Source organism: Sorex fumeus, unplaced genomic scaffold, assembly GCF_029834395.1.
Source record: "Sorex fumeus unplaced genomic scaffold, SorFum_2.1 ptg000070l, whole genome shotgun sequence".
Classification (NCBI taxonomy): Eukaryota; Metazoa; Chordata; class Mammalia; order Eulipotyphla; family Soricidae; genus Sorex; species Sorex fumeus.
This window is the reverse complement of record NW_026606127.1, coordinates 4,411,114-4,483,202: the sequence shown is the minus strand read 5'-3', so window position 1 is coordinate 4,483,202 and position 72,089 is coordinate 4,411,114. Positions and strand designations below refer to the sequence as shown.

General features: G+C 39.3%; 2 pseudogenes; both read right to left on the bottom strand.

The window, feature by feature from the left end:
- Window positions 1-48,179: 48,179 nt before the first annotated feature.
- On the bottom strand, window positions 48,180-48,278 carry LOC130036957 (uncharacterized; annotated as a pseudogene).
- A 17,718-nt stretch (window positions 48,279-65,996) lies between these two features.
- LOC130037161 (uncharacterized) lies at window positions 65,997-66,095 on the bottom strand (annotated as a pseudogene).
- Between the last annotated feature and the right edge of the window lie 5,994 nt (window positions 66,096-72,089).

Below are 72,089 nucleotides of genomic sequence, written 5' to 3'. Positions count from 1 at the left end.
ACTTCCCTAACAGGAACGAACCCAGGTGTATTACAATCATCAAGGCACTCTGGGAACTCTCCTTTCTGGCCTGCAGTCCTATGACTCCATGTCATACATAGAGCAAAATGGCTCTGCCCCCCAATCTTACAGCAACTCATCTAGAGAAATGGTTATTGTTCTGAAGGAGGTCCAGCCCCCAAATAACCAACCACCAACTTCCTCCTCTGGAATCCACTTCTCTGTGTCTGCTCAACCCCTCACAGAATCGAGATATCAAGGGGAGTTAAACTGAGAGAAGGGAAAGAAAACTCAAAAATTGGGGTCAAAAAGAGGAAAACTGTCCATAGACAGGTGATATTTAAATACATTGAGATTTTTAATTTTATGAAATGAAGTTAACTAAGTTCATGTTTACACCCCTCACTCATTTTACAGCATGTTATTTTCGCACTCAACATAAGAGCTCCTAATGGACATTGGAACATGTGATAGTATAATGGACAACTGGGTTTCATATTATGAAGTTCAGGAACACACAAAAGTATGCCACATTTTTTCCCCAGTTATTTCAATTATATTTTAATTTTTATTAGTTAAACATCATGAGGCACAGTTGTAGACTTACAAATTATTGTGCTTGGATTTCATTTATACAATGATGGAGTACCTATCCCTCCACCAGTGCCCATTCTCCACCACCATGGATCCCAGTATTCCGCCGACCACCCATACCCACATCCCACCCAGCCTCTGTGGCAGGGAATGCCACATTTTTCACTGTTCTATGTCAGAAGTCCTCCAGAATTACGACACTAAAAGCAAAATACATGTTTTAAACTAGTATTTTGTTATTTTCTTAAGAAGTTTCAGAACTCCTATTGTAATGGTACCACTTTAACTTTCCCTTCCATTAATGAACAGCAAGGTTCTGAATATATACGTGTTTCAGAGATTCTATCTCAAATCATCAAATCTAGAATCTGCACTTCAGCACAAATATCATGCTGTAGGAGTGCTTCATTCATACTCTTATTCTATGATATTATCGTCCTTTTATTTTTCTATGAAAGTGACTAAATTGAGAGTAAAACACATTACAATGCTAATCTCTGTATGGAACTTATTAGTTTAAAAATCTTTATTTTTTAAAAAAAGAAGCTTTTGTTTGGAGGACATTGAATCTGCGTCATAGCATGAAGTTCTCAGGAATTACTCCTGGGTCTGTGCTAGGGATCACTGCTGAATGTGCTTAGGAGATCATACGTGATATGAAAGATCAAATGGAGGTCAGCTCTTCGCAGGGCCAGTGCCTTACCAAATGGACTATCCCTCTGTCCAATTCTCTTATTTTTTAAGTTAGTTTACACAGAAACTCTTTCAAATACAAAGAAAACTAAAAAACAACAGCACCACATGACAAACAGTAAGAACTACAACAGTTACCTAAAATCTTCTAGCACAGGGCCTTGCCATGATCCGTAGAAGAGCCAGTAACAATTCCTTGTCTATTGATGGTAGGTGCACAGTTGTTGCAGCAGTAGTTTTGTGCAGGGAATATCTCATTTTGCAGGGACTGATTTCTTCCTCGGTTCCTTTTTAGTGATGAATTTCCTGGAGATGGAGACTTCCCTGGCATCGAACTTTAGATCAGACATTTGGTCTGACAAAAATTTCTGAATTGCCCACATGTTGCAGTAGAAGGATTCAAAGACTTGAGAGGAATCGACCACCTGACCATGGGAAAGTTCCCATAATATCTCCAACCCAAAGTAACCTGTCGCTGACGCAACTCCAACTCAGGAACAAAAAGTTATGAATTTTGATCAGATGAAACCTGGGCTTTCAAAAGCTCTGGAGACCTACCAGATCCCAGTATACCTAGATAAATGAAAAGATCTTCAGGTAATGAACACCACTGAGACCATCACTCTGAAGCAGGTGCAAGAAAATTCAAGTGGCACTAAGGGGACCTCCCATGCAAAACAGAAGAACAAAAAGGAGGCTTCTAAAACTCTTGAGGGAGAACCAAAGGCCAAAATTCAACCAAAAGTCCAAGAATGCTTGCTATGGGGAGCAGGGATTGTTCGTAATGCTGCAGTCAGTGATAGGTGTCCTGTGACCACAGCCAAAACTAACAGCACACCTCACAAAGCTGCCTCCAGCAGCATCAGCAAGACAAAGAGGCATGGGCAGGAGAAGATAAAAAACACCAGAGAAAACTCTAAGAAAGCTAAGAAGTGTAAGCAGCCAGGGAACAAGATCAAGGCAGAAGAAAAGCCCACCATCGGCAAGATGACATGCAAGAAAAGTCAACGTGAGCTTTGCCAAGAGGCTGTTAAAAAGTCCCGCCACTACCTAGGCATGCAGATGCTGGATTCTGTCAAAGTTTTTCATGCTCTGGGGAAGAAGAGTGATCCAAAACCTGGAATCTCTTCCTTCCAGGTCCTGGGTAGCTCAAAGAGGCCTAAAGATGTCAAGCCACCCTCAGCTGTCAAGCCATGGCTAGGTGATACACGGGATGGAAAAGTCCGTGAGAAAACTCAGGTCAAAACAAAGTACAGAAACCAAGTAGCAGTGCTAAAAAACGCTCATCTCCATCCCAGTCTGAGCTGCCACCTCCTGGGAAGGTCAAATTGGTACCTTTGACTTTTCTTACCATGGAGAGGCCGCAAGCTCGACCTGTTTCTCCAGAGGACAATCTGTGGCCTCACATCGTCCTGCTTGCAGCTTACCCTGCCAAGCCTGGCTCTACCAACGCAGCTCAGGCAATTGCTGCCAATTCTTCCCGGTCAAACACTAAATTTTTGTCTGGTTCTGCCAAACCTGCTCAGTCCATTTCAATCAACCCATCTCAACCAGGTTTGCAGAACCCTAGTAGCCTGTGTATTCTTCGCCCTGCAGCTTCTACACCTGCTCCCTACAAGATAGCAGCTGGCACTTCTCTACATCTGGAACCTTCTCCTGTATCTGTGAAGAAGTGGCTCTCGCCACGCATTCATCAGAGTCAGTTTCTCCTCCAAGACTTCCGTTTACAACTGATTCCATGGAGAAAGCCCAATGTTCCCGAGCCAGTCATGTCAAAGCCCATCACCAAAGAGCAGAGACCAAAGTGTGAGGCTATGAAAAGGAAGGTTCAACAGGAGCTTGAGGTAAAATGTAAAAGGTAAAGGCCCTCCCGTTGATCATCGATTTGCTCGAGCGGGCCCTGTAACGTCTCCATTGGAGACTTTGTTGTTACTGTGTCTGGCATATCGAATACTCTCGGTAGCTTGCAGTGCTCTCCGAGAGGGGCTGAAGAATCGAACTCGGGGCGGCAATGTTGGCCGCATGTAAGGCGAACGCCCTACCCGCTGTGCTATCGCTCCAGCCCAGGAGCTTGAGAACGATCCCAAACACCCCTCTTTGGGGAAAGTGCAGTTCTTTATTGAGAGTGAAAAAGAGATGGACATCTCTCTCTAATATGGCTATGTAATGTGAGTAGCTGGAATGGTAGGTTCCACTTGAGGTACAAGATGGTTGCCTTAGACAAACACTGAGATGCCATACACAGTTTATTAATTCTAATACCTTTTTAACCAAGTGAAGTGATGCATAGTAATTAATTGGTTGCTAATAAAGTTTCTGAAGTTTGAAATGCTGTCAAATGTGGTTGTTTATGGGAGGGCTGGGGTTTGAAAGATGGCATGGGAAAGAATGGGAAGGTATAGAGAGGACAAAGGGGGAATAGACAAGACTATGAGAAAGAGAAACTTGGTCCAGGGTTCTAAAGCCCATCAGAGGAGAAATTGCATGGGCCTGATGAAGAGTGGGGAGCTCAAATTATATTACCTTGAGGGGCGGTTCTGTGGTCTTCCATGGTCCCGGGTGCCTGTAGCCTTCTCTAAACATCGCTTTTAACTGCAGCTCACACAAGAACCAACTTTATCAGTGTCGTTGGGGCTGCGTTGCGGGATGTACCGGACTAAGACATGCGCACTAGGTCACCACTCCCAAAGCAGTCTGTACCGCTTGACCTTGAGCCTGGAAGGTGGTGGCAGAAAGAGATGGTCCTAGGAGAGTTAATGGGGTGAGGAATGGATGGCAGGGAAACCGGGAAGGGAAGAGAACTGGACAGCTGGTGATCATCATAGGAGAGTTGGTGGGTGTTTTTAATTACGTTAACATGTTTTTCGTAATGATAAGCAAAACAAAAATACGAAAATAAGACAGGTTCCAAAGAACAGGTTACATATAAGACCGAGAGAGCTGAAAGGGCTGGCATTCCTTCTGGAGCTTTCAATCATACCATTTACTAAAGATGGTATTTTCACATCACTTAGATGCGGAGAGGAAAAGTGAGAAAAAGAATGCCACCAGAAAAGCAAACTGGATGACCACGGTTCATAAAAGCCAGGTGGAAGGTGTTCACATGGATCCCAAGTGCCAGTGGGTTAACAGGAACATGTATTTCACTAACTCTGCTTGGTACCAGTAACTACTTTGGTGGAAATGGAGGAACGCGGATGCAGTTTCTGACAGACCTGAGACTAAACTGCTAACAAATTTTCCAGGGAAAGGGTAATTGACTGGCTGGGAACAGAACAACTTGAAAAGTGTTTTGCTACCTTTCATGTATGGCTAGAGGAAAATGATCCCAGTAAACTCTCAAAACTAACAAGCTTCAACTCCCTTGAAGGAAAGTTGTATTCACTGAGGAAAAAATGCTGGGAGAAAAGTCTGAAATGATAGGAAAAGAGACAATAAGTGCAAAAGGAAGGACTTGAAATTTGGCGAAAACAAAGCTTGAAACAACAATATCTGGTGAGCACATGATTTACTGGGAATGGGTTCTGAGGAGGAAAAGAGCGATATCAGGGATGTGAACAAGGAACGTCCAAGTGAAGGAAGACTTTTAGCTAGCTGATTACCCCATGGGCAACATGGTTGCAAGACTACCAGAACTTCCCAAGGAATTGACTTTAAGTTTCTTTCTTTTATATGGTCACTTACAACATGTATTCTTTGCCTTCTTCAACGACAATTTGGAGTGTTCGTTTCTTTCTCAATATTCTGTTCACTTGTGTAAGCATCTTTAACAACTGCTGGATAACACAAGTATTTGATCAGACTTATTTTGTACTATCATCTTTAGTTGAGATTACTGATAACTAGGTCTAAAGTGAAGTTTGCTTTGATTGGTAGAAGTAGAGTAGCGAGGACTAGGGATGGAATTAGAGATTATAGGGTACCACATTCAGTTCCTAATAAAAAAAGTCAAGGACAGTGTCCCTAATAGACTATTGAAAAAGACATCCATCTCTGTTTAACATGTAAATTCAGCATATTATATATTAAATTAAAAATGAATTAATATTCCTGTATTTGGTCTTTTAAAGACATTCAAGGTTGGTTCAGGAAAGAAACACTGCCTATGAAATCATAACAACTTAATCATAAAAACCTGATTACTACTTCAGTTTCCAAGAATGTCAGCGCTAAGAATGATTTCCCTTGATCTCCCTAGTGCATATGATAGGCATATGAATACATCTGTGTGAATAAATAATTGGTATCAAATTTCGAGTCTCACCATACATGGTTGTGGATATTGTAAAATAGTTTTATATATTTTCGAAATTTTGCAATAAGATCTCTGGGTGTGAATCCTTGAATCATAAATACCTTTTCATATGTTCCAGCACCACCTCCTCCCACCTTGATTACTATAAATATGACCTCCTAAGGAGTCATTTGCTTTGTTCATTTTGTTTTAGTCCTTCTCTCTCTCTCTTTTCAAAGGTGAGTTATATGTTTCAAATCAAGGTGCCGGAATTTGGTGTGGCAGTTTTAATCTTTATGAATGATTTAAAATTTCTTCATTTATTTTTTAATTGAATCACCATGAGATGGGCCATTGCAAAGCTGTTTTGTGCAATTTAATTTTTAATCCTTTCACTGAAGCCAAGGAAAATCTCTTACCTGTGAAATTCAGAATTTCTATATTTCATGTGAATCAAAACTGATTGTTTTTGTGTGATTTTTTAAATTTTTTATTATTTTTTATTGATAGAAAAGGGATCACCAAATAATGGGTGTTGGGAGTATCCTCCCAGGATGGGAGATGCATGCTGAAAGTAGACTCTAGACCGAACATGATTGCCACTCAATGCCTCTTTTGGTATGTTTTTTAGATAATTCTTCCCCTCCTCTGTTTGCTTAGGACCAGGACTTTGCCTCTCCCCTCCCTGTTCTTTCTGGAAGCCAGAGAGACATCTTCAGGCAGGAAGAGCATGAAATTTACATAGAAGTGGTACTGCATGGACAGTATCATGTTAAGTGAAGGGAGTCAGAAAGAGAGGGACAGACAGTGCAAGAATGCATTCACCCGGAGAACACAAAATAACAAAATAGGAGACGTACTCCTATTTTGTTAGGAAGGAAGACTTCCTTCCTAACTTCCTTGTTAGTTAGGAAGGAAGACGTACTCCTATTTTGTTTTGAAGGAAGACTTTTAGCTAGCTGATTACCCCATGGGCAACATAAAATAACAAAATAGGAGACGAACTCCCAAGAGTGGCCGAGATTAGTGTCAGGAATTTTTCTTCATAGCTTGGAGACCAACCACATACGCTAGCAGAAAAAGCAGCTCAGATAGAGAATGGAGCACCAAATAAAGGGTGTTGGGAGGATCCTCTCAGGATGGGAGAGAGTGCTGAACATAGATTAGAGACAAAGCATGATTGTCACTCAATGCCTCTTTTGCAAACCACAACACCTAAAAGGAGAGAGAGAACAAAGGGGAATGCCCTCCCACAGAGTCATGGTGGGATGAGGGGATGGGGGTTGGGAGGCATACTGGGATCCTTGGTGGTGGGAAATGGGCACCAGTGGAGGGATGGGTATTTGATCATTGTATAAATGAAACCCACGCACAAAAATTCATATGTCTACAACCGTACCTCATGGTGTCTCATTAATAAAAATTTAAAAATTAAAAATAAAAAAATTGGAACATAAAGTAAAAATAAAACTAGAGAAAGATCTAACAATAGGAAAGAGGCCTGTAGTACTCAAAACGTTGAGAAACAGGCACATTGGCAAGTATTTTTAAATACGCATCCAGGAGAGAATATAGCATTGTTCGTGAACAAATCTACTCTATGGATTCATCTCATCCTTGCAATGGAAAACGACAATGTGTTACAGTTACCAATTTGCAAATAAGATATATACCATCTATTTTTTGCAATGTTTCTATGCTTTACCGAGTATTATCCTGATTTTTAAATTTACTTTAAGGATTAAAACAGTATTTGCCTGCATTAAACTTTTTAATTAAATGTTTTATTAGAAATGTTTTTTGATGATTAAGAATGTTTTATTCACATGTCATTTTCTAAAAGAAACATAATAGGCCAAAGAGCTAGTGCAGCATGTAGAGGGTGTTTAACTTGTATGCAGCTAACCTGAGTTCAATACTCGGAACCCTGAGTGAGCTTGAAAATTGCTCTTGTATGGTACTACATGGAAAATATTATGCTATGGGAAATGAGTCAGAAAGAGAGGGACAGACATAGAAAGACCGCATGTATCTGGGTGAAATAAGGTAACAAAAAAAGAGACTAACACCCAAGAAGAGCTGTGTTAAATACCAGGTTGTTCACTCCATGGCTTAGAGGCCAGCTGCACTGTCTAGTGGTAAAGGCAGTGCAGATAGAGAAGGGAGCACCCAATAAAGGGTGCTGGGAGGATCTGCCCAGGATAGGAGATTCCTGCTGAAAGTAGTCTATGGACCTAACAGGATTGCCACCCAATGTCTCTTCTGCAGAACACAGCACCCAAAAGGAGAGATAGAACAAAAGGGAGTGCCCTACCAAAGAGGCAGGGTGGGATGGGGGATGGGGCTGGTGGTGGGATGGGCACTCCATCACTGTATAACTGAAACCTAAGCGCTACAACCTGTAGGTCTACAACTGTACCTCATGGTGTTTCACTACTAAAACAAAACAAAACAAAAATTAAAAAAAAGAAAATTGCTCTTGTGTTTACTAGTCATTTACACTTCTTTCAATAGAGATTATGTGATCATGGTTTATGCTTATTTTTTCTATTCAAGGGTAATAGCTCAGTACTGATTTATTTCACAGCACTAATTTTTTAAAACCATTCTTCCTTGGCCTATCATATTAATTGCCAGTATTTGCTGGTTTTGCTTGTTTTTTGATCACTTAATTTGGTTTTTGTCCTTTTCTTTCAGATTGTAAAATTTTGACACAAATGAGCATATGTTTTTCTTTATCTTCTACAGTTTTAAACTGAGAACAACTGTTTGTTTTGTACAAATAAGATACCTGTGCATTTACTATTTCTTCTCATTTTATTTACGTTTTAACACATCCCGATTCATCTACAACTTATCCTAGTAAGTGTTGTAATATTGAAAGCCACCACCAATTTTTTTCAGTCATAGCACTGTAGCACTGTCCTCCCGCGGTTCATCCATTTGCTCGAGCGGGAACCAGTAACATCTTACAACAAATTGTGAGACTTGTTGTCACTGGCTTTGGCCTATCGAATACGTCATGGGTATCTTGCCAGGCTCTTGCTATGTGGACGAGATACTCTGGGTAGCTTGCGGGGCAGAGGAATCGGAATCAGGGTTGGCCTCCTGCAAGGCAAATGCCCTACCCGCTGTGCTGTAAACCTTATCTGAAATATACTAGTAATACTAAATGTTGTTTCTTTAACAGTGCAATATAAACGATTATTTCATAATTTTCTTGATGTGTTAATGAAATAGCTAAGCTCTTGAGTATCATGGGAGTATTTTTCTAACACAAGAGTCTGACGAAGGTGAAACTGTTATAACCGTCTTGTAGGATTCCATCTCCCTAGCCTGCTTCATTCTACCCCGCTCTCTATCCAATCCGGTCTTCTTCTTGGGATTCTGACCTCCTGATTGGCTAGCCTCTACCTTTCAACTGCCTACTTTATGACATCATTCTCCCACCAAACCAACCACCAACTGGTAGAATCTTGGGGGTCCCATGTAGTTGTTTGTAAACAAATTTGAATCATCATGGCAAGTGACGAGTGACCAACCACCAGTGAGCAGTCGTCTGTACTGAACACTTGCGGTCTTAAGCCGCTTCAGTGTTCAGACGTACTCTCGTACCGTCTCCTCTTCTCCTCTACCTTTCATCGGTATTTCCTCTTCTCTGACCATGTCAGGTAAGGAATAATACTTTTCAAAGCTTTTCATTAGATTTATCATCCCTAAACTTAGCAGTCAAGTAAAAACAGCACGTAGTAATGAAAGAAAGTATTCAAGTAGAATTTTATAAGCCTCATTTTAGCTTGACTTTGACATTTGCTGTGTGATTTTAGACATTGGCTTACTTTCTCTCACATACAAAGTGTTGTTCCTCATTGATTACATTATATTTTAGACATACTTAGGAGCTCAAATACACACACACACACGTATACATATATATGAGAGTCGATTCTCTGTGTTTCTTTTTTCCTTTTAATAGTGAATTTTACATGATATCCATTGAAAACAAGTAAATCAGAGACAGTATTTTTACAGAAACAGAAAATATAGATGCTGCGGAAAACTGTTAATATATACTAGCATGTGTTCTCTCTAATGGTCTCTCCACTTGTATGTACACTTCAGTATTTTAAATATAGTGATATTACAAAGTAATAATCATTGATCTTTGAGATTTCTATTTAAACCAGGTAATAAGGAAATATGGGGCATGAGGAAGGTGTGCAGCGCTGAGCGGTAGGGAGGGCTTACCAAGCCCTCAAAGCTAAGAAAGTTTGGGATCACTTTCATCAAACATTGACCAATTAAAACCAAGACGATATGAGGGAGAAAGAAATAGGAAAGAAAGAACGAACGAACGAAAGAAAGAAAGGAAAGAAAGAATAGGAACGTCGATTATCAAGGAAGGAGAAAACGTTTGGACAGAATGTTGAAGAGAACCAAAGGTTTAAAATCAAAAAAGAAAGAATATATATTAAATATGCTCAGATAAATACACTGAGAGCAAGTCAAAGCAATTTACTTCAATAAATGCCAGGACGAGAAAGTATACTATGCCTTGAATAGGGTTCCAGTAGGAAAAGCAGTTTGTCAGAAAGCCATCCTTGCTGGCTTTTTTTCCTGATTATCTCTTAGAACACTGTACTTGGTACTTGACAATTTGGAGTATAAGCACCCTTCAGAAATGATGCTTCCCATAAATAGCTAATAGTGCTTATCTAGGGCGTTGGAAGACACAGAATCTTCAATGTTTTTATTCTGTTCTGGTTTTTAAGTACATGTACGCGCTGTCTGTTAAAATAAAAAAAATGGTATATTCTAACTTGAATCAGGAGATTTGATTCATTTGTGTGGTAAGTAGGTTCCAGGTTAAAGCTGCCTGTCATCTTTACAAATATTATTTCATGTGATTTTTTTCTTCCTAACATGAGAGTATTTTGATAATAGTCAACTTCTGTTTTTAGATCCTAAGAGGAAATAGAAAAACCAAGTCTCACATGTCTAATTACACGTTTTTGTCATATTTGTGAATTATGAGTTTTCCTACATTAAAGATATTTTGTTGGATTTTGGTGCTCATATATTAAACATTGAGAAAAACGTTTTCCTGGTTGATAAAGCTAATTCTAATCTAGGGGTTGAAAGTAAATTTGCAATATTTTGTGATCACTTTTTAAATGGTCTTTTCTGTTTCTTGTGTGATCAAGTGAAATCCTCTGCTATGTTTAACACGTGTTGTTTGCTGGTTAATATTCAAATGTACTGATGAGAATAATTTTTTTGTACTTTCGAAGTTTCTTTCTGTATTTTCCTCATTTAAAACATTTCTTGTCTATGAAATACAATCACGTTTATTCCGAATTTCTTTTTGTTATGTAATTACTGATAAATCCTTTCTCTTTAATGGACTCGTAAAGCGTGCACTCAAATATCACCTTCTATTCCATTTTTTGGCTAGCAGTTTTTTCTAAAATAGAATACTCTCTTCATATTGTGTATGTGGAACAATTTATTAATACCCTTATTGTACTGTTTTATTTGGTTTTTTTGGGGATCACATCCACTGTTATTCAAGGCCTACTCTTGGGTCTGCTCTCCATAACTTACTGTACTATGCTGCTTGCTGCAGAGCCCAGATTTCATTAATATCTTTATAGTTCTTTTTCATTTCTGTGATACATATTTTTCATGATGTTTTCTTTACCCTTCCTCCTATGTAAATCACATGAAATTGAAAAATTATATTCATGTATGCATTATTATTCTTAGAATTATTAGTAACTGCATTGTAGATAAACAACTTAAGACACAGATTTTCAATAAAGTTTTCCTTCCAAAAACATTTCTTGGGAAAGACTCAAGCAGTCATTTTTGAAGTGGATCAAAAAGGAGGGTAACCTAAAATGCATCAACAAGATTAAGTCGTATGTGAACCGTAAGTAACAGGTACTCATGGCACGAGTCACATGGAAACCTGATGATTACAATGGTAATAGTTGCAAAGACCCCAAATGCCTATCTTAATGGAAGGTATCTTCCTTCCGGTTTCTGGGCTTGTATTGATCATGCAGGGTCCTGGCCAAAAGTCCACATGCTTTAGGTTGTGTAACAGGGAATTTCATAAGGGACAGAGAGAGATAGTACTGGAGGGGATAAGGCACTTTCTTTGTACGCAGCCAATCCAGTTGAATCTCTGTCACGGCATACACTCTCCCGAATGTTCTAAGGGGTCACTCCAGAGTGCAGAGCCAGGAAGAACCCAAGATCACTGTCAGTTGTTGGTCCAAACTCTACACCACCCTTCGCCCGCCCAACAAAATTTATTGGAATATAGGAAATCTCTTTGCCATCTCTGGGCCTCAGGTGTCTTCTTGTCCTGAGAATGTGTCCCTTTCTCTTAGACTTCCTAGTTTGGAAAAGCTTCCATTCTAGGAAATAGCAAAGGAGTCAATAGGAGAGCAAGCTAAGGAGAAACTATCTGCAAGCAAGAAATCCAGGTACATACACGATCACCTGGTTCTTCTACAGTTCTGTGTTCACTTTGGGAGCAAGATACCAAATACACAAAGTGCCCAAAGATTCCAGGCTTTGAATCACCCCATGTTGTTGGAATTTTGGAAACACAGTTGACTGTTGGTACTAGAAGCATCTCGATGGCTTAAATTTTAAGTTCAGATTGTTCCTCTCAGCGTTGAAGGAGATGATTAGTCTCACAGATTTTTTTCATCACCCTCTTGTTCCTTACAGAAAAATTTCAAAATCCATCTGTATTGGGAACTGCACATACTCTGCAGCTTTCCCTTCCCGTGGTGAACAATGCACCTTCCCGAACAGGAAGTGTCTGCAACTACTCCAGAATATCTGCTCCAGCTGGTAGTTCTGCGTGGCTCCTGCCCTCAGCCTCTGGCACCTCTTTCCAACCACTGATGGGTAGTGCTTATCTTTACCAACATTTCAGCACAACAATGCTATCTGGAGTGTTTTACCAGAGTCATATATCCACCTCAGCTCCTTCCTACTGGAGTGTTTTGGAATGGGATATTGCAGGAAGTGCTGAAGAGAAGTCTTCCATGGGAGACTTTTCTGTGACTGTCCTTGACCAGGACACCGCTGTCTCTTCCATGTCTATGGCAGCTCGCTATGAGAAAATCCTAGATACCAACAACTCAGTGTTTGTGTACCCATCACTTTCTGCCAGTCTTGTTGAGAGAACACCATCTCTCGTTCCACATCAGAGTCGAAGCCTGTCACTTCCCTACCAGGAAGGAAGCCAGGTGTATTACTATCATCAAGGTACTCTGGGAACTCTCCTTTCCGGCCTGCAGTCCTATGACTGCATGACATACAGAGGGCAAAAGGGCTCTGCCCCCCAAACTTACAGCAACTCATCGCGAGAAATGGTTATGGTTCTCAAGGGGGTCCAGCCCCCAAATAACCAACCACCAGCCTCCTCCTCTCGAATCGACTTCTCTCTGTCTGCTCAATCCATCACAGAATCGAGTTTTCAAGGTGAGTAAAACTAAGAGAAGGGAAACAAAATTCAAAACTTGGGGTCAAAATAGAGGAAAAATCTCCATAGACAGGTGGTATTGAAGTGAAATACACCGAGATTATATCATTTATACTCCTATTCCAAGATATGAACGTCCTATTATTTTTTCAAGAAATCGAATACATTGAGACAAGACTAATTTACCATGCTAAGCTCTGTATGGAACTTAATGGTTTAAAAATATCTATTTTTATTTTATTTTTTAAAAAAAGCTTTAGTTTGGAGCAGGTTGAATCTGGGTCATAGCCTGTACCGCTCAGGGATTACTCCTGGGTCTGTGCTAGGGATCACTCCTGAAGGTGCTTAGGAGATCATACGTGATACTAAAGATCAAACTGAGGTCAGCTGTGCGCAGGGCCAGTGCCTTACCAAATGGACTATCCTTCTGTTCCAAGTCTCTTATTTTTAAGTGCAGTTTACACTGAAACTCTTTCAAATGCAAATAGAACCCAAAACAGCAGCACCACATGACAAACAGTAAGAACTGCAACATTTACCTCCACTTGTAGCACAGGGCCTTGTCCATTATCCTTAGAATAACCAGTAACAATGCCTTGCCTATGGCTGGTAGGTGCACTGTTGTTGCACCACTACTTGTGTGGAGGGAATTTCTCATTTCCCAGAGACTGATTTCTTCCTTGGTTCCTTTTTAGTGATGAATTTCCTAGGGGTGGAGACTTCCCTGCCATCGCAAGCTTCAGGTCCTACATTGGGTCTGACACAAATTTCAGAAATGCCCCCATCATGCAGTAGCAGGATTCAAAGACATGAGAGGAATCCACCACCTGAGTTTCGGGAAGTTCCCATGATATCTGCAGCCCAAAGTAACCTGGCGCTGACCTCAACTCCAACTCAGGAACAAAAAGTTAAGAATTTTGACCAGATGAAAACGGGGCTCTCAAAATCTCTGAAGACCTACCAGATCCCAGTAGACCTAGAACAATGCAAAGATCTGCAGGTAATGAACACCACTGACACCATCACTCTGAAGCAGGTGCATGAAAATTCAAGTGGCGCTAAGGGGACCTCCCATCCAACACGGAAGAACAAAAAGGAGGCTTCTGAACCTCTTGAGGGAGAACCCAAGGCCAAAATCCAGCCAAAAGTCCAAGAATGCTTGCTAGGGGGAGCAGGGATTGTTCGTAATGCTGCAGTCAGTGATAGGTGTCCTGTGACCACGGCCAAAACTAACAGCAAACCACAGAAAGCTGCATCCAGCAGGATCAGCAAGACAAAGAGCCACGGGTAGGAGAAGATAGAAAACACCCGAGTAAACTCTAAGAAAGCTAAGGAGTGTAAGCATCCAGGGAACAAGGTCACGGCAGAAGAAAAGCCCAACATTGGCAGGATGAAACGCAAGAAAAGTCAACGTGAGCTTTTCCAAGAGGCCTTTAAAAAGACCCGCAGCTCCCTAGGCATGCACATGCTGGAGCCTGTGAAAGTGTTTCATGCTCTGGGGAAGAAGAGTGATCCAAAACCTGGAATCTCTTCCTCCCAGGTCCTGGCTAGCTCAAAGAACCCCAAAGATATCAAGACATCCTCAGCTGTCAAGCCATGGGTAGGTGCTACCCGGGATGGAAAAGGCCTTGAGAAAACTCAGGTCAAAGCACAGAAACCAAGTATCCGTGCTGAAAAACGCTCATCTCCACCCCAGTCTGAGCTGCCACCTCCTGGGAAGGTCAAATTGGTACCTTTGCCGTTTCTGACTATGGAGAAGCCTCAAGCTCGACCTGTTCCTCGGAGACCACAGTCTGTGGTCTCACATCATCCTGCTGCAGCTTACCCTACCAAGCCCGGCTCTACCAATGCAGCTCAGCCAACTGCTGCCAATTCTTCCCGGCCAACCACTGCATTTTTGCCAGGTCCTGCCAAACCTGCTCAGTCCATTTCAACCAACCCATCTCGACCAGGTTTGCTGAACCCTACTAGCCGGCTCTTTCCTCAGGCTGCATCTTCTAGACCTGCTCCCTACAAGACAACAGCTAGCAATTCTCTCCAGCGGGAGGCTCCTCCTGTCTGCGTGAACAAGCGCCAGTCTCCAGCCAAAGGTCAGAGTCAGTTTCTGCTTCAAGACTTCTGTTTCCAACCGATTCCATGGAGAAAGCCCAATGTTCCCGAGCCAGTCGTGTCAAAGCCCATCACCAAAGAGCTGAGACCAGAGCGTGAGGCTATGAAAAGGAAGGCTCAGCAGGAGCGTGAGAACGCTGCCAAACATACCTCTTTGGGGAAAGTGCAGTTCTTTATTGAGAGAGAAATAGAGATGGACATCTCTCTCTAATATGGCTACGTAATGTGAGTAGCTAGAATGGTAGGTTCCACTTGAGGTACCAGATGGTTGCCTTAGACAAACACAGAAATGCCATACACCGTTTGTTTATTCTAATACATTTTTAACAAATTGAAAAGATGCATCGTAGTTAATTGTTGTTAATAAAAGTTCTGAAGTTTGAGATGCTGTCAAATGTGGTTGTTTTTGGGAGGGGCTGGGGGTTTAAGGATGGCATGGGAAAGAATGGGAAGTTATAGAGAGGACAAAGGGGAATAGACAAGACTCTGAGAAAGAGAAACTTGGTCCAGGGTTCTAAAGCCTAGCAGAGGAGAAATTGCATGGGCCTGATGAAGAGTGGGGTAGGGTCAGAGGAAGAGTATAGCTGAAAGGACATTTGCTCTGCAAACAAGAAGGACCCAATTCAATTCTTGCAATCCTTTAGGGTCCCCAGAGACCCACCAGATGTGAAACTTGAGCACAGAGCCAGGATTAAGACCAGAGCACAGTCAAGTATGCCCCATCCCTGGTGTCCTCCAAAAAAAAATGGGAGAAATGACACGGTCTGGGGGTTTGGAATTAAAGAATAAATTTGGAATAGGCTAAAGAAGGCAAATGAGTCTAAGGTGACCCGAAGAAAAGTTAAACTACTTTCATGGAGGCTGCGTCTATGCCTCATGGCCACCTTTGGAAAATAACCAAATTTGAGACACATCTCTAAAAGGTTTGGGTGGTCTATTCATAAATGATGGCTTGGGGATGCGACCACATAGACTGGGGAATGAACCTTCCAGAGGAGTGGTCAGCGCCCTCAGAGTCATTCAAGGATGACTCTTAACAGGGACAAAGCCAAGAGTACAGTTGCAGCATGAAGCCTGAAGATGAGCTCCTGGGAGATGCAGAGATAAGTCACCATGTCCTCGGGCCCTCTGTTCAGCACCCCTAGCTGCAACATTTCCCTTATTCCCAACAATATTCAGAGTCGCTATCACGGTGACCCTTTGCTAGCTAGTTTCAACAATGAGGTCCATTGCGTCTGTAAGTCTTTGGATTTGTAACCTCCCCACGGTGGCCAAGCCTGCTTTCAGGCAAGGACATCTGGACATTTCTGTCTGGGGGAGCTCAAATTATATTACATTGAGGGGCTGCTCTGTGGTCTTCCATGTCCCGGGTGCCTGTAGACTTCTCTGAACATCGCTGTTAACTGCAGCTCACCCAAGAACCAACGTTATCAGTGTCGTTGGGGCTGCGTTGCGGGATGTACCGGACTAAGACATGCGCACTAGGTGACCACTCCCAAAGCGGTCGGTACCGCTTGACCTTGAGCCTGGAAGGTGGTGGCGGAAAGAGATGGTCCTAGGAGAGTTAATGGGGTGATGGATGGATGGCAGGGAAACCGGGAAGGGTAGAAAACTGGTGATCAGCATGGGAGAGTTGGTGGATGTTTTTTAATTACGTTAACATGCTTTTCGTAAATGATAAGCGAAACAAAAATATGAAAATAAGACAGGTTCCAAAGAACAGGTTACATATAAGACCGAGAGAGCTGAAAGGGCTGGCATTCCTTCTGGAGCTTTCAATCATACCATTTACTAAAGATGGTATTTTCACATCACTTAGATGCGGAGAGGAAAAGTGAGAAAAAGAATGCCACCAGAAAAGCAAACTGGATGACCACGGTTCATAAAAGCCAGGTGGAAGGTGTTCACATGGATCCCAAGTGCCAGTGGGTTAACAGGAACATGTATTTCACTAACTCTGCTTGGTACCAGTAACTACTTTGGTGGAAATGGAGGAAAACGGATGCAGTTTCTGACAGACCTGAGACTAAACTGCTAACAAATTTTCCAGGGAAAGAGTAGTTGACTGGCTGGGAACAGAACAACTTGAAAAGTGTTTTGCTACCTTTCATGTATGGCTAGAGGAAAATGATCCCAGTAAACTCTCAAAACTAACAAGCTTCAACTCCCTTGAAGGAAAGTTGTATTCACTGAGGAAAAAATGCTGGGAGAAAAGTCTGAAATGATGGGAAAAGAGACAATAAGTGCAAAAGGAAGGACTTGAAATTTGGCGAAAACAAAGCTTGAAACAACAAGATCTGGTGAGCACATGATTTACTGGGAATGGGTTCTGAGGAGGAAAAGAGCGATATCAGGGATGTGAACAAGGAAAGTCTAAGTGAAGGAAGACTTTTAGCTAGCTGATTACCCCATGGGCAACATGGTTGCAAGACTACCAGAACTTACCAAGGAATTGACTTTAAGTTTCTTTCTTTTATATGATCACTTACACCATGTATTCTTTGTCTTCTTCAACGTCAATTTGGAGTGTTCGTTTCTTTCTCAATATTCTGTTCACTTGTGTAAGCATCTTTAACAACTGCTGGATAACACAAGTATTTGATCAGACTTATTTTGTACTATCATGTTTAGATGAGATTACTGACAACTAGGTCTAAAGTGAAGTTTGCTTTGATTGGTAGAAGTAGAGTAGCGAGGACTAGGGATGGAATTAGAGATTATAGGGTACCAGATTTAGTTTCTAGTAAAACAAGTCAAGGACAGTGTCCCAAATAGACTATTGAAAAAGATATCCATCTCTGTTTAACATGTAAATTCAGCACATTATATATTAAATTAAAAATGAATGAATATTCCTGTATTTGGTCTTTAAAAGACATTCAAGGTTGGTTCAGGAAACAAACACTGCCTATGAAATCATAACAACTTAATCATAAAAACCTGATTACTACTTGAGTTTCCAAGAATGTCAGTGCTAAGAATGATTTCCCTTGATCTCCCTAGTGCATATGATAGGCATATGAATACATCTGTGTGAATAAATAATTGGTATCCAATTTCGAGTCTCACCATACATGGTTGTGGGTATTGTGAAATAGTTTTATATATTTTCGAAATTTTGCAATAAGATCTGTGGGTGTGAATCCTTGAATCATAAATACCTTTTCGTATGCTCCAGCACCACCTCCTCTCACCTTAATTACTGTATATATGACCTCCTAAGGAGTCATTTGCTTTGTTCATTTTGTTTTAGTCCTTCTCTCTCTCTCTTTTCAAAGGTGAGTTATCTGTTTCAAATCAAGATGCATGTATTTGGTGTGGCAGTTTTAATCTTTATGAGTGATTTAAAATTTCCTCATTTATTTTTTAATTGAATCACCATGAGATGGGCCATTGCAAATCTATTTTGTGCAATTTAATTTTCAATCCTTTCAGTGAAGCCAAGGAAAATCTCTTACTCATGAAATTCCGAAATTCCATATTTCATGTGATTCAAAACTGATTGTTCTTGTGTAATTTTTTAAATTTTTTTATTAATTTTTATTGATAGAAAAGGGATCACCAAATAATGGGTGTTGGGAGGATCCTCCCAGGATGGGAGATGCATGCTGAATGTAGACTCTAGAGCGAACATGATTGCCACTCAATGCCTCTTTTGGTATTTTTTTAGATAATTCTTCCCCTCCTCTGTTTGCTTAGGACCAGGACTTTGCCTCTCCCCTCCCTGTCCTTTCAGGAAGCCAGAGAGACATCTTCAGGCAGGAAGAGCATGAAATTTACATAGAAGTGGTACTGCATGGACAGTATCATATTAAGCGAAAGGAGTCAGAAAGAGAGGGACAGACAGAGCAAGATTGCATTCACCCGGAGAACATAAAATAACAAAATAGGAGACGAACTCCCAAGAGTGGCCGAGATTAGTTTCAGGAATTTTTCTTCATAGCTTGGAGACCAACCACACACGCTAGCAGAAAAGGCAGCTCAGATAGAGAATGGAGCACCAAATAAAGGGTGTTGGGAGGATCCTCCCAGGATGGGAGAGAGTGTTGAACATAGACTAGAGACCAAGCATGATTGTCACTCAATGCCTCTTTTGCAAACCACAACACCTAAAAGGAGAGAGAGAGAACAAAGAGGAATGCCCTCCCACAGAGTCAGGGTGGGATGAGGGGATGGGGGGGTGGGAGGCATACTTGGATCCCTGGTGGTGGGAAATGGGCACCAGTGGAGGGATAGGTATTTGATCATTGTATAAATGAAACCCACGCACAAAAATTCATATGTCTACATCCGTACCTCATGGTGTCTCACTAATAAAAATTTAAAAATTAAAAATAAAAAAATTGGAACATAAAGTATAAATAAAACAAGAGAAAGATCTAACAATAGCAAAGAGGCCTATAGTACTCAAAACGTTGAGAAACAGGCACATTGGCAAGTATTTTTAAATACGCATCCAGGAGAGAATATAGCATTGTTCGTGAACAAATCTACTCTATGGATTCATCTCATCCTTGAAATGGAAAACGACAATGTGTTACAGTTACCAATTTGCAAATAAGATATACGCGATTTATTTTTTGCTATGTTTCTTTGCTTTACCGAGTATTATCCTGATTTTTAAATTTACTTTAAGGATTAAAACAGTATTTGCCTGCATTAAACTTTTTAATTAAATGTTTTATTAGAAATGATTTTTAATGATTAAGAATGTTTTATTCACATGTCATTTTCTAAAAGAAACATATAGGCCAAAAAGCTAGTGCAGCATGTAGAGGGTGTTTACCTTGTATGCAGCTAACCTGAGTTCAATCCTCAGAACCCTGAGCCTGCCAGGTGTGATCTCTTGATACAGAGTCTGAAGTGAGCCCGGAGCACATCTGGGTGCGCTCCCCTCCACACATACAAGGAAGAAAAGAAAAGAAAAACATATAACTGATTCTTGAGTAACATAGACGTTAAGGGTGCTAACTCCTCTATAACTTTTGAAAACCCCCAAATTTAATAGATAGTCTGCTCCTGACCAAGAAGATGGTTTTCTAATAGTATTTAATTCCATTGTCTGCAATTAGTGCTATGTATGGCCTGTCAATCTGTAAATTTTGATACATTTAAAAACTTTTATGGATTTTATAATAGACTTTATAATACATTTGTATTTTAAGGTAGTAAGTGATCATTTATATTTCTATTTGTGTGGGGTATTTGGGCCGTAGTATGTGGTGCTTGGGACTTCAGACTCTGTGCTCAAGGGTCATTCCTGGTGGTGCCAGCCATTAATTTGGGTTGACAGTGTGCATGGTAAGTGCTTGAACCCCTATACAACGTCTGGGGTCCAACCAAATCAATTATCTGCAAATATTTTATACAAGCATGGCATACTTTTCCTTAGATTTTTTTATATTTCTAGGATATATTGATCACCTTTAATTATTTCACATCCCTACCAATGTCCAAAAATTTTCAAAATAGAATTATTGAAAAATATCATATAGAAGTCCAAATTTTTATTGTTCATGGGATAACTATATTAAGAAGAAAGTAGAACCACAATAAACATGCAAGTAAAATGCAGGTACATTTCTTTGGATTCTTTCAATTATGCATTTATATTAGTCTCTATACAAGTTTGATTTTTAAATAATCAATATCAATTACTATAAAATGTTTATTGAGATTTTATAATTGTAATGTTTTACTGCTAAGATGACCTTGATGTGAACATTTATATCTATTTGTCTACTTTTCTAATTGTTTACATAAGATCAATTCTTCACAGCTAACTTATTTGTGACCGGATATGTAGCTCAGGACAAATGAACTTGGCCTGCGTGTATGAAACTTTGGTTTCTGTTCTTCGCACTATAGAAACAAAAGCAAAACCACTAACTGTGGTTGGAAATAGGCCTCGGTGGTAAAATATTTGCCTCACATTTCTGAGGTTATGGGTTTGATCCCTGAATTTCTATCTACACACACAAAAGCTAAATTACAACAAAGTCTCACACTGGAGACCTAACAGGACACACTCAAGAAAATCGATGAACAACGGGAGGACAGTGACGGTGACAGTGACTTAATGAACATTCAACTGCTTTAAGCTATATATTGCCTAACTATTAAAAGGATGTAATTCTCAATCAAAGAGCTTGAAAACGTCTTTCTTCTAGCACCTCTGCTAGGGAAAGATAGCACCTGATTTTTCAATATTTGTAATTTGGGGGGACATTTTAATTTCTCATTTTAATTTGTGCTCTGTGTCTACGAGTGAGCTTGAAAATTGCTCTTGTATGGTACTACATGGAAAATATTATGCTATGGGAAATGAGTCAGAAAGAGAGGGACAGACATAGAAAGACCGCATGCATCTGGGTAACATAAAGAAATAAAACAAGAGACTAGCACCCAAGAACAGCTGTGTTAAATACCAGGTTGTTCACTCCATGGCTTAGAGGCCAGCTGTACTGTCTAGGGGTAAAGGCAGCGCAGATAGAGAAGGGAGCACCCAATAAAGGGTGCTGGGAAGATCTGCACAGGATGGGAGATGCCTGCTGAAAGTAGTCTATGGACCAAACAGGATTGCCACCCAATGTCTCTTCTGCAGACCACAGCACCCAAAAGGAGAGATAGAACAAAAGGGAGTGCCCTACCAAAGAGGCAGGGTGGGATGGGGGATGGAGCTGGTGGTGGGATGGGCACTCCATCACTGTATAACTGAAACCCAAGCACAACAACCTGTAAGTCTATAACTGTACTTCATGGTGTTTCACTACTAAAACAAAACAAAACAAAAATTAAAAAAAAAGAAAATTGCTCTTGTGTTTACTGGTCATTTACACTTCTTTCAATAGAGATTATGTGATCATGGTTTATGCTTATATTTTCTATTCAAGGGTAATAGCTCAATACTGATTTATTTCACAGCACTAATTTTTTAAAACCATTCATCCTTGTCCTATCATATTAATTGCCAGTATTTGTTGGCTTTTCTTGTTTTTTGATCACTTAATTTGGTTTTTGTCCTTTTCTTTCAGATTGTAAAATTTTGACACAAATGAGCATATGTTTTTCTTTATCTTCTACAGTTTTAAACTGAGAACAACTGTTTGTTTTGTACAAATAAGATACCTGTGCATTTACTATTTCTTCTCATTTTATTTACGTTTTAACACATCCCGATTCATCTACAACTTATCCTAGTAAGTGTTGTCATATTGAAAGAAACCACCAATTTTTTCATTTTTCAGTCATAGCACTGTAGCACTGTCCTCCCGCGGTTCATCCATTTGCTCGAGCGGGAACCAGTAACATCTTACAACAAATTGTGAGACTTGTTGTCACTGGCTTTGGCCTATCGAATACGTCATGGGTATCTTGCCAGGCTCTTGCTATGTGGACGAGATACTCTGGGTAGCTTGCCGGGCAAAGGAATCGGAATCAGGCTTGGCCTCCTGCAAGGCAAATGCCCTACCCGCTGTGCTGTAAACGTTATCTAAAATATACTAGTAATACCAAATGTTGTTTTTTTAACAGTGCAATATAAACGATTATTTCATAATTTTCTTGATGTGTTAATGAAATAGCTAAGCTCTTGAGTATCATGGGAGTATTTTTCTAACACAAGAGTCTGACGAAGGTGAAACTGTTATAACCGTCTTGTAGAATTCCATCTCCCTAGCCTGCTTCATTCTACCCCGGTCTCTATCCAATCCGGTCTTCTTCTTGGGATTCTGACCTCCTGATTGGTAGCCTCTACCTTTCAACTGCCTAATTTATGACATCATTCTCCCACCAAACCAACCACCAACTGGTAGAATCTTGGGGGTCCCATGTAGTTGTTTGTAAACAAATTTGAATCATCACGGTAAGTGACGAGTGACCAATGACCAATCACCAGTGAGCAGTCGTCTGTACTGAACACTTGCGGTCTTAAGCCGCTTCAGTGTTCAGACGTACTCTCGTACCATCTCCTCTTCTCGTCTACCTTTCATCGGTATTTCCTCTTCTCTGACCATGTTAGGTAAGGAATAATACTTTTCAAAGCTTTTCCTTAGATTTATCATCCCTAAACTTAGCAGTTAAGTAAAAACAGCACGTAGTAATGAAAGAAAGTATTCAAGTAGAATTTTATAAGCCGCATTTAAGCTTGACTTTGACATTTGCTGTGTGATTTTAGACATTGGCTTACTTTCTCTCACATACAAAGTGTTTTTCCTCATTGATTACATTATATTTTAGACATACTTAGGAGCTCAAATACACACACACATATACATATATGAGTGTCGATTCTCTGTGTTTCTTTTTTCCATTTAATAGTGAATTTTACATGATATCCATTGAAAATAAGTAAATCGGAGACAGTATATTTACAGAAACAGAAAATATAGATGCTGTGGAAAACTGTTAATATATACTAGCATGTGTTCTCTCTAATGGTCTCTCCACTTGTATGTATACTTCAGTATTTTAAATATAGTGATATTACAAAGTAATAATCATTGATCTTTGAGATTTCTATTTAAACCAGGTAATAAGAAAATATGGGGCATGAGGAAGGTGTGCAGTGCTGAGCGGTAGGGAGGGCTTACCAAGCCCTCAAAGGTAAGAAAGTTTGGGATCACTTTCATCAAACATTGACCAATTAAAACCAAGACGATATGAGGGAGAAAGAAATAGGAAAGAAAGAACGAACGAACAAAAGAAAGGAAAGAAAGAAAGAATAGGAACGTAGATTATCAAGGAAGGGGAAAACGTTTGGACAGAATGTTGAAGAGAACCAAAGGTTTAAAATCAAAAAAGAAAGAATATATATTAAATATGCTCAGATAAATACACTGAGAGCAAGTCAAAGCAATTTACTTCAATAAATGCCAGGACGAGAAAGTATACTATGCCTTGAATAGGGTTCCAGTAGGAAAAGAAGTTTATCAGAAAGCCATCCTTGCTGGCTTTTTTCCTGATTATCTCTTAGAACACTGTACTTGGTACTTGACAATTTGGAGTATAAGCACGCTTCAGAAATGATGCTTCCCATAAATAGCTAATAGTGCTTATCTAGGGCGGTGGACGACACAGAATCTTCAATGTTTTTATTCTGTTCTGCTTTTTAAGTACATGTTCGCGCTGTCTGTTAAAATAAAAAATATGGTATATTCTAACTTGAATCAGGAGATTTGATTCAATCGTGTTGTAAGTAGATTCCATGTTAAAGCTGCTTGTCATCTTTACAAATATTATTTCATGTGATTTTTTTTTCCTAACATGAGAGTATTTTGATAATAGTCAACTTCTGTTTTTAGATCCTAAGAGGAAATAGAAAAATCAAGGCTCACATGTCTAATTACACGTTTTTGTCATTTATGAATTATGAGTTTTCCTACATTAAAGATATTTTTTTGGATTTTGGTGCTCATTTATTAAACATTGAGAAGAACGTTTTCCTGGTTGATAAAGCTAATTCTAATCTAGGGGTTGAAAGTAAATTTGCAATATTTTGTGATCACTTTTTAAATGGTCTTTTCTGTTTCTTGTGTGATCAAGTGAAATCCTCTGCTATGTTTAACACGTGTTGTTTGCTTGTTAATATTCAAAGGTACTGACGAGAATAATTTTTTTGTACTTTCGAAGTTTCTTTCTGTATTTTCCTCATTTAAAACATTTCTTGTCTATGAAATACAATCACGTTTATTCCTATTTTCTTTTTGTTATGTAATTAATGATAAATCCTTTCTCTTTAATGGACTCGTAAAGAGTGCACTCAAAAATCACCTTCTATTCCATTTTTTGGCTAGCAGTTTTTTTCTAAAATAGAATACTCTCTTCATATTGCATATGTGGAACGATTTATTAATACCCTTATTGTACTGTTTTATTTGGTTTTATTTGGGATCACATCCACTGTTATTCAAGGCCTACTCTTGGGTCTGCTCTCCATAACTTACTGTATTATGCTGCTTGCTGCAGAGCCCAGATTTCATTAATATCTATATAGTTCTTTTTCATTTCTGTGATACATATTTTTCATGATGTTTTCTTTACCCTTCCTCCTATGTAAACCACATGAAATTGAAAAATTATATTCATATATGCATTATTATTCTTAGAATTATTAGTAACTGAATTGTAGATAAACAACTTAAGACACAGATTTTCAATAAAGTTTTCCTTCCAAAAACATTTCTTGGGAAAGACTCAAGCAGTCATTTTTGAAGTGGATCAAAAAGGAGGGTAACCTAAAATGCATCAACAAGATCAAGTCGTATGTGAACCGTAAGTAACAGGTACTCATGGCACAAGTCAAATGGAAACCTGATGATTACAATGGTAATAGTTGCAAAGACCCCAAATGCCTATCATAACGTACGGTATCTTCCTTCCGGTTTCTGGGCTTGTATTGATCATGCAGGGTCCTGGCCAAAAGTCCACATCCTTTAGGTTGTGTAACCTGGAAATTCATAAGGGACAGAGAGAGACAGTACTGGAGGGGATAAGGCACTTGCCTTGTACGCAGCCAATCCAGTTGAATCTCTGTCACGGCATACACTCTCCCGAATGTTCTAAGGGGTCACTCCAGAGTGCAGAGCCAGGAAGAACCCAAGATCACTGTCAGTTGTTCGTCCAAACTCTACACCACCCTCCGCCCGCCCAACAAAATTTATTGGAATATAGGAAATCTCTTTGCCATCTCTGGGCCTCAGGTGTCTTCTTGTCCCGAGAATGTGTCCCTTTCTCTTAGACTTCCTAGTTTGAAAAAGCTTCCATTCTAGGAAATAGCATAGGAGTCAATAGGAGACCAAGCTAAGGAGAAACTATCTGTATGCAAGAAATCCAGGTACACACACGATCACCTGGTTCTTCTACAGTTCTGTGTTCACTTTGGGAGCACGATACCAAATACACAAAGTGCCCAAAGGTTCCAGGCTTTGAATCACCCCAAGTTGTTGGAATTTTGGAAACACAGTTGACTCTTGGTACTAGAAGGATCTCGATGGCTTAAATTTTAAGTTCAGATTGTTCCTCTCAGCGTTGAAGGAGATTATTAGTCTCACAGATTTTTTTCATCACCCTCTTGTTCCTTACAGAAAATTTTCAAAATCCATCTGTATTGGGAACTGCACATACTCTGCAGCTTTCCCTTCCCGTGGTGAACAATGCAGCTTCCCGAACAGGAAGTGTCTGCAATTACTCCAGAGAATCTGCACCAGCTGGTAGTTCTGCTTGGCTCCTGCCCTCAGCCTCTGGCACATCTTTCCATCCACTGATGTGTACTGCCTTTCTTTGCCAACATTTCAGCACAACAATGCTATCTGGAGTGTTTCACCAGAGTCATATATCCACCTCAGCTCCTACCTACTGGAGTGTTTTGGAATGGGATATTGCAGGAAGTGCTGAAGAGAAGTCTTCCATGGGAGAATTTTCTGTGACTGTCCTTGGCCAAGACACCGCTGTCTCTTCCATGTCTATGGCAGCTCACTTTGAGAAAATCCTAGATACCAACAACACGGTGTCTGTGTACCCATCACTTTCTGCCAGTCTTGTTGAGAGAACACCATCTCTGGTTCCACATCAGAGTAAAAGCCTGTCACTTCCCTACCCGGAAGGAGGCTAGGTGTTTTACTATCATCAAGGCACTCTGGGAACTCTCCTTTCCAGCCTGCAGTCTTATGACTCCATGACATACAGAGGGCAAACGGGCTCTGCCCCCCAAACTTACAGCAACTCATCGCGAGAAATAGTTATGGTTCTCAAGGGGGTCCAGCCCCCAAATAACCAACCACCAGCCTCCTCCTCTGGAATCGACTTCTCTCTGTCTGCTCAATCCATCACAGAATCGAGTTTTCAAGGTGAGTAAAACTAAGAGAAGGGAAACAAAATTCAAAAATTGGGGTCAAAATAGATGAAAACTCTCCATAGACAGGTGGTATTGAAGTGAAATACACCACCTGAGCTAAGGGAAGTTCCCATGATATCTGCAGCCCAAAGTAACCTGGCGCTGACCTCAACTCCAACTCAGGAACAAAAAGTTAAGAATTTTGACCAGATGAAAACGGGGCTCTCAAAATCTCTGAAGACCTCCCAGATCCCAGTAGACCTAAAATAACAAAATAGGAGACTAACTCCCAAGAGTGGCCGAGATTAGTGTCAGGAATTTTTCTTCATAGCTTGGAGACCAACCACACAAGCTAGCAGAAAAGGCAGCTCAGATAGAAAATGTAGCACCGAATACAGGGTGTTGAGAGGATCCTCCCAGGATGGTAGAGAATGCTGAACATATAGACCAAGGATGATTGTCACTCAATGCCTCTTTTGCAAACCACAACACCTAAAAGGAGACAGAGAACAAAGGGGAATGCCTTCCCACAGAGTCAGGTTGGAATGAGGGGATGGGTGGTGGGAAGCATACTGGGATCCCTGGTGGTGGGAAATGGGCACTGGTGGAGGGATGGATATTTGATCATTGTATCATTGAAACCTAAGCACAAAAATTCATATGTCTACAACCGTACCTCATGGTGTCTCACTAATAAAAATTTAAAAATTAAAAATAAAAAAATTGGAACATAAACTAAAAATAAACAAGAGAAAGATCTAACAATAGCAAAGAGGCCTATAGTACACAAAACGTTGAGAAACAGGCACATTGCAAGTATTTTTAAATACGCATCCAGGAGAGAATATAGCACTGTTCATGAACAAATCTACTCTATGGAATCATCTCATCCTTGAAATGGAAAAGGACAATGTGTTACAGTTACCAATTTGTAAATAAGATATATACCATCTATTTTTTGCTATGTTTCAATGCGTTACCGAGTATTATTATGATTTTTAAATTTACTTTAAGGATTAAAACAGTATTTGCCTGCATTAAACTTTTTAATTATATGTTTTATTAGAAATGATTTTTAATGATTAAGAATTTTTTTTTACTATAAGTTTAGTTTAGATTACTGAAAACTAGGTCTAAAGTGAAGTTTATTTGGATTGTTAGAAATAGAGTAGGGAGGACTACAGATGGAATTAGAGATTATAGGTTACCACATTCAGTTCCTAATAAAACAAGTAAAGGACAGTGTCTCTGAAAGACTTTTTAAAAGATATCTCTATTTAAACTGTAAATTCAACATTTTCTATATTAAATTAAAAGTGAATTAATTTTCCTATATTTGGTCTTTTAAAGACATTCCAGTTTGGTTAAGGAAACAAACAGTGCTTATGAAATCATAACAACTCAATCATAAAAACCTCATTATTACTTCCGTTTCCAAGAATGTCGATGCTAAGAATTATTTCCCTTGGTCTCACTAGTGTACATGATAGTCATAAGAATACATCTGTGAGGATATATCATTGGTATCTAATTCAGAGATTAGATATATAGAGATTAGATCACATAGCTGAGTGTGATCTCAACTTTCCTAGACACTCCCCTGCCCCACATACCCAAAGACTTCTACTGATCTTTAAGTATCCATGACTTTTTCCCATCCCATCTCCCAGAATCTTTTAAAATTTCTTTTCAAATACTAATGTAACAACTTTAGAAAATATTGAGTTAACCTTAATTGTTGTACTTTAGCTTTTATATATATAACCAAGAAAATCTTTTAAAAGTGTATTTTTTAATTCTTTGCAAAATTGTAATAAAACATTATCATTGAGTCCCTCAATATACTTTATATAAAGAATTTTGTGACAAATTCCCTGTACACATAAATACTAGGAAAAATAAATGACTTCTCTGAATGAGAATGAACTGGGACATTTCAAAGTATCAATCAGTGAATCAAGGATGAATCATCGAAACGTATAGCTAAAAATGATCTTGATATAATCTAGTCAACACCATTACATTTTCTTTTTTTATACCAGCTGATAGCACTATTAATTTTTTAATTTTTATTTCTTAATTTTTATTAGTGAAACACCATGAGGTATAGTTGTATACTTACATACCTTTGTGCTTGGGTTTCAGTTATATAAGTATCAAGCACCCATCCCTCCACCAGTGCCCATTCTCCACCACCAATGTACCCAGTTCCCACACCCCATCTCCCCCAGCTAGCCCCACCTCAGGGCATCCCTTTTGCTTTCTCTTTCCTTTATGGTGTTGTGGTTTGCAATGGAGGTCAATACCATTACAATTTCAAAGAAGAAAATAGGCCCCTATATGTTCAAGACACTGAGACTGTCCTGCTGTTCTTCCCAGCATGTACCCTGCTCCAAGCCAGTCCTTTGGAAATATGCTGGGAAGGAAAACTGGATGTTCCTTTCATCACACTGACCTGAAAGTCTCTTGCTGATTGTCAACCACATGAACTATTTCATTTGTTGCCTGATATCACCTCCTGTCCTGTATTTTTTTAAAAAATATTTCATTTGTTTCTGGAATATAATGAAAAATATCAAATGGACTAATTAAACAAAAACAAAATCAAACCTTTACACTCTGACATCAAAACGGTGCTAACAAGAGGGGAAGTAAATGACTGAAAAATGTGGGGGAGTGTTGTTGGTTGTGGACAGTAGCTGGATATTTGACAATGCATGGAGTATGAATACACACTTGCTGAGATTAGGAACACTGTACTTGAATCCAATACAGTTTGTAAACAAGTCATCTCAATTATGTGTCCATATAACATTTATCTACATATGCTTTGTGCCTTCCTTTCATTTATGTGTTATGCATGCCTTTATCCTGGCCTCAGAAATGCATTCTGAAGGCACTCGGCACATTAGTTGAGCCCCAACTAGGGGGAGAGAAGTAGTAAATAATTGGAGGAGGAAGAAATCAGAGTTGGAGCTTAAGGGCCATGTAAGATGAATATATAGATATGTATGTGTGTGTGTAAATACACATATATATGTATAAATATATATATGGGCTGGAGCGATAGCACAGTGGGTAAGACGTTTGACTTGCACGTGGCCAACCTGGGTTCGATTCCTCTGCTCCTCTAGGAGAGCCCAGCAAGCTACTGAGAGTAACCCTCCCACATGGCAAAGCCTGGCAAGCTACCTGTGACGTATTCGATATTCCAAGAACAGTAACAACAGTTCTCAACATAGAGATGTTTCTGGTGCTCTCTTGAGCAAATAAATGGGAGGACAGTGCTACAGTGATATGGTGAATTCAAACTTTGTTTATGCAAAATATGAAGGAATCAAATACATATTCTATAAAGCTGATTACACCTATTAAAATTAATATAACTTTAAATAATGTTTAGAAATAAAGTTGATGAATTTTAAGTGTATAGAAAGATATTGACAATATATCAAGGATATTTGAGGAGCAAGAACACATGGCTGTGATCGTTTCTTAAGGTTATTTTTGTTGCTTTTATAGAATATGTTTTCCCTGAGTTTTTGTTAATAGCTTCAGTTTCTTAGAAAGCATCATAATAAATTATATTAAGGTAAAGGTAAAGGCCCTCCCGTTGATCGTCGATTTGCTCGAGCGGGCCCAGTAACGTCTCCATTGGAGACTTTGTTGTTACTGTGTCTGGCATATCGAATACTCTCGGTAGCTTGCCGGGCTCTCTGAGAGGGGCGGAGGAATCGAACTCGGGTCGGCCATGTTGGCCGCTTGTAAGGCGAACGCCCTACCCGCTGTACTATCGCTCCAGCCCAGAGATTTGCTCGAGCGGGCCCAGTAACGTCTCCATTGGAGACTTTGTTGTTACTGTGTCTGGCATATCGAATACTCTCAGTAGCTTGCCGGGCTCTCCGAGAGGGGCGGAGGAATCGAACTCGGGTCGGCCATGTTGGCCGCTTGTAAGGCGAAAGCCCTACCGCTGTGCTATCGCTCCAGCCCAATAAATTATATTATTTTAAAAAAATTATAAAAGGTGGGTTTGTAAGTGGATTCTGTATGTATGGAACCTGGAAACCTACATTAAACATGATGTTTATAACAGAAATACCATCTGCACTTCTATGTTTATTGTAGTACTATTCACAATAGCCAGAAGAAACTATGATATAACTGCACAATGGAATACTATGCAGTTGTTAGTAAACTGACGTCATGAAATTTGCTTATAAATGGATGTACAAGGAAGAACATCATGCTGAATGAAATCAGACATAAGGAAAGGGATATACTGATTGGACTACCCCTTTTTTGGGTTATAAAAAACCAGAGTATGAGACTAATACCCAAGGATAACAGAAACACAGACCAGGAGAATTGGTCAATGGTTGGACACTTGCCACAAGTGCTGAAGGCAGGCGTTTGGAATAAAGAAAGGACCGCTATGACAATGATATTTGGAAGTGATTACTCTGGATGAGAACTGAGTACTGAAAGTAGGTAAAGGAACAAAGGTGATAACCTCTCAATATCTGTATTACAATCCATAATGCCCAAAAGTTGAGAGAGAGAGAGAGAGAGAGAGAGGTGCTTGTCATAGTGTAGAGACAGCAGGCTGTCAGGTGGGGTTTGGGGTTGGGAGAGGGAGTGGTGGGAGAGAAACTGGGGACAATAGCAATGAAACTGTATACTAGAGGAGGTTGGGTGTTAAAATATCCTATGATTGAAACTAAATCCTGAAAAGGTTTGTAATTTGTGTCTTGTGCTGATTCAATACAAAAAAACATGATATTTAGTTTCTACTACCATGCTTAACCTATGAATTAGCTGAAATTTCTTTTTATCACCTTGGCTGGGCTCATTACATGGGTTCCTGTGTGGTAAAACTTTTTTTGTTTTATGGGAACTTAACAGACAAAACTAATAGGGTTGGACTTCTGGTGGAAGGAGAAAAGAGCACAAAATCCCCTAATGACCACAGCTCAGCAGGGTCAGCTAACTTGCGTTATGACTGACCTCCTTCACTGATTTCCTCTTTTGTAATGTGGAAAAGTAAAATGACTTTGCAGGCTGCCAGGGGATTGTCCCCTCCAATTCACACTATTTTCTTTTCGATCAAAATTGTTTAAAGATTATTTTAAAAATTTGGAGCTTAACATGCAAAAAATGGGCTTAGAACTCTGCCTAACACCATGTACAAAAGTAAGATCAAAATGGATTAAAGAACTCAACATCAGACCATTCAGCATAAGGTGCATTGAAGACACAGTTGGCAAAACCCTCCATGACATTGAGGCTAATGGTATTTTCAAAGATGCCACGCCACTGGCCGAGCAAGTGAAAACAGAGATAGATAAATGGGACTATCTTAAACTAAGAAGCTTCTGCACCTCCAAAGAAACAGTGACCCAAATACAAAAACAGTCTACAGAATGGGAAAGGATATTCGCTGAACACATATCTGACAAGGGGTTGATATCAAGGATATACAAATTACTGGTTGAACTCCACAAGAAGAAAACATCCAACCACATCAAAAAAATGGGGCAATAAAATGAACAGAAACTTTCTCAAAGAAGAACTTCGAATGGCAAAAAAGCACATGAGAAAATGCTCTACATAATTAATCATCAGGGAGATGCAGATCAAAATGAGATACCACAATGGGATACCATCTCACACCTCAGAGACTGGCCCACATTCAAAAGAACAAAAGCAACCAATGCTGGCACAGATGTGGCAAGAAAGGGATACTCCTTCGCTGTTGGTGGGAATGCCGATTGGTTCAGTCCTTCTGGAAAACAGCATGTACAATTCTCAAAAAATTAGAACTTGAACTCCCATTTGACACAGCAATAGCACTCCTGGGAATATATCCCAGAGAGGCAAAAATGTATAGTCAAATTGACATCTGCACTTGTTTGTTCATTGCAGCACTCTTTACAATAGCTAGAAACTGGAATAAATCTGAATGCCCAAGAACAGATGACTGGTTAAAGAAACTTTGGTACATCTATACAATGGAGTACTATGTAGCTGTTAGAAAAGATGAAGTCATAAAATTTACATACAACTGGTACAATATGGAAAGTATAATGCTAAGCGAAATGAGTTAGAAAGAGAGGGATAGACATAGAAAGATTGCATTCATCTGGGGGATATAAAGTAACAAAATACGAGATTAATACCCAAGAATAGCTGAGATCAGCACCAGGAGCATTACTCCATAGCTTAGAGGCCAGCCGGGCATTCTAGGGGAAAGGGCAGCTCAGATTGAGAGGGAGCACCAAATAAAGTGTGTTTGAAGGATCCACCCAGGAGGGGAGATGCATGTTGAAAGTAGACTATGGACTGAACATGTTTGCCACTCAATGCCTCTTTTGTAGACCACAACACCCAAAATGAGAGAGAGAACAAAAGGGAATGCCCTGCCACAGAGGCAGGGTGGGATGGGGTGGGGGTGGAGGTGGGAGACATATTATCCACGGTGGCAGAAAATGGGCACTGGGGGAGGGATGGGTATTTGATCATTGTATAATAGAAACCCAAACACAAAAAATTGTAAATCTACAACTGTACTTCATGGTGTTTCACTAATAAAAGGAAAAAAAAGGAAAAATATTGGAGCTTAATGATTTGTTCTCATATATTTTCCCTACATGGTATAATTTGGCATTGATATAGGAAGGCTAGCATGAAAAAGTTGAGGTGTATATCTTAACCACCAATGCCAAAACCACTGTAAGTATGTAACCCAAAGTACAATAGTTAAACTTCAAAATGTGTTCGTCAAGGAAATCGGTGGGAATGCAGGGCGAAATGGGTCGTTTGTTGGTCGAGGGTTGAAGACACTGGTGGTGTGATTAGAATTGGAATATTGTATGACAAAACTCCATTATAAATGACTTTGTAAATCAAAATTGCCTAAATGTTAAAAAAAGAGAAGTCAACTCATATCTATATTTCAAGAAAGCTTGTCTTTGCAAATTTTGGCATGGAGAGCATAGTTGGTAGAGAGATGGAGAAAGAAAGGGAGAGTTGAAGGTTGGGAAGAGAATCCTGGATATCATGGAAGAGATGAAAGTTGATCTTAGAAGATTTGGAGCCATCAGAGTTTAGAGAGTTAAATGGTGAGACCATAGCAGTTTAGGTAGTTAAATAGAGAGATTGGTTTAAGTCATCAGCAGTGTATACATAGAGTTCAAAGACCTCACAGATATTCAGGCTATATCAACTAACAAGGGGACCGTTTTTTTCCTGAAGCACTATTTAAGTATAATATATTGCCAGAATGAATGATAAGAAGCTGGTTCTCTTTTTCACAGATTAGTACAATAGAGATGAAAACTTTTATACAAAGGAATCTATCACCTTGTCTTATTGCTCTGCTTTCTTTTCATCATTCCATTCTCCCCCATGACCCTACCTAATCAGGGCTATCCACATTTCTAGCAGTGTCACCACATAGCCTCAGAGCATGTATTAACTGCCAGTAGCTCACAGTTCTCTTGTTTTACCCACACCCAGGCCAGAGCTATCCTTCTGCAAACGAAGATGTCTGCTGAAGGCCCTTTCTTCCTTGAAGTGGCAGTCATGGTTTACCTCTTATTAATCATTGTGTTTACAAATTTCGATGAATGTCACTATACTAGTGACAGGGATTTTCCAAACTAAGGGAAGAATAAACATTTTCCATTACCCCAAGAATTTTGGGCAGTTATTTTCTATCCACTGCAAATCACTTAATCACTTAATCACTTAATCACTTAACTTCCCGTTAGTCGTCGATTTGCTCGAGCGGGCACCAGTAACGTCTCCATTTGTCCCTGTCGCGTGCTAGTGTAGCCCAATGGCATCTTTCGCTCCGGGAATATGAAGAGCCTCAAACCGATCATTCATGATCTTGATGAAGAAGTCTGACCATCTGGTAGGTGGGCGGCCACGCGGTCTCTTGACATCCCGTGGAATCCAATCAGTAACAGCTCTAGTCCAACGGTCATCTTTAAATCTCATTACGTGAGCAGCCCATCTGATTTTCGACCCCTTGGCAAATGAGACAGCATCCCTGATCCTTGATCGTCGACGGATGTCAGAACTCAGGATTCGTTCTCTCATTTGAGTGAAACGTGATATTCCAAGCATAGCTCTTTCTATTCTTCTTTTGGAGACCTGAAAGGCGTTCTCATCTTGTTTGCGTAGGGCCCAGGTCTCTGAGGCATATGTTAATGCAGGAAGAACAGTGGAATCAAAGAGATGTGCCTGGAGCCGGAGGTTCTTCTTCCTCTTAGCTATTTCTTTGACGTTTTTGAAGGCGTTCCAAGCTGCTCTCTTCCTCCTGCACAGCTCGGGTGCCAGTCATTTGTCATGTTGATCTCTCGACGTAGGTAGACATAGCTGTTGCATTCGGAGATGGTCGTTCCATTGAGAGCGAATGGGGCATCAGGAACAAGGCTGTTTCTCATAAACATTGTCTTCGTAAGATTCAGCTGTAGTCCGACCTTTCCACACTCACGGTCAAAGTCTGCCAGCATTTGTGCCGCTTGGCTGATGTTTGGTGTTATTAAAATAATGTCATCAGCAAAGCGGAGGTGGTGTTGTTGCCGACCATCTATCTTCACTCCCATTCCTTCCCATTCCAGTCATCGCATGATGTTCTCGAGGGTGGCACTGAAGAGTTTCGGTGAAATGGTATCACCCTGGCGCACCCCTCTCTTGACGTCAACGATCACTTCTTTGTAGAATGGTGAGATCCTGGTAGTGAATCCGCAATACAGCTCACGGAGAATCCTGATGTATTGGGCTTGAATGCCCTGATTGGCTAGGGCTTCAATGACCGCTTCCGTCTCAACAGAATCAAAGGCCTTCTTTAAATCAATGAACGTTAAGCAGAGCGGCATCTTGAACTCCCGAGAAACCTCAATGAGTTTGGTTATCGTGTGGATATGGTCGATGGTGCTGAATCCTTTGCGGAACCCTGCTTGCTCGCATGGTTGTCCTTCATCTAATGTTCGGCCAATCCTATTTAGGATGACTCGAGTGAACAACTTGTAGATGACAGACAATAGGCAGATCGGGCGATAGTTGCCAATATCATGGATGTCTCCCTTCGTGAACAGTAGTACGGTCCTGCTGGTTTTCCATTGGGACGGAACCTTGCATTCAGACAGGTAGGGAGTGAAGAGCTGAGCCAGTGTATTGATGAGTACTGACAGCAGGTTCTTCAGGTGTTCAGGTCTGACCTTGTCTGGGCCAGGTGCTGTTTGTTTCTTTACCAACGAAATGGCGTGTCGGATTTCGGAAGGGAGAACTTTGGGAACAACATACCCATCCTGTGGAATTTGGTATGTCGGCAAGTAGACATGGTTATCGAAGATATTTGAGTAGAAGTCATGGATAATATTCTCCATTGCCGTTCTGGAGGATGTGATGGATCCATCAGGACGTCGGAGGGCAGTCATCTTGGTCTTATAGTTAGCGAAGGACAGGCGGGCCTTACGAATACTTTTCCTGGCATCTGCCGCATATACCAGTACTTCTGATCTTCTCTCTTTGAGGTCTTCCTTGATCGCATCTCTGCACTGCTTTGCGAGCTCGGACGTTAGCTTGCGGTTGCCTGAGGCATGCGGCAAACCACGCTGGCGAATTATCTCAAGAGTTTTCGAAGATAGGCGATTTTTTGTGGCTATCTCTCTCTTGGCATTCCTCGCACATTCATGGAGGTGCTGAACCAGTGGATCATATTCCTCGTCATTGTTGTCAACAATGGCATCTTCCCATGTTGCTGCAATAGTACCAAAGAGTTCTCAGTTGGTCGTCATTCTGGGAGTTCTCTTTTTGAACTTTGCAGCCCTTTCTCCCCGCTCTGTGAAGTAGAATTTTGCACGAAGGAGACGGTGGTCCGATCCCGTTCGAAATTTCGGGAGAACAGCGACATCAGTCAGGCAAAACCGTCGATTGAATATGATGTGGTCTATTTCGTTGTGGAATCGTCCACCGGGAGACTCCCATGTCCATCGTTTAGATTCTGCCTTCTGGAACTGTGAGTTACCATGAATGGTCTTGGTCGACATGATGAACTCAGACAGTCTCTCAGCCTGTTCGTTCCATTCTAGGCCATGGGTCCCGATGTGAAGTTCTTCGGCTGATCTTCTCGGTCCTATCTTGGCATTAAAATCACCCAAAATGGTCTTGTAGAAGGTGTGGTCTTCTTTATAGAACTTCTCTAGTTCCATATAGAACTTCTCGATTTCTCTTTCATCATAATGAGATGTTGGTGCATAGACAACGAAGATAGAAACTGCAGGCAGTGAGCCACATCTATTCAAATGTAAACGTCCGATTCAGGTTGTTAGGCATTCAAATGAATCAATGCTCTTGGCCAAGTTTGTGTTGACAAGGACACCGACGCCTCCAACACCTCTTTTATCGCATGTTCCGAGGAACAATTCTTCTCCAGTGTCGAAAACTGCATGGTGAGATTCGTGCCTTCTTGTCTCGGTCAGACCAATCATGTCGTACTTGATCATTCGTGATTGTACCATCAGGTCCTCGATGGATGCATCTGATGCTAGCATACGTGCATTGAAAGTACAGACGATCATTTTTGTCTTCCTTCGTTGTGGCAGCCTAGGTCGACCTTGAGATTTTGTCGGCCTCTCCTTTCTCATCCTTCTCAGAGCTGCCATGTCGGTGAAGCCTTCAGGGTCAGGTGAATGAGACCAGTTGTAGTTACTTGTTTTGGCATATCGAATACACAACGGATAGCTTGCCAGGCTCTTCCGTGTGGGCGGAATACTCTCGGTAGCTTGCCAATCTTTCCGAGAGGGATAGAGGTTTTTGGGGTGACCTCTAATCACCCTTGTAGGTGTTACCATATTTGAACCCTATAAAATATGGTACAACAATTCCAGAGGATGGGTATTTAGTGTCTTATGATGTGTCGCTCGGCCGCAAGGGGCCGCGCGGTTCCGGAAAGCGTCCTGGAGTGTGGCGACGGCTGGGTAGTGGAAGTAGTGTCGAGAGTGGAAGTCTGCCAGCGGGGTATTTATCTGGGTAGGGTGGGTCTCCTGTGCACAGTTTGATCCCTGGATGGTTGATGGAAGCATACAGGGCAGGGTAGGGTGGGGCTCCTGATTAGAATCCCTTTGTCACCTGTGGTGGTGGGAGCAAGCAGAGAAGCTCTGTCCCTGGGTCCGCGGAGCCTGGAGTCCAAGGTCTCAGAGAGTTCCGCTTATCTTGTTCTGTGGGTCTTCAGTTGTGCATGGGTCTCAGCCGGAGCTGCCACGCGGGTCCGGAAAGTGTCCTGGAGTGTGGCGAGGGCTGGGTAGTCGAAGTAGTGTCGAGAGTGGAAGTCTGCCAGTGGGGTATTTATCTGGGTAGGGTGGGTCTCCTGTACACCTTTTGATCCCTGGGTGGTTGATGGTAGCAGACAGGGCAGGGTAGGGTGGGGCAAATAATCTATGATAATTAGTCAACAGAACTGAAGTAAAAACAGGGACATTTGTCAATTTGGTGCCATGACTAGTCAGTCTTAGTGTAAATATATATTTCTAGAAAAAAAGCCGAAGAAAACGAGTTGGTTGCTAGCAAAGAATGCCAAATCTCTGCCAAGAAATCCCTTGAAAATAAAAATTGTGACTATGTACAGAACATGAGTGCCACTCAATGCCTCTTTTGCAGACCAAAACACCCAAAACGGGAGAGAGAGCAAAAGGGAATGCGCTGCCATAGAGGCATGGTGGGATGGGTGGATGTGTGTGGGAGGGATACTGGAATCCATGGTGGTGGAAAATGGGCAATGACGGAGGCATGGGCATTTGATCATTGTATAATCGAAACCCAAGGACAAAAATTGGTAAATCTACAACTGTACCTCATGGTGTTTCACTAATAAAAATTAAAAATAAAATAAAATACAAATTGTTTTGTCTGCCAGAGATCAATAGATGGGAACCTGAGTGAAGGCAAAAGATTAAGTTGGTTGACTTTTATTTTTCCTTGAGTATATAAATTTGATTTTGGAATCAATTTATTTGACAGTTTATCAAGACAGAGAAATTTTCATCACTTCTCTTATTTAAAAGTATAGTGATACACCATATCTCTATCTCACTTTATTTTTATTTCTGATAGTTTGACGCAATAAATATGTCAAAATCATAGATAAATGTCAATTATTTAAATACTTTTTGTTATGTATAATTACTTTATAGAACTGCTTAAATTTTAGGATTATGCAGAATCAACATGCATGTATCACATTACACTCACCACTGAAAAGCCTACTCTGTCATTCACCATTGTTCAATTTTTCCACTTTGATTACACCTTTCCTTCTGGTAACTAAATAGACTTATAGTTCTATAGTTTGTTTTTATTGCTTTGAAAAGATCAAAACTATGCAATTTTCAACATTGGATGAAACTAGAGGATATCATGCATGTAAAGTTAGCCTTAAGGAAAGGAACAGATACAGAGAGATTTTTCTCATATATGGGATGTAAAGACACACAGCAAGGTAGCAACAAAGGTTCAAGGGCAATGTAAAGGGAGAACTGATCCACACAATTGAGTCAGGGGATTGGGAGGGAGGGATTCTGGGGGTTTGGGGGAGAGGGAGGGGTTATTTTTTGAGAGAATGAGGAGTGTCATGTTGGAATTGTGTGTATGACAAACCATTATTAATTGAATTATAAATCATAGAATATAAACAATGATTTAGACGTTGGTCAATCCCATTTTATTCTTTTAATTTGTTTTCTCCATATGCTACATATGCATGAACTTGTATGATGCCTATCTTTCCCTGCCTGGTTTATGTCACTAACCATAATATCCTCATGTTATCCATTTTTATACAAATAATAAGAAGATTTCACTTCATACAACTGAGTAGTATTCCATTGCTTTACCACCTTTCATTTTCAAAATTTGTGGTTTAAAAGATACAAATATTGGTTTTAACATTGCTCTGGTGCTTTAAAATATTTAGTTTAGTGAAGCAAAATAGATATTATTGAAAAACACTTAGAAACTTGTGAAACAGGTGTAGGGTGGAATGGAATATATGTTCAAGAGAGAACACTCGTTTAACAAAGCAAGCAAAGAGAGACATGCAGAAAGGAAGCACGGTATTTCTTCAAGGGAGAACACAAGTTTGAGGACCAAGCCGACTCTGGTAGTTTAGGAATAAGAACTTGGAGTGGTATGAACTTAACTTGTGCACTTTAGGGGAGAACCTGAGTGACACTATTAGAAGTATGCTCAGGATATCTTAAACAGGAGTCTGCACTTGGAGTGAGAAGGGTAGAGAGTTCTTTCGGGAGATCTGGACTGTGGAGAACAGTAATATTATAACATTAATGATAGTATCTTACCGTGGGATTCCAAAAAAATCTTTAACAGTGGCGTAAGAAATGATAACATTCTTAGGTATTTGGATTTCCTGTGGAAACTACTGGGAAGCTGTGTTGATGCTCTGGATGTCTCCAACTGAAACAAGGTCAACAAGTCATGAATGAAAAATTACAAGTTAGATGGATCAAGGATTCTGATCCCAGTGGACGGCTAGCTTCTGGTTAGACAATTTCTACTGATGGCCTGATGTAGGTTCTGATCCTGGGATACGTAACAGACAGGGATCCTCAGAAGTGAAGCCTCTGAGACAGAAGTCATTCATGCCAACTTATGGGTTATCAATGTTTGCTCTTGGCTGCTACCATTATAACATGTCATTCAATGATTTTGTGGTTTCAATTTACTGTGCCAATGTAAAGATGAAGTTTCTAAATCAAAGGTAAAAATCTGAGGCCCTCAAGATGATGAATTGTGGGGATGGGGGGGGAGCTGGAGCTATAGTACAGCAGGTAGGGCATTTGCCTTGCACACGGCATACCCAGGATAGATTCCCAGCATCCTGTATGGTCCCCCCAAGCACCGTGAGGAGTAATTCCTGAGTGCAGAGCCAGGAGTATCCCCTGTGCATCGCCAGGTGTGACCCAAAAACGCAAAAAAAAAGATGATGACTTACCTTTATATATTTTGAAGTCAAGTAGAAGCAGCCAGAAAACTCCCCAGAAAAAACTTCTCCAGGATCAAAAACATCATCACCTCTAGCGTGAGAGCATACAGAAAATAAGGTTTCCATTTATGCCAAGTTAAAGCAAGCCATACATGATCTTGGAAAGTCTGTCAAAGGAAAGCATGGATTTAGGAAGGATAAGGTGACAACTGGGTCTTATAATATACAAGATATATATATTAAAATATACAATATTTTATAAGTATTTATATATATTTATTTATATTAAAATATAATATGTATCTTAAAATATACAAGAGAAGCAAAGGTCATGAAGTAGGAGGTAAGGTGGCAATCAGGTCCACTACAAAAAGCATTTTTTAATAAAAAGAGAAAATGTAATGAGACATCAAATAAGACCTTTGTAAATATGTAAGAACAGGGTTATAACTCAGTGATTCAGAATTTGTCTTCCATTGTATGATGATCTGTGATTGATCCTTAGCACTGTAAACAACATTGTTTTTAATTTTTAATTTCTTTCTTTCTTTCTTTCTTGCTTGCTTGCTTTTTAATTTTTTGAGTCTTACCTGGCTATGTATAGGCGTTAATTTTAATTTTTTAAAAAAGTTATAATTTTACTTTTTTACCTGTAGTTTAAAACGAAATCTAAATTATTTTAGAGTAAATATATGTGAAGAAGAATAAAATTTACAGGAACTATTTAGTATTCTTAATGATATTGCAGTCAGAACTTTGAGTATTATGAATGGAGAAAAGAGGCACTATTTTGTTGACGGTTACTCTAACTAGATGTTCTGATGATTATTGGTTCTTTGGGGACACATCCAGTCATGTTCAGGTGCTGCTTTGGCTCAAGGGTCTCTTCCAGTGTTGCTCAGGGTACTATGTTGTGCCAGGAAAAGAGTCTGCTTCTTTTACAGGCAAAGTCCACAGTCGTTCCAGTGAGCTATCACTCCAGTCTGAAAGGCTCTTAAGAAAGACTCTCATTTCACAAAATAAGTGGGGAACCTTTATTGCAGATGCTTGTTTAAATTGTTTGGCATGGAACCAGAGACACCAGCTTTCATTCAAAAAGTGGCCAGTGAGATTAATACCAGGAGTTTTGCTCCATAGTTTGGAATCCAGCCACACATTCTAGGGGGAAAGGGAGCTCATATAGAGTAAGGAGCACCAAATAAAGGGTGTTTGGAGGATCCTCCCAGGATTGGAGAAGCATTCTGAAAGTAGAGTATAGACCAACATGATTGCCAGTCAATGCCTCTTTTGCAAACCACAACACCCAAAAGGAAAGAGAGAACAAAAGGGAATGCCCTGCCACAAAGGCATGGTGGGATTGGGGGATAGGGGGTGGGAGGGACACTGGGACCCGTGGTGGTGGAAAATGGGCACTGGTGGAGGGATGGGTATTTGATCATTGTACAATTGAAACCCAAGCACAGAAATTTGTAAATCTATAACTGTACCTCATGGTGTTTCACTAACAAAAATTTAAAAAATATATAAATGGCAGAGAATGGGCACTGATTGACGAATGGGTACTGGATCATTGTATAACTGAAACCCAAGCACAAAAATTTGTAAGTCTACAACTGTACCTCCTGGTGTTTCAGTAATAAGCATTAAAAGAATAAAAAGTGAGGCAATGCATAAAAAAAAGTGGTCAGGTACCATCAATGCTGCTGCCCACACCCACACCGGGAGTGACAATGCTATGAGCAAGGGTTTCCATACTTGGATTCTCAAGATAGTGCCCCAGGAAATACTGACACGCAGCAGCATTTTGGACCCAACCTATTATAAAATTTGTTAGAGGTTAATTGATACCAAACAAGAAAATTCAGGACTGTTGTGTAGCTTCTTTGATAATTTATTTTTCTCTAGTAGCTTGTAGATATTAGGGGTGGCAGTGGTATATTCTATAATAAACAGTATTGCGTTTTTAAAATGTTGAAGGCCTAAGGTATATAAAGGAGGCAAAATAAAATGAGTAAATATGTACACACATGAACACTTTTGTTCTTTCTTTAGCAATTGCTTGGATGAAAATTGTAGATGGGTAGCATGTATTTAAGTAGCTGGAGATAGGGATCAGGGGTAGTGCGGACTGCAGGGGAGGGTGGAAAGATGGGAAGAGATTATAAGTGTGTGTGTTTATGAGTGCTATTGTGTGAGAATGTTGAGTTTATAAGAATTCATGCATGCATGTGTGAGTAAGAGAGAGAGAGAGAGAGAAAGAGAATGAGTGTGTGTGCATGTATCCGTGTGTGTGTGTTTTCTTAGAAAAATCCTATATTTCACCTGAACTACTGTACCAAGTAATGCTGTCATTCATTATGAGAATGTAATAAATAAATTTTATTAAATTCAGGTGGTGAAATATGTTGGCCTTTAAGCCCTTCCCCTCCCCAATTCATCAAATTCTTCCTATAATTTTCATTTACTCCCTGACCTCTTCAGGACTCAATTGGATTTAATCTGCCACATCCAAATTTATCTCTTTTAGAAAAAGTAATTAGATTAAAATATAAATCACAGTATTGTTAACATTCAAGTGGGTTCTAATGATAATTAATAATTTCTATTCATAGAAATACTTATTCAGGCCACACAATAAGGCAAAATTCAGAATATTGGACAGAAGTCAATTATTTCTCAAGCAGAACTAGCTATATTATAGCCATTCTAAAGATGTTAGAAATGTGCAGTCCAGACATTAGAGGTTCATGCTATAAGTAAAAGATTTCTCGTTTTCTCACCTGAATCCTATTCTCCATAATAATAATTGAATAAATGAATAAGTGACAGAAATAATTGAATGTTGTATTCTTCACTTGAAGGTTTTATTCACAGATCTTGTCTCATAAAAATTATTCAGAAAACATTATATTAAACAAACATTCCATGGTGATTAATCAGAATTCTTATGTTTGAAAGTGACAAACTCATACCACACTCATTTTAAACTAAGAAGATACTTGATTCATGTACCTATAAAGCTGGAGTGCCCTCTAGGTATGGTTGGGTCCAAAGAGTTGATTTTTATTTATTTACTTATTGATTGATTGAGTGATTGACTGAATCACCATGAGTGGTTGACTGAATCACTAGGACATAAAGAGATACAAAGCTGTTCATGAGTAGGTTTCAGTCATACAGTGTTCCAAGACCCATTGCTCCACCAGTGAACATTTCCCACCTACAGTGTCCCCAGTTTTCCCCCTGAAATCCTTTCTCTCCCTCTCTCTCTCCTCACCCCCGCCCCCTGTCTCTCCCTTTATTCTACCTATCTACCCATCTACCGATCTCTCCCTTTTGAGGCATCATGGTTTACAACACAGGAACTGATAGGTTACCATGATTCTTCCTTTACCTATTTTCACTTCACAGTTCTTTTCCAGCATGATCATTTCCAACTATCTTTGTCATAGTCGTCTCTTCTCGATCCCAACTGCCATCTCCCCCAGCCCATAAGGTAGGCTTCTAACAGTGGACCAATCATCCTGGCCCTTATTTCTACTGTCCTAAGGTATTAATCTAAAGTTATGTTTTTTCATATCCCACAAATGAATAAAATCCTATATCTGTCTGTCTCCTTCTGACTCATCACACTCAGCATGATACTCTTCATGTACATCCATTTATAAGCATACTTCATAACTTCATTTTCACTAACAGCTGCATAGTATTCCATTGTTTAGATATACCATAGTTTCTCTAACTAATCATTGAGGATTCTTGGGCATACAAGTTGTTTCCAGATTCTCACTATTGTGAATAGTGCTTCAATGAACATAGAAGTGCAGATAGCATTTCTGCTGTGTGTTTTGGGGCCTGGGAGTATATTGCCAAAAGTGGTATTGCTGGATTCATGGAAGCTCAATTTGTAGCTTTCTGAGAAATGCCCATATTGTTTTCCGAAAAGGCTGAAGCAATCGGCATCCCCACCAACAGTAAAGAAGAGACCCTTTCTCCACACTTCCATGCTGACATTGGTTGCTCTTGTTCTTTTTGATGTGTGTCAATCTCTGTGGTATGAGATATCTCATTGCTGTTTTGATTTGTATCTCCCTGATGATTCATGATGTAGAAAATTTTACCTCTGTTTTTTGGTCATTTGTATTTATTCTTTGAGGAAGTTTCTGTTCATTTCTTCTCCTCATGTTTTGGTGGGGTTGGATGTCTTTTTCTCATAAAGTTCTACCAGTGCCATATATATCTTGGGTTATATACAATAAGGGGTTAATTGTATGGGTATTGCATAAATAATTTTTCCCCATTATGTGGGCTCTCTTTTTATCATGGTCACCATTTTTTCTGAGTTGCAGAAACTTCTTAGTTTAATGTAGTCTCATTTGTTTATCTTCACTTCCTCTTCCTTGGTCAGTGGTGTATCATTCTAGAAGTTTCCCTTAGCTTTAATGTCATGGAGGGATCTTCCCACATTTTTCTCCATATATCTTAAGAATTCAGGTATGATATTGAGGTCTTTAATTCATTTGATCTGACTTTGTGCCTGGCACTATAAAGAGGTCTGAGTTAAATTTTTTTTGCATGTTGCTGACCAGTTTTCCCAGCAGCACTTGTTGAAGAGACTTCCTTGCTCAACTTCATATTTATTGAGCCTTTATGATACATTAGGTAATAATAATCTGAGGGCCAGCGTAAGGATATTTGACTATATTCCATTGATCTGAGGCCTGTCTTTATCTGAATATCATGCTAATTTGATTACTACGACTTTTTAGTAGGGTTTGAAGTTGGGGAAGCTGTTCCCTTCTTCTTTTTACCAAAGATTGCTTTAGCTCATCATGGGAGTTTATTGTTGTGTATGAGTTTCAAGAGGGTTTAATCGATTTCTTTGAAAAATGTTATGGGTATCCTTATAGAAAGTGCATTAAATCTTTATAGCGCTGTGGGGTGTATTGCCATTTTGACAGTGTTAATCCTCTCAATCAATGAGCATGGGATGTGATTCCATTTCCTCATATCCTCTTTTATTTCATGAAGTAGTGTTTTGTAGAGTGTTTTTGGTATAGGTCCTTAACATTTTTAGTTGATTCTAGTATACTTGATTTTCTGAGGTTATTGTGAATGGGTTTGTTTTTCGCCTATCTCTTTTTTCTCTTTCATTAATAGTATTTGGGAAAGCCATGGACTATTGGATATTGATTTTGTAATATGCTACTTTAGTAAACAAATCTATTCTTCCCAGGAGCTTTTTGCTAGATTCTTTGGGATTTTCTAAGTATACTATCATGTCGTCTCCAAATAGTAAAAGCTTGAGTTCTTCCTTTTTTTATCTGGATGCCCATGATATCTTTTTCTTACCAAAATCATATGGCAAGTACTTCAAGTACTATGTTGAATAGGAGTGGTGAGAGTGGGTAACTTGTTTTGTGCCTGATTGTATTTTGGGAATCTAGCTCATTGATTTTTCTCCAAGCCTTTAGTTTTTCCCCATTGAGAATAATGCTTGGTGTGGGTTTGTAGTAGTTTGCTTTGACTAGATGGAGGAAAGTACTTTCAACTCCCATTTTGTTGAGAGTTTTTCATCATGAATGGGTGCTGGATCTCATCAAATGCTTTATCTACAACTATTGATATTATCATATGATTTTTATCTTTATTTTATTGAGATGGTGTATTCTGTTGATTGACTTGAGAATGTTAAGCCATCCTTGCATCCGCAAGATAAACCTACTTGGTCATAGAGTGTGACCTTTTGAGGAGTTTCTGATTTCTCTTTGCTGGTATAATCTTGAGGATCTTTGCATCTGTATTTATCAAAGAAATAGGTCTGTAATTTTCTTTTTTGTGGTTTCTCTGTCTGATTTGAATATCAGGGTGATCTTTGCCTCATAGAAATTGCTTGGGAGTATTTCTGTTTCTTCAATTTCCTGGAAAATCTTAAAAAATATTGGCAGTAGGTCCTCCTGAAAGGTTTGAAATACTTCATTAGTGAATCCATTTGGGCCTGGGCTCCTGTTTTGGGGGATACTTTTGATTATCATTTCAATTTCCTTGTAGTGATGGGTTCGAGTTTTCAAAATGTTCTTTGTTCAGCCTTGGGAGGTAATTGGAATCCAGTAATTTATCAATTTATTTCAGATTCTCTCATTTCCTGCTTTAAAGATTCTCAAAATAATCTCTGATGATCCTATGGATTTTGTAGTTTCTATTATGATGCCTCCCTTTGCATTTCTGATTCGGTTTATTAGGATTCTTTCTCTTTTCTTTTTGTGAGTCTTGCTAGTGGTTTATCGATCTTATTTATTTTCTCAAAGAACCATGTCTTGCTTTTGTTGGTCTTCTGAATTGTATTTTGGGATTATATCTCATTGATTTCTGCTCCAGGTTTTATTATTTCTTTCCTCCTGGCTAGTTTGGACTCCTTTTCTTGGTCATTTTCCAAAATCTTGAACTGTAAGTTATTTTTGTAGGCCCTTTCTTTCTTCCAGTTGAATTCTGGCGGAGCTATAAACTTTCCTCTTAGAACTGATTTTGCTCTGTCCCACAAGTTCTGGTAGTTCCTCGTTGTCATTTTTTCTGGAATCTTTTTATTTCCTCCTTGATTTCTTCTCTAAGCCAATGGTTGTTCATTACTTCCCTCAAATAAAATATTTTCTTGCCGAGTTTTTGTCTGTTTGATCTATTGAGAAGTGAGAAAGTACTGTTGAAATCTCCATCTAGTATTGTGTTGCTATCAATGTTTTTCTTTAAGTCTATTAGAAGTTGTTTTTACGTATTTTGCTGGTCTGTCATTAGGAGCATCTACATTGAGGAGGGTGAGTTCTTTCTGATGTACATATCCCATGATCATTAAGAAATGACCTTCACTGTCTCTTATAACCTTTAGTCTGAAGTTCATGTGGTCTGATACTAGTATTGCCACTGCAGCTTTTTGGAGGTGTTCTTTTCTTGAAGAATTGTTTTCCAGCCTTTTACTTTTAGCCCATGGTTGCTTTGATTGCTCAGATGTATTTCTTGCAGGCAGCAGAATGTTGGGTTCAGTTTTCTATTTCATCCTGCCGTCCTGTGCCTCTGAATTGGTGTATTTAGTCCATTGACGTTGAGAGAGATCATTGTGATAGGGATTGTTGCTATCTTTATGTCGAAATTTGGAGTACTTGTGGGGCTTGTCTTAGCTTAAAGTAGCCCTGTTAATTCTTAATGCCAGAAAAATATGGAACACTTTACAAGTTGGCCTGTCATCTCTGTGTAAGGATCATGCTAATCTCTGTATCATTTCAATTTTAGTATATGTGTTGCCAAACTCAGTATAAGAGTTGATTTTTTCCCCTATTTTTCTCTTCTGATTTCTCTGAGTGTTGTCCTTACTCACTCCTATGGCAGACAGTGATTCCCAATCTAGGAAGGTATTTCAAAGGAGCTTGAAGTGATAAATTTAGAACATTAATGTCCCAGAAGGAAAAGTATGGTTTTTACAATATTATATTTTACCATACCCAGGGCATCAGTTTTGCAAAATAATTCTTTTGGAAGATAGAGAATCAGTGTTGTTTAATGCTCTTCCCTGAAATCTTCATTAAGAAAATTAAACTGGAGCCTTTTGCTATTCTCACCTCGGTCCCGTGTACATCTCCAGAAAACGGTGGATGGCGTTGTCCGCACTTTGACCACCTTGAAAGTAAGTAGGATTTTTCTCCTGAAGGAAGAGGTGAGAAGCATATTGATGATTTCATTCCACTTTATTACAAGTTAAACTTGAAGGGAATGTGAGACTCATGAGGCTCCTGTAAAGGACAGAAAAAGGGTCTCAATGTAGTTTAATGGCCCAGACACATTAACAACACAGATGACTCAAAGTAACCTGTGTGCATCTTTGGGTGTATAGTGAGTTTTATATCTACTCATAGTGATTCTCAGTCATTCCACATGGGCAAAACAGACCTGTAATTAAAAATCTAGTTCTCTGAGCAGAATGGGCTTTCTTAGGTGATTGAACATGTGTGTAATATTTTATTACTAAGCACATACAACTGTTTGAATGATGTGTACTTTTCGATCAAAAATTAAGTCCAAATATCTCTGAAATGGCAGTCTCCTGATGCCGCACCTGGCTTTCCTCACTGGGGCCCCTTGGAGGGGGTGGGTTGAGTTTCCCTCACCACCCCGAGCAGAGACCTGGCAGCTGAAGACCTCTGCAACCAGCCATAGTTATGCTTAAGACCACTCTCACCACACTTGAAGGAGCCTCATGCATGAAGGAACTGGCAGAGGAACCCAGGTGTGCGGGACCCGGGGCTGAGATATTCAAGACTGCTCGGACCAAGAATGGGCCTCCTACATCCAGTTCCCCCATCTTCCAGTAGCTAAGTGTTACACCCACGGACTGCCTCTGGAGCCATGTAATCCCATCAATGGCCAAGATCCAGATACTGGATCTTGTTGATAAGATAACAACTCATATTGTCCAGTTCTCTTTCTCAGAGAACATGGCAGGTTACCAAGCGTATCTTGCCTACATGGCAGAGACTGGCAAGCTACCCGTGGTGTGTTCTATATGCCAAAACCCAGTAACAATGAAGTATCTCATTTCCCTGACCGTGAAAAAACCTCCAATGTGGCACTTGCTAAAATCTCAGGGCTAGGACGAATGGAGATGTAACTGGTGCATGATACCAGTATTCCTCCCACCATGCCCCAAAACATGCCTTTGTGGCAGGGCATGCTCTTTTTTTCTCTGGGGCCATGGCATGCCAGAGAGCCACTCGTGGTGGGCAACTCATGGTCTTGGCTGGCAGGACGAATGGGCTAGTTTTACCCCTCACCCCCAATCCCACGAGACTGTAGTTGCCCTGTCACCCTAGCTCATACCTGGCTGTCCAATAATCTCTGAGGTGGTGGGCATCGTGCCGCCAGGGGGGAGAAAGGCAGAAGTGACAAATACCCTTTCCCACCTGAGGGAGAATGGTGCCGTAGCTTAATGCATAGTTCAGTCACATTTCTGCCCAAAGCCTCTGGGTTCCGAATTGGATCCATGTGCCTCTGGGGCTGTGGTCATGCTGGATAGCCTCTTGTGAGAGTCAAATCGTGATCTTGGTGGGGCAGAAAGAATGGCTCTATGGTCTACTTTTGGCATGCATCTCCCACCCAGAGCGGGTCCGCCAAATACCCTTTAGTTGGTGTTCTGGCCTCTATCTGAGCTGCCTTTCCCCCCAGCATGTGATGTCGGCTTCCAAGGCCTGGAGCAAACCTCCTAGTCCTTATCACTCTATTCTTGGGTATTAGTCTCTTATTCTGTTACTTTATATTCCACAGATGAGTACAATCTTTCGATGTCTGTCCATATCTTTCTGACTCATTTCACTTTCTATGTTGATCCACTTTATGCAAATTTCATGACTTCTTATTTTCTAACAGCTGCATAGAATTCCACTGTGTAGATGAAAGAAAGTGGCATTAACAAGTCATCTGTTCTTGGGCACTAGGGTTTTTTTTCCCCAGATTTTGGCTGTTGTGAACAGTGCAGCAATGAACATACAAGTGCAGATGTCATTTCGGCTGTACTTTTTTGCCTCTCCAGGCTATATTCCCAGGAGTGATATTGCTGGGTCAAATGGGAGCTCAATTTCTAGTATTCGGAGAACCATTCATACTGTTTTCCAAAACGGCTGAACCTGTCCGCATTTCCACCAGCAGTGAAGGAGAGTCCCTTTTTCCCCACATCCACGGCAACACCGGTAGCTTTTGTTCTTTTGGATGTGGGTCAGTTTCAGTGGTGTGACGTGATATCTCTTTGTTGGTTGTACCTGCATTTCCCTGATGATTAGTGATGAAGAGCATTTTTCATGTGCCTTTTGGCCATTTGGTATCTTCTTTGAGAAAGTTACTGTTCATTTCATCATCCCATTTTCTGATGGGGTTGCATGATTTCTTCTTGTAGAGTTCAACCAGAGCCTTGTATATTGTTGATATCAACCCCTTATTACATAGGCATTGGGTGAATATCCTTTCCCATTCTGTAGATTGTCTTTGTATTCTGGTCACTGTTTCCTTTGAGGTGCAGAAGCTACTTAATTTAAGATAGTCCCCTTTGTTCATCTCTGTTTTCACTTTTTTGGCCAGTGGCATGTTATCTTTGAAGATACCTTTAGCTTCAATGTCGTGGAGGGTTTTGCCCACCTTGTCTTCAATGTACCTGATGAATTCTGTTGTGATGTTGAGGTCTTTGACCCATTTTCATCTGACTTTTGTGCTTGCTGTTAGGTAGAGGTTTGAGCCCATTTTATTGCATGTAGCTGTCCAGTTTTTCCAGCACCGTTTGTTAAAGAAGTCTTTCTTGCTCCACTTCACATTTATTGCTCCCTTATCAAAGATTAGATGAACATATATTTGAAGGTGTGTGTCAGTATATTCAATGATGTTCCATTGGTCGGCGGCTCTGCCTTTGTTCCAGTACCATGCTGTTTTAATTATTATCGCTTTGTAGTAGAGTTTGAGGTTGGGGAAGGTGAGGCCTCCCATCGTCTTTTTCCCAAGAATTGCTTTAGCTATTCGTGGGCGTTTGTTGTTCCATATGAATTTCAGGAGTGATTGATAAACTTCTTTGAAGAATATTATGGGTATCTTTATAGGGATCACATTGAATTTGTACAATGTTTTGGGGAGTATTGTCATTTTGACAATGTTAATTCTCTCAATACATAAGCAGGAGATATGTTTCCATTTCTTCGTGTCCTCTTATTTTCTGTTGTATAGGTCCTTCACTTCCTTAGTTAAGGTGATTCTGAGATACTTGATTTTCTGAGGCATGATTGTGAGTGGGTTGCTTTCTTCATGTCACTTTCTTCTCTCTCATTATTTGCATATAGAAAAACCATAGACTTTTGGGTATTGATTTTATAGCCTGCAACTTTACCATATAAATCTATTGTTTCTAGGAGTTTTTTGGTAGAGGTTTTAGAATTCTCTAAATATAGTATCACATCTTCTGTGAATAGTGAGAGCCTGATGTCTACTTTTCCTACATGACTACCCTTAATATCTTTTTTTATATAACTCCTATTGCAAGTAATTCCAGTACTATATTCAACAGAAGTGCCAAAATGAATTTTTTTCTTTTTGGGTCACACCCTGCGATGCTTAGGAGTTATTCCTGGTTCATGCGCTCAGGAATTACTCCTGGCGGTACTCGAGGGACCGTATGGGATGCTGGGAATCGAACTTAGTTTGGTTGCATGCAAGGCAAACGTCCTACCCCTGTGCTATTGCTCCAGCCCCCAAAATGAAATTTTACTAAACACTTTCTATCTGTAAATTTCTATGCTAAGAACAGTGGTATAAACGGTGATATCTGAGTAATTTACAAGTAGATTATGAAGACAGATAATATAAAGAATTTCTTTGTATGAATTTCCAAAATGTGTAGCTTTTATTAAATATGTTAAGAATGAACCGGAGGTCTTGATTATACCATGAAAATGATTTCCCTGTTAGAAGTTACCCTTCTAAAATGCAATAAAGTGACACATTTTGAAAATGTTGATTATTCGTTCATTAATTCAATGAATATTTGTTAGTCTGGGGGTGCAGTGCCTCCAGGAAGCCAACCTGCACCCTCGAGGTGAGTGCATCTACAGTCTAATGGTGCCATCATGCTGCCTGATAACCCCAGATTTCCACTGTGCCTCTGGCTGGATCCCAACACCTCAGAACTAAGTTTCCCAAGAAATTAAACTCCCAAAAGATATGTGGGAGTCATGTTCACAAACCACCCCTGGCTCAGCTATACAAGCTAATGTTTTGGTCTTGCTTAAGTGACCTATAAATAAATCTTGAAAGAGATCAAAAGTCACAGTTAACCTTGGACCTGCACACGGCAGAACATACTAGGGTAAATCGGAGGGAGGCAGGTTAGTTTGTTGCCCACGCAACCAGAACTCAGGGCAGCCACTTGCTCCCACAAACCAAAATCTCCACCATGCCCTAGTCTCATTACATTGTCTCAGGATGGATTTCACTGAAATAGAACAGCTGAAATTTCGGATATGCTGAAATGATAGCACAGTGGGTAGGATGTTTGCCTTACATGCGGCCGACCCGGGTTCGAATATCAGCATCCCATATGGTTCCCTGAGCTCCGCCAGGAGTAATTCCTGAGTGCAGAGCCAGGAATAACTCCTGAGCATCGCCGGATGTGACACCCCCAATAAAAATACTAAATTCCTTGAACAAACATGATGACCTCTTAGTACCTGTATGAGAACAATAATGCACAAAATTAAAAGGAGAGAGAAAGAATTTAAAGAGCCTGCCATAGAGACAGGCTGGGGGTGGGGTAGGGTGTTGGGGGATGTTGTAGGGAACCAGGGACATTGGTGGTGGGAAATTTACACTAGTGGAGAGAAGCACGTTGGATCGTTGTATGACTGGAAGCAAATTATGAAGTTTGTAATGGTCTATCTCACAGATATTCAATAAAAATTTAAAAATATATATCCTTAATTGGTAGCTCAGACTACTGATAGAACTTTGAAAACCAGCATATCTATTTTTGTGTTCTCAGTAGGAAAAAAAAATGTTACTCACCTGTGTGCAAATAGCTTGAAAATGCTAAACCGAAAGATACATCAATGCTTGTCTCTGGCATGAATACTGTAATTGCAGGTATGTTATGTTTTAGAATCAGTTCATGGACAAGAAGTCAAGAGAAGCAGTGGCAAAGAGCAACAGTATTGAATCGATAATGTTTGAGGAGCTTGCAAGGGAGACTAAAGATTTGGCATGAGAAGAGGGAAAAAAACGAAGAGTGAAGTATTAATAAGTATCATGACAAAAATGCAAGGGAGGACATTTTTTGGCAATCGTCACACTCTGTTGAGCTTTTGGTGAGGATAAGTATTAGAAAGTATCTTTCCCATTTAGTGGTAAAAAGGAAACTTTGATGGGTGCATTTAAAAAAAATTACTTTAATAATTAGAATCACCAAGAGATACACAGTTACAAGGTTGCTCATAATTGAGTTTCAGTCATAGCACCCTTCCAGTAAAATGGGGGTGTTTTTGAAGGAATATCCCTGGTGCGAAGACTAGGGCATCTGAATCTTAACACATTTCACCAAATATATGATCTGTACTCACATGATTTACACTGTCTCCCCTGATCTTTGATTTACGTTTTCACGCAATATTTCCTTGTGAAACTCACCAAAAGTGAGGGTCCCTATTTAAGACAAGTACATGTTTCTCTGACATTATATATTTTTGGTTGCTGACAGAGTCTTTAAAGCAATGCTCAGGAGGTGTGGGGGCCCCACAGGCAATTCTCAGAAAACGTGTCCATGGTGCTTGGTGTCCTCTGAGGCTATACAGTCTTTGATACTCTGGCAATCAGGTGCTGCTGGGAGTCAAATTGAGAGCATGTGAGACAATTTCCATAAGCACTACATTATCTCCTGCGGCCCTGGGTATTAGATTGATGTCAGCATTCTGAGGTCCTCCCTTTTGTCAGAAAGCAGAGACTTGTGCAGGAGAAATTGGAAGAAACCTTAGGGTTTAGCTAGGTTGACTGAGTAGACGGTGATACCATTAAGATTGGAACATAAAGTAAAAATAAAACAAGAGAAAGATCTAACAATTATAAACAGGGCTATAGTACTCAAAAAGTTTAGAAACAGTCACATTGGCAAGTAGTTTTAAAAAGCATCCAGGAGAGAATATAGTATTGTGAGTGAACGAATCTACTCTATGGATTCATCTCATCCTTGAAATGGAAAAGGACAATGTGTTACAGTTACAAATTTACAAATAAGATATATACCATCGTATATTTCATCATATATTTCTGCTATGTTCCTATGCTTTACCAAGTATTATTCCAATTTTTAAATTTACTTTAATCATTAAAAGAGTATTTCTCTATATTAATCTTTTTAATGAAATATTTCATTAAAAACGTTTTTTAAAAAAATTATTTAAAATGTTTTATTAAAATGTTATTTAAAAAGAAACATATGGGCCACATAGTTAGTGCAATTTGTAGAGGGTTTGTATGCAGCGAATCTGAGTTCAATCCCCAGAATCCTGAGACTTCCAGAAGTGATCTCTGCATACAGAGTCAAAAGTGAGCCCGGAGCACATCTGGGTGCGCTCCCTTCGCCACAAAAAAGGAAGAAAAGAAAAACATATAACTGATACTTGAGTAACATAGAGGTTAAGGTTGCTAATTCCTATATAATTTTTGAAAGCCCCCAAAATTATTAGTTTGCTATTGACCAAGAAGATGGTTTTTTTTTTTTGAAGATGGTTTTTTAATAGTATTTACTTACATTGTCTAAGTAGTGATATGTGTGGTATAGAAATCTGTGCATTGTGATACATTTTAAAAAATTATAATGCATTTTATAATGGACTTTATAATACATTTGTATTTTATAGTAATAAGTGATAAATTATATTTCTGCTTTTGTGGGGTATTTGGGCCATAGTATGTGGTTCTTGGGACTTCTGACTCTGTGCTCAAGGGTCATTCCTGGTGGAGCCAGCCATTAATTTGGGTTGACTGTGTGCATGGTAATTGCTTTAATCTCTATACTAAGTCTGGGTTCCAATCAAATAAATTATCTGCATATATTTTATACATTCATGGCATACTTTTTCTTAGATTCTTTGATATATCTAGGATATATTGATCATCTTTAGGAAAAGATATTACCTGATTTTTAAATATTTGTAATTTGTGGGGAAATTTTAATTTCTCATGTTAATTTGTGCTCTTTGTCTACTAGTGAGCTTGAAAATTGTTCTTGTGTGGTACTACATGGAAAAAAGTATGCTAAGCGAAATGAGTCAGAAAGAGAGGGACAGACATAGAAAGGTTGCATTCATCTGGGTAACATAAAGTAACAAAATAAGAGACTAACAACCAAGAACAGCTGTGATAAATATCAGGTTGTTCACTCCATGGCTTAGAGGCCAACTACATTCTCTAGGGGTAAAGGCAGCGCAGATAGAGAAGGGAGCACCCAATAAATGGTGCTGGGAAGATCTGCCCAGGAAGGGAGATGCCTGCTGAAAGTAGTCTAAGGACTGAACAGGATTGCCACCCAATGTCTCTTCTGCAGACCACAGCACCCAAAGGGAGAGACAGAACAAAAGGGAGTGCCCTACCAAAGTGGCAGGGTGGGATGGGGATGGGGGTTGGGAGGGATACTGGGATTGTTTGGAGTGGAGAATGGGCACTGGTGCTGGGATGGGTACCCGATCATTGTATTACTGAAACCCAAGCACAACAACTTGTAAGTCTACAGCTGTACCTCATGGTGTTTCACTAATGAAACAAAAAAAAAATTTAAAAAAGGAAATTGCTCTTGTGTTTACTAGTCATTTACACTTCTTTCAATACAGATTATATGATCATGGTTTATGCTTATTTTTTCTATACAAGTTTACTAGCTAAATACTTATTTATTTCACAGCACTGATTTATTAAAAACATTCATACTTTGACTATCATATTAATTGCCAGAATTTGTTGGTTTTACTTGTTTTTTGATCACGTAATTTGAATTTTAAATTTTTCTTTCAGATTCTAAAATTTTGACACAAATGAGCATATGTTTTTCTTTATCTTCTACAGTTTTAAACTGAGAACAACTGTTTGTTTTGTACAAATAAGATACCTGTGCATTTACAAGCAGTAGGGCGTTCGCCTTACAAGCGGCCAACATAGCCGACCTGAGTTCGATTCCCTCGCCCCTCTCGGAGAGCCCGGCAAGCTACCGAGAGTATTCGATTCGCCAAACACAGTAACAACATAGTCTCCAATGGAGACGTTATTGGGCCCGCTCGAGCAAATCGACAATCAACGGGAGGGCATTTACCTTTACCTTTACCTTTATATTTACATTTTAACACATCTCGATTCATCTACAACTTATCATAGTAAGTGTTGTCATATTGAAAGAAACCACCATTTTTTTTTCAATCATATCACTGTAGCACTATGCTCCCTCGATGCATCAATTTGCTCAAGCGGGAACCAGTAACATCTTACAAGAAATTGTGAGACTTGTTGCCACTGGTTTTGGCCTATTGAATACGTCATGGCTAGCTTGCTAGGCTCTTGCTATGTGGACGAGATACTCTGGGTAGCTTGCCGGGCAGAGGAATCGGAATCAGGGTTGACCTCCTGCAAGGCAAATCCCCTACCCGCTGTGCTGTAAATGTTATATAAAATATACTAGTAATACCAAATGTTGTTTCTTTAACAGTGCAATATAAACGATTATTTCATAATTTTCTTGATCTGTTAATGAAATACCTAAGCTCTTGAGTATAATGGGAGTATTTTTCTAACACAAGAGTCTGACGAAGGTGAAACTGTTATAACTGTCTTGTAGGATTCCATCTCCCTAGCCTGCTTCATTCTACCTCTCTCTCTATCCAATCCGGTCTTCTTCTTGGGAATCTGACCTCATGATTGGCTAGCCTCTACCTTTCAACTGCCTACTTTATGACATCATTCTCCCACCCATCCAACTACCAACTTGTAGAATCTGGGGTGCCCATGCAATTGTTTGTAAACAAATTTGAATCATCATGGCAAGTGACCAGTGACCAATGACCAATCACCAGCGACCAGTCATCTGTACTGGACCCTTGTGGTCTTAAGCCGCTTCAGTGTTCAGACATACTCTCGTACCGTCTCCTCTTCTCGTCTACCTTTCATCGGTATTTCCTCTTCTCTGACCATGGCAGGTAAAGAATAATACATTTCAACGCTTTTTATTAGATATATCATCCCTAAACTTAGCAGTCAAGTAAAAACAACATGTAGTAATGAAAGAAAGTATTCAAGTAGAATTTTATAAGCCTCATTTTAGCTTGACTTGTACATTTGCTGTGTGATTTTTGACATTGGCTTTCGTTCTGTTATATACAAAGTGCTTTTCCTCATTGATTACATTATATTTAAGAAATGTTTATAAGCTCAAATACACATATATATGTATGAGTGTTGATTCTCTGTGTTTCTTTTTGTTTTTAATAGAGAATTTTACATGATATCCATTGAAAAAATATAAATCAGAGACAGTATTTTGACAGAAACAGAAAATGTATATGCTGTGGAAAACTGTTAATATATACTAGCATGTTTTCTCTGTAATGGTCTCTCCACTTGTATTTATACTTCAGTAGTTTAAATATAGTGCTATTACACAGTAATAATCCTTTATCTTTGAGTTTTCCAATTAAACCAGGTAATAAGAAAATATGGGGCATGGGGATAGTGTGGAGTGCTGAGCGGTAGAGAGGCAAGCCCTCAAAGGTAAGAAAGTTTGGGATCACTTTCTTCAAACATTGACCAATAGAACCAAGACGATATGTGGGAGAATAAAATAGGAAAGAAAGAAAGAAAGAAAGAATAGGGACGGCGATTATCAAGGAAGGGGAAAACGTTTGGACAGAATGTTGAAGAGAACCAAAGATTTAAAATCAAAAAAGAAAGAATATATATTAAATATGCTGAGATAAATACACTGAGAACAAGTCAAAGCAATTTACTTCAAAAAATGCCAGGACTAGAAAGTATACTATGCCTTGATTAGGGTACCAGTAGGAAAAGCAGTTTATCAGAAAGCCATCCTTGCTGGCTTTTTTCCTTATTATCTCTTACAACACAGTACTTGGTACTTGACAATTTGGAATATAAACAGCTTTAGAGATGATGCTTCCCATATATAGCTAATAGTGGTTATCTAGCGGGGTTGAAGACAATAAATCTTCAATGTTTTTATTACGTTCTGGTTTTTAAGTACACGTACAGGCAGCCTGTTAAAATTTTTAAAAAATGGTTTATTCTAACTTGAATCAGGAGAATTGTTGATTCATTTGTGTGGTAAGTAGGTTAAAGCTGCTTGTCATCTTTACAAATGCTATTTCATGAGATTTTTTCTTCCTACTATGAGAGTATTTTGATAATAGTCAACTTCTGTTTTTAGATCCTAAGAGGACATAGAAAAATCAAGTATCACATGTCTAATTACACATTTTTGTCATATTTGTGAATTCTGAGTTTTCCTATATTAAAGATATTTTATTGAATTTTGGTGCTCATTTATTAAACATTGAGAAGAACTTTTTCCTGACTGATAAAGATAATTCTAATCTAGGTGTTGAAAGTAAATTTGTAATATTTTATGATCACTTTTTAAATGGTCTTTTGTGTTTCTTGTGTGATAAAGTGAAATCCTATGCTATTTTAACAGGTGTTGTTTGCTGGTTAATATTCAAAGGTATTGATGAGAATAATTTTTTTTGTACTTACGAAGTTTCTTTCTGTATTTTACTCATTTAAAACATTTCTTGACTATGAAATACAATCACGTTTATTCCTATTTTCTTTTTGTTATGTAGTTACTGGTAAATCTTTTCTGTTTGATGGACTGGTACAGTGTGCACTCAAAAATCACCTTCTATTCCATTTTTTGGCTAGCATATTTTTCTAAAATGGAATATACTTTTCATATTGTATATGTGGAACAATTTATTAATAACCTTATTGGACTGTTTTATTTGGTTTTGTTTGAAACCACATCCACTGTTATTCAGGGCTTACTCTTGGGTCTGCTCTCAATAAATTACTGTACTATGCTGCTTGCTACAGATCCCAGATTTCATTGATATCTATACACTTCTTTTTCAGTTCTGTGATACATATTTTTCATTATGTTTTCTTTATACTTCCTCCTATGTAAACCATATGAAATGTAAAAATTATATTCATGTATGCATTATTATTCTTAGAGTTATTAGTAACTACATTTTAGAAAAACAACTTAAGTCACAGAGTTTCAATAAAGTTTTCCTTCCAAAAACATTTCTTGGGAAAAACCCAAGTAGTCAATTTATATGACAGTTCATCAAGACACAGAAATTTTCAGCACTTCTCTTGTTTAAAAGTATAGTGATACACAATATCTCTATCTCACATTATTTTTATTTCTGATAGTTTGACACAAAATATATGACAAAATCATAGATAAATGTAAGTTATTTAAATACTGTTTTGATTATTTAAAATTACATTATAGAATTACTAGAATTTCATAAATTTTAGGACTATGCAGAATCAACGTTCATGTATCATATTACACTCACTACTGAAAGGCCTACTCTGTCATTCACCATTGTTCAGTTTTTCCACTTTGATTACACCTTTCCATCTGGTAATTAAATAGTCTCATGGTTCTAAAGTTTGTTTTTATTGCTTTGAAAAGATCAAAACTATGCAATTTTCAACATTGGATGAAACTAGAGGATATCATGCATGTAAAGTTAGCCTTAAGGAAAGGAACAGATACAGAGAGATTTTTCTCATATGTGGGATGTAAAGACACACAGCAAGGTAGAAACAAAGGTTCAAGGCCAATGTAAGGGGAGAACTGATCCACACAATTGAGTCAGGGGATTGGGAAGGAGGGATTCTGGGGGTTTGGGGGAGAGGGAGGGTTTATTTTTTGAGAGAATTAGGAGTGTCATGTTGGAAATATGTGTATGAGAAACCATTATTAATTGAATTATAAATCATAGAATATAAATAATGTTTTAGTCGTTTGTCTGTCTCATTTTATCCTTTTAATTTGTTTTCTCCATAAACCACATATGCATGAACTTGTATGATGCCTATCTTTCTCTGCCTGGTTTATGTCACTAAATATAATATCCTCATGTGATCCAATTTTATACAGATAATAAGATTTCACTTCATACAGCTGAGTAGTATTCCATTGATTTACTCCCTTTCATTTTCAAAATTTTTGGTTTAAAGGATAGAAATATTGGTTTAAACAATGCTCTGGTGGTTTAAAATTTTTAGTTTAGTGAAGCAAAATAGATTTTACTGAAAAACACTTAGAAACTTGTTAAACCGGTGTAGGGTGGAATGGAATATATGTTCAAGAGAGAATACTCGTTTAACAAAGGAAGCAAAGAGAGACATAGAGAAAGGAAGCACGGTATTTCTTCAAGGGAGAACATAAGCTTGAGGACCAATCCCACTCTGGTAGTTTAGGAATAAGAACTTGGAGTGGTATGAAATTAACTTGTGCACTTTAGGGGATAACCTGAGTGAAACTATTAGAAGTATGTTCAGGAGCATGATAAACTGGAGTCTGCACTTGGAGTGAGGAGGGTAGAGAGTTCTTTGGGGAGATCCGGACTATTGAGAACAGTAATATTATAACATTAATGATAGTATCTTACGGTGGGATTCCAAAAATATCTTTCACAGTGGCGTCAGAAATGATAACATTCTTAGGTATTTGGATTTTCTGTGGAAACAACGGGAAAGCAGAGTGTATGCTCTAGATGCCTCCAACTGAAACAAGGTCAACAAATCATGAATGAAAAATTACAAGTTAGATGGATCATGGATTCTGATCCCAGTGGAAGGCTAGCTTTCGGGTGAACAATTTCTACTGATGGCCTGATGTAGATTCTGATCCTGGGATACGTAACAGAAAGGAGGTAGTGACAGGTATCCTCAGAAGTGAAGCCTCTGAGACAGAATTCGTTCATGCCAACTTATAGGTTATCAATGTTTGCTCATGGCTGCTACCATTATAACATGCCATTCAATGGTTTTGTGGTTTCAATTTACTGTGTCAATGTAAAGATGAAGTTTCTAAATCGAAGGTAAAAATCTGAGACACTCAAGATGATGAATTATGGGGATGCGGGGGGCGGAGCTTGATCTATAGTACAGCAGGTAGAGCATTTGCCTTGCACACGGCCTACCCAGGTTAGATTCCCAGCATCCTGTATGGTCCCCCCAAGCACCGTGAGGTGTAATTCCTGAGTGCAGAACCAGGAGTAACCCCTGTGCATCGGCAGGTGTGACCCAAAAACGCAAAAAAAAAAAAAAAGATGATGAATTACCTTTAGATATTTTGAAGTCAAATAGAAACAGCCAGAAAGTTCCCCAGAAAAGAGTTCACCTGGGTCGAAAACATCATCACCTCTAGCATGAGAGCATACAGAAAATAAGGTTTCCATTTTATGCCAAGTTAAAGCAAGCCAGACATGATCTTGGAAACTTTTTCCAAGGAAAACATGGCTATAGGAAGGATAAGGTGACAACAGAGTCTTAGAGGTCAAATATAGAAGAGAAGCGAGGGTCAAAATGTAGGAGGTACATTGGCGACCAGGAATATTTAGAAAAGCATTTTTTAAAAAAGAAAATGCAATGAGACATCAATTAAGAACTTATTAAATGTTAAAGAACAGGGATATAACTCAGTGAAAGAGCATTTGCCTTCCATTGTATGATGATCTGGGATTGATCCTTAGCATTGCAAACAGCATTATTTTTTAATTTTTAATTTCTTTCTTTCTTTCTTGCTTGCTTGCTTGCTTTTTTGTTTTTTGGGTCGCACCTGGCTATGTATAGGGGTATTTTTAATTTTTAAAAAAACTCATAAATTTACCTTTTTACCTGTCGTTTAAAAGGAAATCTAAAATATTTTAGAGTAAATATATGTGAAAAAGAATAAAATTCACAGGAACTATTTAGCGTTCTTAATGATACAGCAGTCAGAATTTTGAGGTTAATTGTATGGGTATTGCATAAATAATTTTTCCCCATTATGTGGGCTCTCTTTTTATCATGGTCACCATTTTTTCTGAGTTACAGAAACTTCTTAGTTTAATGTAGTCTCATTTGTTTATCTTCACTTCCCCTTCCTTGGTCATTGGTGTTTCATTCTAGAAGTTTCCCTTAGCTTTAATGTCATGCAGGGATCTTCCCACATTTTTCTCCATATATCTTAAGAATTCAGGTATGATATTGAGGTCTTTAATACATTTGATCTGACTTTGTGCCTGGCACTATAAAGAGGTTTGAGTTCATTTTTTTTTGCATGTTGCTGTCCAGTTTTCCCAGCACCAGTTGCTGAAGAGAGTTCCTAGCTCAACTTCATATTTCTTGAGCCTTTATGAAGGTAAGGTAAAAGTAAAGGTCCTCCCATTGTTCGTCGATTTGCTCGAGCGGGCCCAGTAACGTCTCCATTGGAGACTTTGTTGTTACTGTATTTGGCATATGGAATACATCATGGGGAGCTTGCCAGACTGTGCCATGCGGTTGAGATACTCTCAGTAGCTTGCCAGGTTCTCCGAGAGGGGCAGAGGAATCGAACTTGGGTCAGCCATGTTGGCTGCAATTTGCTTGAGCGGGCCCAGTAACGTCTCTATCATGAGACTTGTTGTTACTGTGTTTGGTATATCGAATACATCTAATAGGCTGGAGCTATAGCACAGCGAGTAGGTCGTTTGCCTTGGACGCAGCCAACATGTCCGATGCGAGTTCGATTTCTCCGCCCCTCTTGGAGAGCCCGGCAGGCTTAGAGAGTATCTAGCCCTCACGGCAGAGCCTGGCAAGCTACCTGTGATGTATTTGAGCCTTTATGAAAGATTAGGTAATAATAATCTGAGGGCCAGCGTCAGGATATTTAACTATATTCCATTGATCTGAGGCCTGTCTTTATCTGAATATCATGGTATTTTGATTACTACAACTTTGTAGTTGGGTTTGAAGTTGGGGAAGGTGTTCCCTTCTTCTTTTTACCAAAGATTGCTTTAGCTCTTCATGGGAGTTTATTGTTGTGTATGACTTTCAAGAGTGTTTAATCTATTTATTTGAAAAATGTTATGGGTATCCTTACAGAATGTGCATTAAATCTTTATAGAGCTTTGGGGTGTATTGCCATTTTGACAGTGTTAAACCTCTCAATGCATGAGCATGGGATGTGATTCCATTTCCTCATATACTCTCTTATTTCGTAAAGTAGAGCTTTGTAGGTTTTTTTTTTGTATAGATCCTTAACATTTTTAGTTGATTCTAATGTACTCGATTTTCTGAGGTATTATTGTGAATGGGATTGTTTTTCTCTATCTCTTTTTTCTCTTTCATTATTAATATATAGGAAAGCCATGGCGTACCAGATATTGATTTTGTAATATGCTACTTTACTAAACAATTCTATTGTTCCCAGGAGCTTTTTTGTAGATTCTTTGGGATTTTCTACGTATAGTATCATGTCATCTCCAAATAGTAAAAGCTTGAGTTCTTCCTTTTTTATCTGGATGTCCTTGATATCTTTTTTTTTACCGAAATCATATGGCAAATACTTCAAGTACTATGTTGAATAGGAGTGGTGAGAGTGGGTAACTTGTTTTGTGCCTGATTGTATTTTGGAATTCTAGTTCATTGATTTCTGCTCCAAGCCTTCAGTTTTTCCCCATTGAGAATAATGCTTATTGTGGGTTTGTGATAATTTGCTTTGACTATATTGAGGAAAGTACTTTCAACTCCCATTTTGTTGAGAGTTTTTCATCATGAATGGGTGCTGGATCTCATCAAATGATTTTTCTACATATATTGATATGATTATATGACTTTTATCTTTATTTTATTGAGATGGTGTATTCTGTTGATTGACTAGAGAATGTTAAGCCATCCTTGCATCCCCAAAATAAACCTACTTGGTCATAGTGTGTGATCTTTTGTTGAGTTTCTGGATTCTCTTTGCTGGTATTTTCTTGAGAATTTGTGTATCTGTATTCATCAAGGAAATAAGTTTGTAATTTTCTTTTTTTGTGGTGTCTCTGTCTGATTTGAGTATTAGGGTGATCTTTGCCTCATAGAAACTATTTGGGAGTATTTATGATTCTTCAATTTCCTGGAAAATCTTGAAAAATGTTGGCAGTATTTCCTCTTTAAAGGTTTGAAATATTTCACTATTGAATCCATTCATCTGGGCCAGGGATTCTGTTTGGGGGGATACTTTTCATCATCATTTCAATTTCCTTGGAAGTGATAGGTTCAAGTATTCCAAATCTTCTTGGTTCAGCCTTGGGAGGTAATTGGAATCCAAAAATTTATCAATTTATATAAGATTCTCTCATTTCCTGCTGTAAAGATTCTCAATATAATCTCTGATGATCCTATGGATTTCTGTAGTTTCTATTAGGATATGCCCCTTTGCATTTCTGATTTGACTTATTAGAGTTCTTTCTCTTTGTTTCTTTGAGAAGCTTCTCATAGTTTATTGATCTTATTTATTTTCTCAAAGAACCAGCTTTTGCTCTTATTGGTCTTTTGGATTGTATTTTGGGATTCTAGCTCATTGATTTCTGGTACAAGTTTTATTATTTCCTTCTTCCAGCCTAGTTTGGACTACTTTTGTTGGTCATTTTCCCAAATCTTGAGCTCTAATTTATTCATGGAGGCCCTTTCTTTCTTCCTGATGAATTCTGGTAGAGCTATTCTCTTTCCTCTTAACACTGCTTTTGCTGTGTCCCACAAGTTCTGGTAGCTCGTGTCCTCATTCTCATTTGTTTATGGAAATTTTTATTTCCTCTTTGATTTCTTCCCTAAGCCATCGGTTGTTCATTACTTCCCTTAAAGAAAATATTTCCTTGCTGAGCTTCAGTCTGTTTGATCTATCGAGAAGTGACAAAGAAGTGTTGAAATCTCCTACTAGTATTGTGTTGCTATCAATGTTTTTCTATAAGTCTATTAGAAGTTATTTTTAAGTATTTTGCTGCTCTGTCATTAGGAGCACCTACAGTGAGGAGGGTGAGTTCTTTCTGATGTACAGATCCCATGATCATGAAGAAATGACCTTCACTGTCTCTTATAACCTATAGCCTGAAGTCCATATGGCCTGATACTAGTACGTCCACTCCAGCTTTGTGGAGGTGTTCTTTTCTTTCTTGAAGAATTGTTTTCCAGCATTTGACTTTGAGCCCATGGTTGCTTTGATTGTTCAGAAGTGTTTCTTCAGGCAGCAGAATGTTGGGATCAGTTTTCTAATTCATCTTCCCTTTCTGTGCCTTTGAATTGGCACACATTTAGTCCACTGACATTGAGGAGATTGTTGTAATGGGGATTTGTGCTATCTTTATGTAGAATTTTTGTACTTGTTTGGATTTTCTTAGCTTAAAGTCGCCCTGTTAATTCTTCTTGAAACAAAAATATGGATCACTTTACAAGTTTGCATGTCATCTCTGTGCAAGGACCATGCTAATCTCTGTATCATTTCAATTTTAGTATATATGTTACAAAACATAGTATGAGTTAATTTTTCCATATTTTTCTCTTCTTATTACTTTGAGTGCTGTCCTTACTCACTCCTATGGCAGACAGTGATTCCAAATCAAGGAATGTATTTCAAAGCAGCTTGAATAGTTAGATTTAGAACTTTAATGTCCTAGAAAGAAAAATATGGTTTTTACCATATTATCTTTTACCATACCCAAGGCATCAGTTTTACAAAATAATTCTTTTGGAAGATGGTATATGAGTCTTCTTTAATGCCCTTCCCTGAAACCTTCATTAAAACCATTAAACTAGAGCCTTTTGCTGTTGTCACCTCAGTCCCGTGTACATCTCCAGGAAAAGGTGGATGGTGTTGTCTGCAATTTGACCACCTTGAATGTAAGTAGGATTTTTCTCCTGAAGGAAGAGGTGAGGAGAATATTGATGATTTCATTCCACCTTATTACAAGTACAACTTGAATGGAAGGTGAGACTCATGAGGCTCCTGTAAAGGACAGATTAAGGGGTCTCAGTGAAGTTTAATGGCCAACACACATTAACAACACAGATGACTCAAAGTAGCCTGTGTGCATCTTTGTGTATAGTGAGTTTCATATCTACTGAGAGTGATTCTCAGTCATGACACACAGGCAAAACAGCCCTGTATTTAAAAATCTAGTTCTCTAAGCAGAGTGGGGTCTCTGAGGTGATTGAAAAGTGTATAGTAATTTATTACTAAGCACATAAGTACTTTTCGATCTAAAATTAATTCCAAATATGTCTAAAACGACAGGCTCCTGACCCCGCACCTGGCTTTCCTTACCGGGGCCCCTTGGACGGGGAGGGGTGAATTTCCCTCACTGCCCTGAGTAGAACCCCGACAGCTGAAGACCTCTGCAACCAGCCATAGGTACGCTTAAGACCACTCTGCCCAATCTTGAAGGAGACTCATGCATGAAGGAAGTGGAAGCAGAACCTGTGTAAACACACAAAAAATAAAAGGCTGGCGGTCAGGCCGTTTCCCCACTCCATGGAGGTCGATGGCGATGGTCAGGAGATGGAAGGAAACGGGGGTCAGGCTGGTTGGTCGTGGAGCAGCAGGTTATTACACGGAAGAGATGTATGTCATAGAGGCCTCAGGAATCCTCAAGCAAGGGCTGGCACTGAGATCCAGGAAGATCCCCTTATATAGATCATAGAACCTCTAAAAGGGGCATTACAGTGATGTCATCAAAAGGAGTTACAGAAAGAACATTGAGGCAGCAAACCATATATTGTTTCTTTACATCCACATTGTTTCCTTACATCAGCAGGCCAGTAGTAATACTGGCCTCAGGAAAGAAGATACAAAGCCAAACTGAAACCTTCCACAATCACTTTCACAAGCTGCAACCACCTTGATTTGCATCCCAAAGACCAGCCTGGGTAGAGCTGGGAATCTACATCCCAAAGATCAGTCCTGGCTAGCACCTGATATCTGCAGATCTAAGACCAGCTAGGTTTCTGAAAGAAAAGGAAAACTGTCTCAGTATACTGAAATCATTTACTGAAGGTGTAAGGGACAGGCCCAAAATGGACTACCACCAGAATTATTTTAGCTTAGCTTAATAGGAACCTGCATTGCAAAATAACTTGTTTTTCAAGAAACAGGTCTAGATAAGCTTTTTCAGATCTGCTTTATAGGAGCCTGCACTGCAAAATAACTGGTTTTTCTGCCCCTGAGCAAGGAATTCAGATACAGGTACTCGAAGGGTGGGGGTCAGACCAGATAACCGGATATCTCTCACAAGACCCATGTTGCAAGACCCAGGACTGCCTTAAAAACCTGTCAGTTCCTAGGCACCAACCCAAAATGCTGATCTTTAAACTATAGGCTAAGAAGTGATTTACCCTTAATTGGATTGGTTAAGAAAGCATATGTTGTTACAAATCTATTGGCTATGAAATGCGCAGGCTTTGCTGTAACGGCCAGTGAAGGCCTATATAAGATCCCCTTTGAAGAAGTTCGGAGTCTTGCCTCACCTAACTGACCTGCGTGTCTGTGTAGGCGGCTTGACCCTGGCTAGCCAGTCTTACAATAAACCTTGCTTGATGTTTGCAGTCTCTGGAGTCTCTTTGTCGTTAAAGGGAGATCACGATCTGCGCCCCAACAAAGGCAGTTTGAAGGGGAGAAAGCAGTTTCATCCAAGCTAGTCAGGACACACAGGAAAACAGCTTATAGGAGGTCTTTCTCCTCTCCTTGTCCAACCAACATATAAGCATATATAATATTAATCATTTTGTATGGACACAGTAAGAAATACTTTGAGCTTGTAGATTTGCTCTCCTAGGGTCATCTCGATCTCAGACTGCAGTGCTCAGGCAAGATATCTTTCCTATTCCTAGCAGCAGGGCCCTAGTGTTGTCGTTACTTTTGGATCATGACATCATTTGCCTATGATCAACCTCTTAACTTATAGTTAAGAATCGTGGCACCTTGGCCTGGCCCATCGCGATGCCAGGTTAGCACATAACTTACCGGCTTGCCCTGGTAACATCCAGGCCCACGTCGGGACCCTGCCCTTGGGGTGCTAGGAAGTGAGGGCAACTGAGGCTTAAGTTGAGAAGACAGAAGCCCAGGAGTGAATAATATTCAAAGCCAATCAATTCCTAAGTTACAAAGCATATGAATTAATTGTCTTCCTGTATCTATACAAAAGGACATTGCATTAAGGTAAACTGCTCAAAAGACATAAGGAGAGGAGGAAGGCAATAACTTACAGTACAGCTTCAGTGTCTAAGAAGGATGAGACCTTACAAATTGGTTGGGGCAGAGAGCATAGAAGTGGTTATAGACAGACAAAGTAATGGAAGTGACTCGGGAGCACTGTGATGGGTGCAATTGGATAAACCTAAGCCCCGTGTACTTCAACAGAACCCAGGTGTGCGGGACAGGGGGATGTGATCTCCAAGGCTGCTCAGATCAAGACTGGGCCCCCTCCATCCAGATCCCCCATCTTCTAGTAGCTAAGTGTTACAACCAGGAACAGCCCCTGGAGCCATGTAATCCCATCAATGGCCAAGATCCAGAGATTGGATATTGTTGATAAGATAACAACTCTTATTGTCCAGTTCTCACTCTCAGGGAACTTGGTAGGCTTCTGTGAGTATCTTGCCCGCATGGCAGAGTCTGTGCTTCTGGTCACTGTTTCTTTTGAAGTACAGAAGCTACTTAATTTAAGATAGTCCCCTTTGTTTATCTCTGTTTCCAGTTGCTTTGCAAGTGGAGTGTTATCTTTGAAGATACCTTTAACTTCAATGTTGTGGAGGGATTTGCCCTTGTCTTCAATGTACCTGAGGGATTCTGGTCTGATTTTGAGGTCTTTGACCCATTTTTATCTGACTTTTGTGCATGGTGTTAGGTAGAGGTCTGAGTCATTTTTTTTTTTTTTTGCATGTAGCTGTCCAGTTTTTTTTGCACCGTTTGTTAAAGAGGACTGTCTTGCTCCACTTCACATTTCTTGCTCCCTTATCAAAGATTAGATGATTATATATTTGTGGTTGTGTGTCAGTATATTCAATCCATTTCCAATGGTCTGCGGCTCTGCCTTTGTTCCAGTACCATGCTGTTCTCATTATTATCACTTCATAGTAGAGTTTGAGGTTGGGGAAGGTGATGCATCCATCGTTTTTTCCCCAAGAATTGCTTTAGCTATTAGTGGGTGTTTGTTGTTCCATTCGAATTTCAGGAGTGCTTGATCAAGTTCTTTGAAGAATGTCATGGGTATCTTTATAGGGATCACATTGAATTCGTACAATGCTTTGGGGAGTATTGCCATTTTGACAATATTAATTCACCCATTCCATAAGCAGGAGATATGTTTCCATTACCTAGTGTCCTTTGTTATTTCCTGTTGTGTAGGTCCTTTACCTCCTTAGTTAAGCAGATTCCAAGGTTCTTGATTTTTCTGAGGCACGATTGTGAATGGAATTGCTTTTTCATGTCACTTTCTTCTTTCTCATAAGTTGCATATAAAAAAGCCATACACTTTTGGGTATTGGTTTTATAATCTGCAATTTTACTATGAAAGTCTATTGTTTCTAGAAGCTTTTTTGGTAGAGGTTCTAGTATTCTTTAAATAGAGTATGATATCTGCTGTGAATAGTGAGAGTTTATTGCTACCTTTCATACATAAAAACCCTTAATATCTTTTTCTTACCTTATTTCTATTGCAAGTACTTCCAGTACCACCTTGAACAGAAGTGCCAAAATGAACTTTTACGTAGCACTTTCTGTCTGTAAATTTCTATGCTAAGAACAGTGGAATATACAGTGATATCTTAGTAATTTACAAGTAAATTATGAAGACAGATACTATAAAAATTTCTTTGTATAAATTTCCAAAATGTGTAGCTTTTATTAAACATATTAAGAATAAATCCTATATCTTGATTATACCCTGAATATTATTTCCTTGTTAGAAGTTACCCTTCTAAAATGCAATAAAGTGACACATTTTAAAAATGTTGATTATTCGCTTATTAATTCAATGAATCTTTGTTAGTCTGGTGGTGCAATGCCTCCAGGAAGTCCACCTAGACTCTCAGGTGAGTGCATCAACAGTCTGATGGTGTCTTCATGCTTCCTGATAACCTCAAATTGCCACTGTGCCGCTGGCTGGATCCCAACACCTCAGGACTAAGTTTCCCGAGAAATTAAACTCCCTAAAGATATGTGGGAGCCATGTTCACAAACCACCCCTGGCTCAGCTATACAAGCTAATGGATTGGTCTCGTTTCAGAGACCCATAAACAAATCTTGAAAGAGATCAAAAGCCACAGTTAATCTTGGACCTGCAAAAGGATGAACACACTAGGGTAAATCGAGGGAGGCAGGTTAGTTGGGTGCCCACCCAACCAGAACCCAGTGCAGCCACTTGCTCCCACAATCGAAAATCGCCACCATGCCCTCATCTGGTTTCCAACTTCTCAGGATGGCTCTCACTGAAATATAACAGCTGAAAATTCGGATATGCGGGTTTTGTGACTGAAATCTCCAGGCTTTCTCTGGGTCACAATGGGCATCCCATCCCCACTGCCCTGTACTTATGGAAGCCTCAGCAGTCATTTCCATACCTCAAAGCTACTCCAGCCGTAGCTTCCTGTAAAAAATACTAAATTCCTTGAGCAAACATGATGACCTCTTAGTACATGTACGAGACCCATGATGCACAAAATAAAAAGGAGACAGAGAGAAAGAATCAAAGATCCTGCCATAGAGACAGGCTGGCGTTGGGGGTAGGGTGTTGGGGGATGGCTTTAGGGAACCAGGAACATTGGTGGGAAATGTACACTAGTGGAGGGATGGATATTGGATCGTTATATGACTGGAAGCAAATTATGAATAGATTTGTAATGGTCTATCTCACAGATATTCAAAACAACATTACAAATATATATCCTTAATTTGTAACTCAGACTACTGATAGAACATTAAAACCCAGCATAACTATTTTTGTGTTCTCTGTAGGAAAATAATGTTACTCCCCTGTGTGCCAATAGCTTGAAGAATGCTAAACCCAAAGATACATCAATGACTGTCTTTGGCATGAATATTGTAATTGCAGCTATGCTATGTTTTAGAATCAGTTCATGGACAAGAAATCAAGAGGAGCAAGTGGCAAAGAGCATCAGTGTTGAATAGATACATAATGTTTGAGGAGCTTGCAAGGGAGACGGAAAGATTTGGCATGAGAAGAGGGAAGAAACAGAAGAGTGAAGTACTAATAAGTATCATGAGAAAAATGCAAGGGAGGACATTTCCTGGCAAGTGTCACACTCTGTTGAGCTTTTGGTCAGGATAAGTATTAGAAAGTATCTTTCCCATTTAGTGGTAAAAAGGTAATTTTGATGGGTGCATTTAAAAATTACTTTAAAAATTAGAATCACCAAGAGATACACAGTTACAAAGATGCTCATAATTGAGTTTCAGTCATATAATGTTCTAGCACCCTTCCAGTATAATGGGGGCATTTTTGAAGGAATA